At 35.8% G+C, this 72089-nt stretch overlaps 1 protein-coding gene across 1 annotated transcript in view; it reads right to left on the reverse strand.

Annotated features, from left to right (window-relative positions):
• Positions 1–70977: 70977 nt before the first annotated feature.
• The window catches only part of LOC132544868 (uncharacterized), a 10849-nt gene continuing 9737 nt past the window's right edge, over positions 70978–72089 (reverse strand). Inside the window, exon 2 of the mRNA XM_060208519.1 lies at positions 70978–72089. This exon is cut by the window's right edge and continues 2942 nt beyond it. The gene's annotated coding sequence lies outside the window, so the exon portion shown is untranslated.

Genomic DNA, 72089 nt, shown 5'->3' on the forward strand with positions numbered 1-72089 from the left:
GTCTAGATGATAATGATGTATAGTACATCCGGTCTACATTATAATGATGTATCGTACATCCGGTCTACATTATCATGATGTATCGTACATCCGGTCTACATTATAATGATGTATCGTACATCCGATCTACATTATAATGACGTATCGTACATCCGGTCTACATTATAATGATGTATCATACATCATTTTAATGTAATAGTCATTAAGTTAGTAAGTAATATTCAATAAATAGTTAAAGTAGCTGAACAATTTTACCATGAAAAATACAGGAGGAATGGATAATTACAGACCCGCTACAAAGAATGTAAGTCAGGATGGTCCACTGTAAATGGGCTTGATAATTACAGACCCGCTACAAAGAATGTAAGTCAGGATGGTCCACTGTAAATGGGAATGGATAATTACAGACCCGCTACAAAGAATGTAAGTCAGGATGGTCCACTGTAAATGGGCTTGATAATTACAGACCCGCTACAAAGAATGTAAGTCAGGATGGTCCACTGTAAATGGGAATGGATAATTACAGACCCGCTACAAAGAATGTAAGTCAGGATGGTCCACTGTAAATGGGAATGGATAATTACAGACCCGCTACAAAGAATGTAAGTCAGGATGGTCCACTGTAAATGGGAATGGATAATTAGACCCGCTACAAAGAATGTAAGTCAGGATGGTCCACTGTAAATGGGAATGGATAATTACAGACCAGCTACAAAGAATGTAAGTCAGGATGGTCCACTGTAAATGGGAATGGATAATTACAGACCCGCTACAAAGAATGTAAGTCAGGATGGTCCACTGTAAATGGGAATGGATAATTACAGACCCGCTACAAAGAATGTAAGTCAGGATGGTCCACTGTAAATGGGAATGGATAATTACAGACCCGCTACAAAGAATGTAAGTCAGGATGGTCCACTGTAAATGGGAATGGATAATTACAGACCCGCTACAAAGAATGTAAGTCAGGATGGTCCACTGTAAATGGGAATGGATAATTACAGACCCGCTACAAAGAATGTAAGTCAGGATGGTCCACTGTAAATGGGAATGGATAATTACAGACCCGCTACAAAGAATGTAAGTCAGGATGGTCCACTGTAAATGGGAATGGATAATTACAGACCCGCTACAAAGAATGTAAGTCAGGATGGTCCACTGTAAATGGGAATGGATAATTACAGACCCGCTACAAAGAATGTAAGTCAGGATGGTCCACTGTAAATGGGAATGGATAATTACAGACCCGCTACAAAGAATGTAAGTCAGGATGGTCCACTGTAAATGGGAATGGATAATTACAGACCCGCTACAAAGAATGTAAGTCAGGATGGTCCACTGTAAATGGGAATGGATAATTACAGACCCGCTACAAAGAATGTAAGTCAGGATGGTCCACTGTAAATGGGAATGGATAATTACAGACCCGCTACAAAGAATGTAAGTCAGGATGGTCCACTGTAAATGGGAATGGATAATTACAGACCCGCTACAAAGAATGTAAGTCAGGATGGTCCACTGTAAATGGGAATGGATAATTACAGACCCGCTACAAAGAATGTAAGTCAGGATGGTCCACTGTAAATGGGAATGGATAATTACAGACCCGCTACAAAGAATGTAAGTCAGGATGGTCCACTGTAAATGGGAATGGATAATTACAGACCCGCTACAAAGAATGTAAGTCAGGATGGTCCACTGTAAATGGGAATGGATAATTACAGACCCGCTACAAAGAATGTAAGTCAGGATGGTCCACTGTCAATGGGAATGGATAATTACAGACCCGCTACAAAGAATGTAAGTCAGGATGGTCCACTGTAAATGGGAATGGATAATTACAGACCCGCTACAAAGAATGTAAGTCAGGATGGTCCACTGTAAATGGGAATGGATAATTACAGACCCGCTACAAAGAATGTAAGTCAGGATGGTCCACTGTAAATGGGAATGGATAATTACAGACCCGCTACAAAGAATGTAAGTCAGGATGGTCCACTGTAAATGGGAATGGATAATTACAGACCCGCTACAAAGAATGTAAGTCAGGATGGTCCACTGTCAATGGGAATGGATAATTACAGACCCGCTACAAAGAATGTAAGTCAGGATGGTCCACTGTCAATGGGAATGGATAATTACAGACCCGCTACAAAGAATGTAAGTCAGGATGGTCCACTGTAAATGGGAATGGATAATTACAGACCCGCTACAAAGAATGTAAGTCAGGATGGTCCACTGTAAATGGGAATGGATAATTACAGACCCGCTACAAAGAATGTAAGTCAGGATGGTCCACTGTAAATGGGAATGGATAATTACAGACCCGCTACAAAGAATGTAAGTCAGGATGGTCCACTGTAAATGGGAATGGATAATTACAGACCCGCTACAAAGAATGTAAGTCAGGATGGTCCACTGTAAATGGGAATGGATAATTACAGACCCGCTACAAAGAATGTAAGTCAGGATGGTCCACTGTAAATGGGAATGGATAATTACAGACCCGCTACAAAGAATGTAAGTCAGGATGGTCCACTGTAAATGGGAATGGATAATTACAGACCCGCTACAAAGAATGTAAGTCAGGATGGTCCACTGTAAATGGGAATGGATAATTACAGACCCGCTACAAAGAATGTAAGTCAGGATGGTCCACTGTAAATGGGAATGGATAATTACAGACCCGCTACAAAGAATGTAAGTCAGGATGGTCCACTGTAAATGGGAATGGATAATTACAGACCCGCTACAAAGAATGTAAGTCAGGATGGTCCACTGTAAATGGGAATGGATAATTACAGACCCGCTACAAAGAATGTAAGTCAGGATGGTCCACTGTAAATGGGAATGGATAATTACAGACCCGCTACAAAGAATGTAAGTCAGGATGGTCCACTGTAAATGGGAATGGATAATTACAGACCCGCTACAAAGAATGTAAGTCAGGATGGTCCACTGTAAATGGGAATGGATAATTACAGACCCGCTACAAAGAATGTAAGTCAGGATGGTCCACTGTAAATGGGAATGGATAATTACAGACCCGCTACAAAGAATGTAAGTCAGGATGGTCCACTGTAAATGGGAATGGATAATTACAGACCCGCTACAAAGAATGTAAGTCAGGATGGTCCACTGTAAATGGGAATGGATAATTACAGACCCGCTACAAAGAATGTAAGTCAGGATGGTCCACTGTAAATGGGAATGGATAATTACAGACCCGCTACAAAGAATGTAAGTCAGGATGGTCCACTGTAAATGGGAATGGATAATTAAACCCGCTACAAAGAATGTAAGTCAGGATGGTCCACTGTAAATGGGAATGGATAATTACAGACCCACTACAAAGAATGTAAGTCAGGATGGTCCACTGTAAATGGGAATGGATAATTACAGACCCGCTACAAAGAATGTAAGTCAGGATGGTCCACTGTAAATGGGAATGGATAATTACAGACCCGCTACAAAGAATGTAAGTCAGGATGGTCCACTGTAAATGGGAATGGATAATTACAGACCCGCTACAAAGAATGTAAGTCAGGATGGTCCACTGTAAATGGGAATGGATAATTACAGACCCGCTACAAAGAATGTAAGTCAGGATGGTCCACTGTAAATGGGAATGGATAATTACAGACCCGCTACAAAGAATGTAAGTCAGGATGGTCCACTGTAAATGGGAATGGATAATTACAGACCCGCTACAAAGAATGTAAGTCAGGATGGTCCACTGTAAATGGGAATGGATAATTACAGACCCGCTACAAAGAATGTAAGTCAGGATGGTCCACTGTAAATGGGAATGGATAATTACAGACCCGCTACAAAGAATGTAAGTCAGGATGGTCCACTGTAAATGGGAATGGATAATTACAGACCCGCTACAAAGAATGTAAGTCAGGATGGTCCACTGTAAATGGGAATGGATAATTACAGACCGGCTACAAAGAATGTAAGTCAGGATGGTCCACTGTAAATGGGAATGGATAATTACAGACCCGCTACAAAGAATGTAAGTCAGGATGGTCCACTGTAAATGGGAATGGATAATTACAGACCCGCTACAAAGAATGTAAGTCAGGATGGTCCACTGTAAATGGGAATGGATAATTACAGACCCGCTACAAAGAATGTAAGTCAGGATGGTCCACTGTAAATGGGAATGGATAATTACAGACCCGCTACAAAGAATGTAAGTCAGGATGGTCCACTCTCAATGGGAATGGATAATTACAGACCCGCTACAAAGAATGTAAGTCAGGATGGTCCACTGTAAATGGGAATGGATAATTACAGTCCCGCTACAAAGAATGTAAGTCAGGATGGTCCACTGTAAATGGGAATGGATAATTACAGACCCGCTACAAAGAATGTAAGTCAGGATGGTCCACTCTCAATGGGAATGGATAATTACAGACCCGCTACAAAGAATGTAAGTCAGGATGGTCCACTGTCAATGGGAATGGATAATTACAGACCTGCTACAAAGAATGTCAGTCAGGATGCTCCACTGTCAAGGGGAATGGATAATTACAGACCCGCTTCAAAGAATGTAAGTCAGGATGGTCCACTGTCAATGGGAATGGATAATTACAGACCCGCTACAAAGAATGTAAGTCAGGATGGTCCACTGTAAATGGGAATGGATAATTACAGACCCGCTACAAAGAATGTAAGTCAGGATGGTCCACTGTAAATGGGAATGGATAATTACAGACCCGCTACAAAGAATGTAAGTCAGGATGGTCCACTGTGAATGGGAATGGATAATTACAGACCCGCTACAAAGAATGTAAGTCAGGATGGTCCACTGTAAATGAGAATGCATAATTACAGACCCACTACACAGAATGTACGTCAGGATGGTCCACTGTAAATGGGAATGGATAATTAAACCCGCTGGAAAGAATGTAAGTCAGGATGGTCCACTGTAAATGGGAATGGATAATTACATAATTAATTTGGATTTCAGGTTGAGATATCATTAAATACACGTAGCTTATTTTTGCTTTATTTTCTCTGCTAAATCGAAAAGTAAGCTTTCTTTTTACAATTCTCGTCCTCACACAATGAAGTTCCAATCACAAATTACAGGACCTATCACCATTACCATGACAGCATTTTATGAATAATACATACATTTTGATTTTTGATACACATCATTGGGTAATACACAGTCGCTTTTACCTGGTAGATCATGCAGTTAGATCATGTGACAGGTATGACGTCACTAGCAACGTTTAAGAGTTTGGATCAGATCGTCAATATGTGTTATGTGTTAAATTTGTCAGATGATTTGATGTTAATGAAATCGTCTAATTGATTTGTGGTGGATCACAGGCCGTACGTCGGCTGGTGTTTAGCCTGATAATTCCCCGGATGTTACTACTGGACTTTACATTGTTAGTGAAGAAAAGTTTTTTTTTGTGTGTGTTACATAATTTCTGACTTTACAAAATTGCTTGACTTCAGTTTATCTTTTCTGTGTGAAAAGAATTAACAGTTTACAATTTACAGTTCACGTGACGTGTTGTCCGAGGTTAGTAATCGCCGACGATTGGAATACTTATTTACGGTAAGTCATACTTATTGTTATTTATTTTAATTCTATATTGTATTTATTTCAACTGTTTATGCCGTTATCTATCTCAAAATGAATGTTTTTTAAAAATATGGTTTGATTTCAGTCTATGACGAATCTGTTACGTATTTTGGTAACTTTGAGTAGTAGTAGTGGTGAAATAAAATACCTATCGGAAATGAAAACAGACACTCCCGTGTGCCCTTTTCGATTGTTGAAAAATGAGCCTAGTAGCCGTAGATACTGACACCGCCTTTGAAAACAGACACCCCCGTTGAAATAAGACACCAGTCCCAGTGGCTACATAACTAGTCCAAGAGGCTACATATCTAGTCCCCGTGGTTATATACCTAATCACAGTGGCTACATACCTAGTCCCATAATAACATACTTTGTCCCCCTAGCTACATACCTAGTCCACAGGGCTATATACCTAGTCCCCCTTGCTATATACCTTGTCCCAGTGGTCCAAGTTATTATATACCTATTCCCATTGGCTACCTGTCTTGTCCCAGTGGCTACATACCTATTCCCAGTGGCAGCATACGTAGTCCCAGTGGTTATATACCTAGTCCCAGTGGTTACATACCTAGTTCCAGTGGTTATATGCCTAGTCCAAGTGGCTACATACATATTCCCAGTGGTTACAAACCTAGTCCCTGTGGCTTCATAAATAGTCCCCCTCTCTACATACATTGTCCAAGTGGCCTCATACCTTGTCCGCCTGGCTACATACCTTGTCTCCCTGGTTACATACCTTGTCCACCTGGCTACATACCTAGTCCCCCTGGCTATATACCTAGTCCCAGTGGCTACATACCTAATCCATTGGTTACATACAAATCCCCTGGGTTGCATAGCTAGTCCAAGTGGCTACACACATAATCCCAGTGTCTACATACCTAGTAATAGTGGCTACATACCTATTCCCAGTGGCTGCATACTTAGTCTTCTTGGCTACATACGTAATCCCAGTGGTTATATAACTAATTCCAGTTGTTACATACCTACTCCCAGTGGCTATATACCTAGTCACCGTGGTTACATAGCTAGTCCCAGTGGCTGCATACCTTGTAGTAATGACTACGTACCTCGTCCCAGTTCTACATACCTAGTCCCGGTGGTCATATGCCTAGTCGAAGTGGCTATATACCTAGTCCGAGTGGCTAGACCTAGTCCGCGTGGCTATATACCTATTCTCCATGGTTACATACCTAGTACCATTGGCTATATACCTAGTACCATTGGCTACATACCTAGAGCAAGTGGATACTTACCTAGTCCCTATAAAAACATACCTTGTCCCCTGACTACATACATAGTCCCCCTGGCTACATACCTAGTCCCCGTCGTTACTTACCTAGTCCCCCTGGTTATATACCTTGTTCCAGTGGCTACACACGTAGTTCCCGTGGTTATATACTTAATCCCAGTGGTTACATGCCTGCTACAAGAGGCTGCATACCTAGTCCCCGTGGTTACATACCTAGTGCAAGTGGTTATATGCCTAGTCCCAATTGCTCCATAAATAGTCCCCAAAACAACATATCTTGTCCCCCTGGCTACATATCTAGTCCCCCTGGCTACATACCTAGTTCCCCTGGTTATATACCTTGTTCCAGTGGCTACACACGTAGTTCCCGTGGTTATATACTTAATCCCAGTGGTTACATGCCTGCTACAAGAGGCTGCATACCTAGTCCCCGTGGTTACATAGCTAGTCCAAGTTATTATATGCCTACTGCCAGTGGCTACATACCTAGTCCCAGTTCTACATACCTATTGCCTGTGGTTACATACCTAGTTCAAGTGGTTATATGCCTAGTCAAAGTGGCTACACACCTTGTCCCAGAGGCTACATACCTAGTCCCCCTGGCTACATAAATTGTCCCCCTGGTTACATACCTATTCCCAGTGGCTACATACCCAGTCCCCATAACTACATATATAGTCCCCCTAGCTACATACCTAGTCCCCATCACTACATATCTAGTACCCCTGGCTACATACCAAGTCCCCGTCATTACTTACCTAGTTCCAGTGGCTACATAACTAGTCCCAGTGGCTAAATACCAAGTCCCCGTCGTTACTAACCTAGTCCCAGTGGCTACATACCTAATCCCCGTGGATGCATACCTAATCCCACTAGCTACATACCTAGTCCCAATAACTACATATCTAGTCCTCTTGGCTACATACCTAGTCACGGTGGCTACATTCCTTGTCCCTGTGGCTACATAACTAGTACCATTGACTAAATACCTCTTCCCATTGGCTACATACCTAGTCCCACTAGCTACATACCTAGTCCCAATAACTACATATCTAGTCCCCCTGGCTACATACCTAGTTCCAGTGGCTACATTCCTTGTCCCATTGGCTACATACCTAGTCCCCGTCGTTACTTACCTAGTCCCAGTGGCTATATACCTAGTCGCCGTGGCTACATACATTATTTCCTTGGTTACATACCTAGTCCCACTGGCTACATAACTGTACACCTCTCACCATTCTCACTGTTACCACATGTACACAATTCACATTTACAGGATTCCCCCCACCCCTCCCCCAAGAAAAAAGAGTGACATTGTGTGCAAAAGGGTACCCCGGGGCATTGTCAGAGGGCCTTACCCAACTGAAACATCACTCTTGATATGTGTTTTGTTACTAATGATCTTACAATATAAAAAGGGGAATATATATAAGCAACGTTAAGTATTTTTATATGTCCAACGCATTTTCAACATTCCCATTTTTGTTGAAATTCCGCTAATCTATTATTCTTTATACTAACCCACTTTTCAGTTTTCATTGTCTTTTTAAATAAAATTTTACCAATTTCAAAGTTAGGTATGCACTCTTTAACTCGACAAGAGTAAATGTGCTGTTTTAACAATAGTATTAAATGATTCAAACAGAGTCCGAATTCAGGTTTTCCAAACAAAATATCTACTTCTCTAAACGATGTATATATATATGTAGATTATTGTACTGTACATACCAGGCAGTAAATTCCTCAATTAGTCGGATTGTGAAATAACACTGGGTGAAGATGTGTTCCACTGTTTCCGGTTCTCTTTCACAGAAAGTACAAAGTTCATTGGATGCTATTTTCATTTTGAATAAGATATAGTTTGTAGGAAGTATTCTGTGACAAATTTTATATTGAAATGCTTGAAGTTTGGTCTCTTTTGTACATTTAAAACAACTAGTGTATACATCACCCCAACTAATATTTTCGTTAAAATTAATTTTTGTTGCCCATTTTACTTGACATCTTAATGGCTTAATAACTATCTTTTCAATGAACATTTTATACACACACTTTAAATTCTTTTCAATCATAATTGAAGATATGATGTCCTTTCCTTTAATAGGAGTGATAGTGTTAGCATTTTCTACTTTTTGTCTTAATTCTAACTTCCACTTTCTTTCCAACTTATTAACTAAAGACAAATGCTCAATAAAATCAAACGATGGTACATCAGAGAATTCAACGTAGTTTTTAAGTACCCCATTTTCATAAAGATCACTAATGCTTTTCAGCCCATGCTGACTCCAGAAAACAGCCTTTTTTATTTTCTTGTATGGAACTAAATTTATCAAACTCTTGCCCAAATATTCCTGAATAGTTGTTGCTTCAAATTGAATTTCAGATAATGCAAAACATACATCCTGCCAAAATTGATTTTTCACATTTTTTTCCAATTTCTCTCAGTTTTACTCTGTCAAGATCAAATAAGATATCAATGTCAACAGGAAAGATTTCATTAAGTAGTGATTTCCATGATGCACTGAATTCTCCATAAACTCTTTTTATCCATTTAACCTTTAAATATTTAATAAAAGAAACCAAATGTGTCATATTCAGTCCTCCATCTTCTAAGCTAGCAATTAATATATCTCGTTTGATCTTTTCACTTTTAAAATTCCATACCAAATTGTAAATACTTTGATTGAGTTTATTTATTAACAGGCTAGAAGGGTTTGGTAAACAGGTGAATAAGTGTACAAATTTTGGTATAATAAGAGTCTTTGCAATAGTTATTCGACCTATTAAGGTGAGATCACGACATGACCAGAGTCTGAAAATTTTATTTATTTGGTGCAATTTACTATCAAAATTTATCCTTTCCATATCCTGAATATTAAAAGAAAAAGTTACACCAAGTAACTTAAATTTGTCTGTTGACCATTTCAAATTCAATTCTGGGCATATTCTGTCTTCTGAAAATTTCTTACTCCCAATCCAATATAAGCTTGACTTTTGTAAATTAACCTTTAACCCTGATAAAATAGCAAAATCTTCTAAAATGTTTACAGCAGTAGAAAAAAAGAATGGCTGGATCCATCTAAGAGGAGATAAGCATCATCTGCGTATTGCCCAAGTAAAACATCTTTCCCAGATATTACCAAACCTTTGATACCATTGTCTGATTTCAATGATAGTGCTAATAGTTCAACAGCATTAATAAAAATATACGGTGATAATGGGTCCCCTTGGCGGCAGCCACGTTCGAGACTGAAGAAAGGCGATAGATGGCCGTTATTAATAATACAACTTTTTGAATCATTGTACAAAGTCTTGAACCATTTACGTAAAGATAAACCAAAGTTAAAAGATTCCAAAGCTTTATCAATAAAATTCCATTCTACAGAATCGAAAGCTTTCTCAAAGTCCAAAAGATACAATAACCCAGGCTGATTTTTTTCATCTAGAAATTGCGTTACATCATACAATAGCCTAGTATTATCTCCAATAAATCTACCTTTAATAAAACCAGTTTGAGATTCACTAGTAATATTCGGAAGTACTTGTTTGATTCTATTTGCTATTGCTGCAGACGCTATTTTGTAATCAATGTTCAAGACTGATATTGGTCTCCAATTTTTCAAATATCGTCTATCTTTTTCTGTCTTTGGAATACATGTGATGACTCCTTGACTCTGAAATTCCGAAAGGTGACCAGTACTGTATGCATAATTAATTGACCTGCATAAAAATATTCCTATATCTTTCCAGAAAAATTTATAAAATTTTGCACCAAAACCATCTGAACCTGGACTCTTGTCATTTTTCATATTTTTTAAAGCTTTTGACAATTCATCTATAGTTATAATTCCTTCACAGCTATCCCTATCAGTTTGATTTAATTTAATTTTATGTCTTAAAAAATAAGAATTATCAACATGAGTATTGTCTACTTGTCTAGAACTATAAAGGTTTTTGAAAAAATCAACTTCAGCCTGAATTATCTCCCTTGGACTGTCAAGAATTCTACCGTCATCTGCAATAAGCTCTACTATAGATTTATTTACAAAGTTTCTTTTTTCTAAATCACAAAAATATTTTGTTGCCTTTTCTCCATTTTCATACCAATTTGCTTTGGATCTAATTATTAATCCTTCTATCTTTGTTTTCCTAATATTTTCCAACTGTTGTTTTTTATTTTCGTATTGTAAACATAGTTCTCTGTTGGGCGACTCATTGATTTGATTTTCTAATACCGATATTTCAGTTTCTAGACTGTTTTCTTCCCTCCTAGTATTTTTGGCTTTAGATACTGAGTATGAGATAGTGATAGACCTTATTTTCATTTTCAGAATTTCAAAAAATAATTGGTCATTAATTCTTAACTCTAATGTTTCATGCCTTTCTTTATTCCCTGAACTATAGTATTCTTCAATGGTTTCCTCAATGCAATCTCTTACTTGTTGTATGTAAGTTAAATCCTTCAATAATGATGTATTGTGTTTCCAATACCCTTTACCCTTTTCAGAATTTTTGAAATTTATTTCTAAAATAATACATGAATGATCAGTTCTATAACCTGGTATAATTTTGCAATCTTTGGTTCTTGAATAGATATCATTAGAAATAAGAAAGTAATCTAATCTACTTTGTCGAACTGGATTTCTTTGCCTCCATGTAAAAGATTTTAATTCAGGATAAAACTGCCGCCAAGGATCAATCAAATCATATTTGTCCATTATATCTCTAATTACTTCTTGTGCTTTTGGATTATTTATGTTTAATATGTTATATGTACCATATTCTTGTCCTGAACAGAGTTCCAATTCCCACATAATAGCACTGATGAATTATTGAAAGCTTGCAAAGTGTTAAAAAATGTATTAAAAAAAGTAGGAGAATCCTGATTAGGACCATAGACACAACCTATTGCTAATCTATTTTGGTTTATTAATGTATCTAAAAAGATGAAACGACCCACTCTGTCTACTCTGCTACCATGAATAGAAAATTCAAACGTATTTCGAAGCAAAATTGCTACCCCAGCTGATCGTGAATTGAAGTTACTGAATATACATTTATACCCCCACTCCCTTTCCCATAACGCTTCTACTTCACCTGTACAATGCGTTTCTTGTAAACAAATAATATCTGCTTTTTTTTCGTTTAAACCAGTGGAACACATCTCTCCTTTTAGTAGTACCGGAATATAACCCCTTACATTCATAGAAAGACATTTTATACTACCCATAGCAACAATGCTGACCCAGAGGGCAGCCCCCTCACCCTACCCTGATGACCCTGCACACACCAAACTTGTCTCCTCCCCCCCAAAACAACACGTATCCCCTTACACCACCTAGTTAAAAAGTTAACAACCATAGCTAAGCACATGTGCAGGACACTCTCAAGCTCTGCACTATACAAAATTATAACATGTGTATAGTTTATCACTCATACTCAAACTTCTACTTGCTCAAAATCAGAGATACTTATAATTCTGAACTATAACATTAATCTATAAGCTAATAGATATATGCACAAACAGTTAATAGATTAAAAAGTTTACTTCAGTTTTCAGAAATTTGGACACAAAAATGCTTACCTTAAAATATGGTGTTTCTTAAATCCCACACATAATCACTCACAATAATTTGGAATTGCACACATATTTGAAATACACAATTATGAAATTTGAAACAAAATGCACTTGTGACTACATACTTACTCCCAGTGGCTAAATATCTAAGCCCTTTGACTACATACATAGTCTCCGTGGTTACCTATCTAGTCCCAGTGGCTACGTACTTAGTCCCTGTGGATACATACCTAGTCCCAGTCGCTACATTCCTAGTCCCAGTGGTTATACATCTAATCCTATTTGCTACATAAGTTGTCTCCCAAGGTATATAACTAATACCTATTCTTAGACACCTAATCGCAGCGACTTAATTCCTTTTCCCTACATACCTAGTCCCAGTGGTTACACACTCAATGACATTGGCCACATACCTAGTCTCCACGGCTATATACGTAATCCAGTGGTTATATACCTAATCCCAGTGGTTATATACCGACTCCGAGTGGTTACATACGTAGTTCCCGTGGATACATATCTAGTTACAGTTACTGCATACCTATTCCCAGTGGCTGCATACGTAATCCAAGTGGTTACATACCTAGTCCCGGTAGTTACATACGTAGTTACTGTGGTTATATACATAGTTCAAATGGCTACATACCTATACCCTGTGGTTACATACCTTGTCCCTGTGGCTACATACCTAGTCCCAGTGGCTACATACCTAGTGCCAGTGACTATACCTATTCCCTGTGATTACATACATAGTCCATGTGACTACTTATCTAGTCCAATAGGCTACACACCTAGCCCCAGTGGCTACATACCTAGTCCCAATGGTTACATATCTAATTCCCGTGGTTACATAACTAATCCTAGTGGCTACATACCTAGTCCTCATAACTACATACCTAGTCCCCCTAGCAACATACCTAGTCCCCATAAATACATATCTAGCACACCTGGCTACATACCAAGTCCCCGTCGTTACTTACCGAATCCCAGTGGCTACATACCTAGTCCCAGTGGCTACATACCAAGTTCCCGTCGTTACATACCTAGTCCCAGTGGCAACATACCTAGTCCCAGTGGGTACATACCTAATGCCCGTGGATGCATACCTAGTCCCACTGGCTACACACCTAGCCCCAGTGGCTACATACCTAGTCCCAATGATTACATATCTAATCCCCGTGGCTACAAACCTAATCACCTTGCCTACATACCTATTCTCCATGGTTACATACCTAATACCATTGGCTACATACCTAGTCCCCGTTGTTACATACCTAGTCCCTGTGGTTTTATACCTAGTTTCAGTTGCTACATACCTAGTTCCCATATCTATATACCTAATCCCCCTGGCTACATACCTAGTCCCCATAACTACATACCTAGTCCCAGTCGCTACATACCTAGTCCCAGCGGCTAAATACCACTTCCTATTGGCTACATACTTAGTTCCCATAACTACATACCTAGTCAACCTGGCTACATACCTAGTCCCAATAACTACATACCTAGTCCCCTTGGCTACATACCTAGTCCCAATAACTACATACCTAGTCCCAGTGGCTACATTCCTTGTCCCTGTGGCTACATACCTAGTCCCAGCGGCTAAATATCTCTTCTCATTGGCTTCATACTTAGTCCCGATAACAACATACCTAGTCCCCCTGGCTACATACCTAGTTCCTCTGTATACATACCTTTTCCCAGTTGCTACATATCTAGTCTCATTGCTAAATACCTCTTCCCATTGGCTGCATACCTATTCCCCCTTACTACATACCTAGTCCCTCTGGCTACATACCTAGTCCCCTTCGTTACTTACCTAGTCCCTTTGGCTATATTCCTAATCAGAGTTGCTACCTATCTTGTCCCAGTGGCTACACACCTAGTCCCAGTGGCTGCATACATTGTTGCCTTGGTTACATACCTAGTCCCAGTGGCTATATACCTAGTCCCCGTCGATACATAGCTAGTCCCACTGGCTACATACCTCGTCACAGTGGCTACATATCTAGTCGCCGTGGCTACATACATAGTCCCACTGGCTACATACCCAGTCCCAGTGGCTACATACATAGTCCTAGTGGTTATATACCTAATCCCAGGCACTTCATACCTAGACCCCATAACAACATACCTTGTCCCACTGGCTACATACCTCGTCACATTGGCTACATATCTAGTCGCCGTGGCTACATACCTAGTCCCACTGGCTACATACCTAGTCCCACTGGCTACATACCCAGTCCCAGTGGCTACATACATAGTCCTAGTGGCTATATACCTAATCCCAGTGGTTACATACCTACTTCCAGTGGCTACATATTAGTCCCGTGGATACATACAAAGTTCCAGTGGCTACACACCTAGTTCCAGTGGCTACATACCTAGTCCCCGTGACTACATACTTAGTCCCAGTGGCTAAATATCTAGTCCCCGTGACTACATATATAGTCTCCGTGGTTACCTATCTAGTCCCAGTGGCTACGTACTTAGTCCCAGTGGTGAGATACCTCCCAGTGGCTTTATACCCAGTCCCAGTTGCTTCATACCTAGTCCCCGTGGATATCTCTAGTCCCCGTGATTACATACATAGTCCTAGTTTCTACATACCTATTCCCCGTAGCTACATACTTAGTCCCTTTGGCTACATACCAAGTCCCTGTGGCTATATATCTATTTCCCGTGGCTACATACAGTCCCCGTGGTGACATACCTGGCCCAAGTTGTTACATACATAGTCTCAGTGGCTACATACCCCGTCCCCGTTGCTACATACTTGGTACTCATTACTTCATACCAAGTCCCAGTTCTGGATACCTAGTCCCAGTGGTTACATACCTAGTCCCTGTGATTATATACGTAGTCCCAGTGGCTACATACCTAGTCCTAGTGGCTACGTGCCTAGTTCTCATGGTTACATACCTATCCCGGTGGTTACATACCTAGTCCCAGTGATAACATACGTACTCCAAGTGGCTACATCTAGTCTCCGTGATTACATACCTAGTCTTATTGGCTACATATCTAGTCCCCGTGGCTACATACCTAGTTCCAGTGGCTACATACCTATTACCAGTTGCTACACACCTAGTCCAAGTGGTTACATACATAGTCCCAGTGGCTACATACGTAATCCCCGTGGCTATATACCTAGTCCCCATGACCACATACTTAGTCCCAGTGGTTAGATACCTACTCCCACTGGCTTTATACCCAGTCCCAGTTGCTTCATACCTTGTCCCCGTGGATATCCCTAGTCCCCGTGATTACATACGTAGTCCCAGTTTCTACATACCTATTCCCAGTAGCCACACACTTAGTCCCTGTGACTACATACCTAGTCCATGTGGCTACATATCTATTCCCCCTGGCTACATACCTGGTCCCGTTGCTACATCCCTGGTACCTGTGACTACATACGTAGTCCCAGTGGCTACATACAAAGTCCCAGTGGCTACATACCTTCTCCCCCTGTCTACATTCCTAGTCTCCCTGAATACATACGTATCTCCTGTCGCTACATACCTGGTCCCAGTGGTTACATACCTAATCTTAGTGGCTACATACCTATTCCTCGTTGGTACATACCTAATCTCTGTTACTACTTACCAAGTCCCAGTTCTGCATACCTACTCTCGGTGGTTACATACATAGTCCCCGTGATTACATACTTAGTCCCAGTGGCTGCATACCTATTCCCAGTGGCTACACACTTAGTCCCTGTGGCTACACACCAAGTCCCTGTGGCTACATATCTATTTCCCGTGGCTACAAACATAGTCCCCGTGGTGACATATCTGGTCCAAGTGGTTACATACGTAGTCTCAGTGGCTACATACGTAGTCCCAGTGGCTACATACATAAAATGTTTTTTTTTTCACACATTCCATTGCTAAAAATAAGAAGGCAATATTTGTTAAGTATTTTGTTGCTGGTAATAACGTGGCTGTGATAAAATACTGTGATATTGAACTCGTGTTCTAAATTACCTTTCAAGATCTTGTCTCGTATACAACATTCTTGTCTCTTCTCCGTCATGAGTTTTGTAACTTGTCGAAATATAGCTTTTTCATACGTAAACTCCATAACATGTGAAATGAATTATATTATAAGTGCATGTGTTAAATGTGTCAAAGGTTTTTGTGAGGGGGGGGGGGGGATGTCCGGCCGTGTATATTGCCTACATTTTGTCTGAAGAATTCTTAGGTGAGGTAGAATTATTCTTATATAAACGGTTGGTCTCGGCGGGACGGGAGGGGCGAGTCCTAATAAGGATAATAGAGCAAATATAAAGCTTAAATTGCCCAAATTTGGTTTGAAGCATGCTCCTTTGTATGAACGGTTGGTCTCGGTCCACTTTGGCGGGAGTCGCAGGGCTCAGTGGGGCAAGAGATGATTTTTTTAACATTTTAGTCCTCCAGAGGATTAATCGGTGTTTTTCCAAATTAGGTCTTAAGCATTGTTAGGTGATGGGAAATTTATTTTGTATAAACCTAATGGCCACATTCAGAATGATAGCTTTTCTTGATTCTAGAAAACCTAATCCACATTCAAAATCTTGATACTCCTCATGAAGAAATATGAGAAAACCTAATCCACATTCAGAATGATAGTCTTTTCTTGATATCTGAGAAAACCTAATCCACATTCAGATGTGATAAAGATATCTTTCTCTGTCTCTGTGTGTCTCTCTTTGTGATATCTAGAGAAAACCTAATCCACATTCAGAATGATAGCTTTTTTAATATTGAGAAAACCTAATCCACATTCAGAATGATAGCTTTTCTTGATATCTCAGAAAGGTTAATCCACATTCAGAATGATAGCTTTTCTTGATATCTAGAGAAAACCTAATCCACATTCAGAATGATAGCTTTTCTTGATATCTAGAGAAAACCTAATCCACATTCAGAATGATAGCTTTTCTTGATATCTAGAGAAAACCTAATCCACATTCAGAATGATAGCTTTTCTTGATATCTAGAGAAAACCTAATCCACATTCAGAATGATAGCTTTTCTTGATATCTAGAGAAAACCTAATCCACATTCAGAATGATAGCTTTTCTTGATATCTAGAGAAAACCTAATCCACATTCAGAATGATAGCTTTTCTTGATATCTAGAGAAAACCTAATCCACATTCAGAATGATAGCTTTTCTTGATATCTAGAGAAAACCTAATCCACATTCAGAATGATAGCTTTTCTTGATATCTAGAGAAAACCTAATCCACATTCAGAATGATAGCTTTTCTTGATATCTAGAGAAAACCTAATCCACATTCAGAATGATAGCTTTTCTTGATATCTAGAGAAAACCTAATCCACATTCAGAATGATACTTGATATCTAGAGAAAACCTAATCCACATTCAGAATGATAGCTTTTCTTGATATCTAGAGAAAACCTAATCCACATTCAGAATGATAGCTTTTCTTGATATCTAGAGAAAACCTAATCCACATTCAGAATGATAGCTTTTCTTGATATCTAGAGAAAACCTAATCCACATTCAGAATGATAGCTTTTCTTGATATCTAGAGAAAACCTAATCCACATTCAGAATGATAGCTTTTCTTGATATCTAGAGAAAACCTAATCCACATTCAGAATGATAGCTTTTCTTGATATCTAGAGAAAACCTAATCCACATTCAGAATGATAGCTTTTCTTGATATCTAGAGAAAACCTAATCCACATTCAGAATGATAGCTTTTCTTGATATCTAGAGAAAACCTAATCCACATTCAGAATGATAGCTTTTCTTGATATCTAGAGAAAACCTAATCCACATTCAGAATGATAGCTTTTCTTGATATCTAGAGAAAACCTAATCCACATTCAGAATGATACATTTTTGTTTTAATTTCCAGAAAACATCACATCCAGAGTTTGCTTTTACATTTGGAAAATGTCTAATTCATATCCAGATTGATGAGGCTTTCCTCGGAGTCAAGTTTAATAAAAGCTTGATCCGTTTGTGTGTCTTTTCTAAAATCTTCTATATTGCGGGTGGTAGACACTGAATTTAGACTGTTGGTCTCCGAGGTTTGCCGAGACCTGCATGTCACGTTTTTATACATTAGAATAGTGGCATTGTTCAGAAAATACACAGGTACTTGACATTGTTTGTAATATCATCCGATATATGAAAAATTACGAAACTAATCGAATCATAAAGTTAGTGAACATTCCCATCTAGATTTTAACATAGCGTTAGAACACTTTAGATTTTCCAAATTCGCTTCCTGGGTTTCAAAATATAGGCCCTTAATGTAACTAACGAGTCCTAGAAGGACGAAACAGCTGTATGACGTAGCATCAGTGACGAGTCCTAGAAGGACGAAACAGCTGTATGACGTAGCATCACTGACGAGTCTTAGAAGGACGAAACAGCTGTATGACGTAGCATCACTGACGAGTCCTAGAAGGACGAAGAAGGACGAAACAGCTGTATGACGTAGCATCAGTGACGAGTCTTAGAAGGACGAAACAGCTGTATGACGTAGCATCACTGACGATTCCTAGAAGGACGAAACAGCTGTATGACGTAGCATCACTGGAAGGACGAAACAGTATGACGTAGCATCACTGACGAGTCCTAGAAGGACGAAACAGCTGTATGACGTAGCATCACTGACGAGTCCTAGAAGGACGAAACAGCTGTATGACGTAGCATCACTGACGAGTCCTAGAAGGACGAAATAGCTGTATGACGTAGCATCACTGACGAGTCTTAGAAGGACGAAACAGCTGTATGACGTAGCATCACTGACGAGTCCTAGAAGGACGAAACAGCTGTATGACGTAGCATCACTGACGAGTCCTAGAAGGACGAAACAGCTGTATGACGTAGCATCACTGACGAGTCCTAGAAGGACGAAACAGCTGTATGACGTAGCATCACTGACGAGTCCTAGAAGGACGAAACAGCTGTATGACGTAGCATCACTGACGAGTCCTAGAAGGACGAAACAGCTGTATGACGTAGCATCACTGACGAGTCCTAGAAGGACGAAACAGCTGTATGACGTAGCATCACTGACGAGTCCTAGAAGGACGAAACAGCTGTATGACGTAGCATCACTGACGAGTCCTAGAAGGACGAAACAGCTGTATGATGTAGCATCACTGACGAGTCCTAGAAGGACGAAACAGCTGTATGATGAAGTTTAATTTCTTGTTTGGCTCTACTGTATCTAATTCTAAATTTGTATTAAAAATGTTACTCACCTGTATGACGTTTTGTACGATATACGGAGTCTTAGCACGAAGATGTTGCCAACCAAAAACGCGATCATTATTATGATATCGTACCCCGTATAATTCTTCTTGGATTTGGATGAAAAACTTTATGAAATATCAGGAAATATGCATTTATCATTTAGAGTAATAAAGCATTGCTTTACTATCTACTACAAGGCTTATCACATTCAGATGAAGTTTTTGTGTGGGTGTCATGAAAACATTGATGTCAAAATAAGATGGTCAATTGCGTCGACGTCAAATAAAACGTCCACATTGTCTTTTCGCGATTAACAGGAATTATATGACATCAATTCTCTATAGGAATATAGTTTTCGCCTAATTTTGTGTTCAATCCTGTAGTTAGACCTATAATCGTTAAGATTAGTTGAATTGAGAGAGATTAATTATCTTAAGAAGCATGTGTTTAGACAATTGTTTGGAACTTGTCAAATGCATTTTGACAGTCTTCTCCAATCATTTACCTTGCATCAAAAGGACATTTGATCATAATAATTTGAAACTAGTTTTTGAACATTTTGGTAAATAGGGCCGTCCCTTGACCCCATACTATGTTATATACAAACAAGTCAAAATAATGTTTCAGATTAATTGTATCTGAAAAAAAAAACACAATTTATGTGAAATATTGCATCATCATTCATTATAACATAAGTCATTTATCAACTAATTGAAACAATTGTGATGGAACCCTTAATACCTTCAAGAGGCGAAACGAATATTTGGGGAAGACATACTTTTGCTTTTTTTTCAGCATACAAATAGAAACTACAAGACGTTGAATGGAATAAAACATTTGAACGACAAAGTTTTGAACATGAATTACATGCTACTCTCAAATTTCCAATTTTTTTTTCTTTATCAAGATGTACGTCGCACATACCGCAATGTTTGTGTTGGTTGTTGCCGTCTTTCCAAGTTTTTCGAAAGCTTCTGGTAAGTAATTCGACCAAAAATCTTCGTCAATTGAATCTTATATAATTTCTCATGATAGCTGCATTTATCAAGTTTCATACAGACGGCTGTGTATTTTTTCATGTTTATTGACGGAGTCGATTACTTTTTCTTCTAGTTGGTAACTCTGAAGTTCAATTTGATGTTTTGATCTCTGAGCTGTATCCTAGTAAAACCCTTCAGTTTTAAATTTCATGTGAAATAGGTGAACATCGTTTTGTCCGTGCAGTGCACATGTTCAGTTACATTCAAACTAAGTAATAGAATGAGTTTTACTCTGTCAACCAAAATTTGCCATTCGTTTGATTCTGTTAGTGGTGGAGAACACAACAACATGTCAATATAATCATAATTCAAACTAAGATTCAATAAAACTAGGGTATATATGAGCGAAAGAAAGATTTACTCGGAGAAACTTGAAAACGTACAAGGAGTGTAAGACAAGATGTTCGGGAAGAGTAAGCGTCTTCTGCTTCATCGACAACAGCCTTGGTCAATCCAAGTAAGTAATGTCACGTTATCAAATGAGAAACAGGTATCCAACAATTGAGCCCACAGGCAAACAGACGAGCATCAAACGCATCCAGCTTTATATTGCAGAAAGAAAGGGAATATTTCTAAATAAGATCACTTTGACGCTAGTAAAACTTTCCCATAATTTTCATAAACTCGTATTTTTTTTAAACCCTCCGTTGCGAGTGTTCCGTCAGTTGACGACTTCATGAACGAAAATCGTGAAAATGGGAACAGGCTTACAAATACCGAATCAACTTTGACATGTAAATACCATATGTAGGGAATGCTGATATCCAGAAATTAAAACAAAATCAATCATAACAATTAAATTGAACTCATCACGTTTTTCAAAAAGCTTGGTGGAAAATTGTCCGTGTCGGTTTCATGGTAGGAAAAGATCGCGATAAGTTGATGGTGTAGCCGAGTATATCGTGTCCTTGATTTCCGTCTCTGATTGGTATATACGATGGACATGGTCAATGAATAACAAGACGTCATCAATATTATCTGAAAGTGAAATTAAACGACTTTGTCAGGTCTTTATGACCTGTTTGATAAGCTCTTCGATAAATTCAGCCTCGTATGAAAACAAAAAAGAAGTCACAACAGAAGGGTGCAGTTAGTTTCCACAGTTTTTTTGGAAGACCTTACTACCAAACTCGGCGACAATGTTGTCAACCAGAAAGTCGATAATTCTAATAATTACGTACTCCATATATTTCTTCTTTGATTTGAACGTATATATCCTTCCGTATGGTTCACAACGAACTACATACCTAACATAACGCCGTTCACCTTTCTTTCAAAATAAAACTCTCATAACAAAAACAAAAACAAAAACAAAAAAAAAAAAAAAAAAAATGCACATATACTCAAAGGAGACTGTAATACGGTGTAAAACGTTTGAGCCATATGATAATTGTAAAATGTAGGAAATTCATTATTTAATGTTAATTAATTAATCTTGATTGATTCAGTATTGTTTTCCTTTACAGGTAACGTGTGCAGTCAATATAGCAGAACTTTAATCAACCAGGGCTGTATTGGTAAGAAAACAAAAGAAAGGATACACTTTTTATGTGATAAGCGCATCATCAAGTCTGATTTACTACACATTGATCAACTTATTTATGTTTGTATACATTTTTTTAACGATTACTGTGTGTCAGTCATGTATCTCTTATATAAAATATATATGGGATATGTGGTAGTGTCTTACGTGATAACAAATATATATGGGATATGTGGTAGTGTCTTACGTGATAACAAATATATATGGGATATGTGGTAGTGTCTTAAGTGATAACAAATATATATGGGATATGTGGTAGTGTCTTAAGTGATAACAAATATATATGGGATATGTGGTAGTGTCTTAAGTGATAACAAATATATATGGGATATGTGGTAGTGTCTTAAGTGATAACAAATATATATGGGATATGTGGTAGTGTCTTAAGTGATAACAAATATATATGGGATATGTGGTAGTGTCTTTAAGTGATAACAAATATATATGGGATATTTCTTAAGTGATAACAAATATATATGGGATATGTGGTAGTGTCTTAAGTGATAACAAATATATATGGGATATGTGGTAGTGTCTTAAGTGATAACAAATATATATGGGATATGTGGTAGTGTCTTAAGTGCTAACAAATATATATGGGATATGTGGTAGTGTCTTACGTGATAACAAATATATATGGGATATGTGGTAGTGTCTTACGTGATAACAAATATATTTCACAAATGTCTAACATTTAGGTGAAAGGTACGAAAATATCAAACACACGCTTTTCCAAATTCTCATATATGGCATTCTAAAACTCCAATATCCAAATCTTGAATGTGAAGATGTGTCTATAGTTACCTATATACATGTCTATAATGTTGTCTATAGTTACCTATATATACACGTCTGTAATGTTGTCTATAGTTACCCATATACATGTCTATAATGTTGTCTATAGTTACCTATATACATGTCTATAATGTTGTCTATGGTTACCTATATACATGTCTATAATGTTGTCTATAGTTACCTATATACATGTCTATAATGTTGTCTATAGTTACCTATATACATGTCTATAATGTTGTCTATAGTTACCTATATACATGTCTATAATGTTGTCTATAGTTACCTATATATACGTCTGTAATGTTGTCTATAGTTACCTATATACATGTCTATAATGTTGTCTATAGTTACCTATATATATATACATGTCTATAATGTTGTCTATAGTTACCTATATATGTCTATAATGTTGTCTAGTTACCTATATACATGTCTATAATGTTGTCTATAGTTACCTATATACATGTCTATAATGTTGTCTATAGTTACCTATATATACGTCTATAATGTTGTCTATAGTTACCTATATGCATGTCTATAATGTTGTCTATAGTTACCTATATACATGTCTATAATGTTGTCTATGGTTACCTATATACATGTCTATAATGTTGTCTATGGTTACCTATATACATGTCTATAATGTTGTCTATGTTACCTATATACATGTCTATATGGTTACCTATATACATGTCTATAATGTTGTCTATGGTTACCTATATACATGTCTATAATGTTGTCTATGGTTACCTATATACATGTCTATAATGTTGTCTATGGTTACCTATATACATGTCTATAATGTTGTCTATAGTTACCTATATACATGTCTATAATGTTGTCTATAATAACCTATATATACGTCTGTAATGTTGTCTATAATAACCTATATATACGTCTGTAATGTTGTCTATAATAACCTATATATACGTCTGTAATGTTGTCTATAGTTACCTATATATACGTCTGTAATGTTGTCTATAGTTACCTATATATACGTCTGTAATGTTGTCTATAGTTACCTATATACATGTCTATAATGTTGTCTATAGTTACCTATATATATGTGTAATGTTGTCTATAATAACCTATATATATATAATAACCTATATATACGTCTGTAATGTTGTCTATAATAACCTATATATGTCTACGTTGTCTATAGTACCTATATACATGTCTATAATGTTGTCTATAGTTACCTATATACGTCTGTAATAACCTATATATACCTATATACATGTCTGTAATGTTGTCTATGGTTACCTATATACATGTCCTATAGTTATATATACGTCTGTAATGTTGTCTATAATAACCTATATATACGTCTGTAATGTTGTCTATATTTAACTATCATAGTCTGTAATGTTGTCTATAATTACCTATATATACGTCCGTAACGTTTTCTATAGTTACCTATATATACACGTCTGTAATGTTGTCTATAGTTACCTATATATACGTCTGTAATGTTCTCTATAGTTACCTATATATACGTCTGTAATGTTGTCTATAATTACCTATATATACGTCTGTAATGTTATAACCTATATATACGTGTAACTATAATATATATACGTCTGTAATGTTGTCTATAATTACTATATATATATATACGTCTGTAATGTTTTCTATAGTTACCTATATATACGTCTGTAATGTTTTCTATAGTTATATATATATGTCTATAATGTTGTCTATAATAACCTATATATATACGTCTGTAAATGTTTATAGTTACCTATATATACGTCTGTAATGTTGTCTATGGTTACCTATATATACGTCTGTAATGTTGTCTATGGTTACCTATATATACGTCTGTAATGCTGTCTATAATAACCTTTGTATACGTCTGTAATTTTATCTACAGTTACCTATATATATATACGTCTGTAATGTTGTCTATGGTTACCTATATATACGTCTGTAATGTTGTCTATATTTACCTATATATATGTCTATAATGTTGTCTATAATTACCTATATATATGTCTGTAATGTTGTCTTATATACGTCTGTAATGATGTTTATAGTTACCTATATATAAGTCTGTAATGTTTTCTATAGTTACCTATATGTACGTCTGTGATGTTTTCTATAGTGACCTATATATACGTCTGTAATGTCGTTTATAGTTACCTATATATACGTCTGTAATGCTGTCTATAATAACCTTTGTATACGTCTGTAATTTTATCTACAGTTACCTATATATATATATATATACGTCTGTAATGTTGTCTATAGTTACCTATATATACGTCTGTAATGTTGTCTATAGTTACCTATAAATACGTCTGTAATGATGTATATAGTTACCTATATGTACGTCTGTAATGATGTCTATAGTTACCTATATGTAATGTTGTCTTATATACGTCTGTAATTGTCTTATATACGTCTGTAATAATGTCTATAGTTACCTATATGTACGTCTGTAATGTTTTCTATAGTTACCTATATATACGTCTGTAATTTTATCTACAGTTACCTATATATATACGTCTGTAATGATGTCTATAGTTACCTATTTGTACGTCTGTAATGTTGTCTTATATACGTCTGTAATAATGTCTATAGTTACCTATATGTACATCTGTAATAATGTCTATAGTTACCTATATGTACGTCTGTAATGTTTTCTATAGTTACCTATATATACGTCTGTAATTTTATCTACAGTTACCTATATATATATATATACGTCTGTAATGATGTCTATAGTTACCTATATATACGTCTGTAATGTTTTCTATAGTTACCTATATGTATGTCTGTAATGTTTTCTATAGTTACCTATATGTACGTCTGTAATGTTTTCTATAGTTACCTATATATATGTCTGTAATGTTGTCTATAGTTACCTATATATATACGTCTGTAATGTTATCTATAGTTACCTATATATACGTCTTTAATGTTGTCTATAGTTACCTATATATATGTCTGTAATGATGTCTATAGTTACCTATATGTATGTCTGTAATGTTCTCTATAGTTACCTATATATACGTCTGTAATGATGTATATAGTTACCTATATGTACGTCTGTAATGTTATTTATATATATTGTCCATCGGTTCACACTTCATGGAGTATGTACCTTTCTTTTTCAGATTACGAATGGTGCATGTACAAGTTTTATACTGTATCTAAGTCCTGGTTTGACGCCAAAGCGATTTGTGATCAGAACAACATGGCTCTAGCTCACATTACGGCGACGTCACAGCAAACTTACCTGTACAACCTGATGGCAACCACACTAAAAAAACTGTTTTCCTCTCCTCCCAGGTACATTTTGCTTTATATGTAAAATAAAAATGATTTAAACATAAACATTAGAAAGACTTGTCAATTATAAGTTAAAAGCTAAAATGTTTACAAGCTATTAAAACCGTCATAGAGCCTAAGTGAAATGATCACATTATTTTTCAAATGTTTTCCAAACCTTCTCACCATACATATATATCCGTCAATTACTCCTTGTATGGTAATACGTTCCTGTTTAACTATTTAGTCACGAGAATTTAGAGCCAAAATCAATAATAATGATAAAAAAAACTATAACTTCCGTAAATACCTCCGGTATTGTTTGGCTATTAACACTCCGGTTAATGTAAACAACGAATAAATGCTATGTTACTTATCCAAATAGTACTGTGTGGCTGGGTGCATATCGCTCTAGCGGAGGGAACGCCAAGTGGCAAGATGACTGTTCGGATGTTGATACTAACTACATAGGGGATGGAATGGAAGAAGCATGCTTTATGTTAGACAGTGTCTCCTTCAAATCGGAATCATGTTCAACACCACAACCATTTGTGTGTCAAGAATCAACACTCAGTAAGTTTTTAAAATATATACTTACATTGTCAAAAAATCGCATAAAATTAAAGGATGATATCTTATTAATGACGTATTTCACATGGCACAATTTTTTTATTTGATTTTTTACAATTCTGATATTTTTTATGTCTATGATTTTTAACGATTGCAGGACTTTAGAATTGAAAAAAAAGTAAAGAAACGATTAAAATAACCTTTTTGTATGTTACAACAGGACCGTCGTGAAATGAATTGATTTATTCTACCAATAGAAGACATTTTATGCTTTTCCGTTTAATGTCATATATTTTATGAGTATAGCAGATTATAGACATTTTGTGCTAGTGCAAAAAAGTAAAACTTATATATTATATATTAATTCTGTCATACGAGTGAAACATCTGAGCTTCAATATAAAACCTTGTCATTTCATTCTTTATTACATTTTAGTGGGGAAAATAGACAACCCCCCCCCCCCCCCAAAAATTACAAAAAAAAAAAAAAAAAAACAAAAACAAAACATTTTTCATGAATCGCAGGATTTCTTTACGTGGGACCATGCACGGCGCGCAGCACTAGTGGGGAACATTTTAAGTATTCGCCGCATGAGATTTTTTCATACCTATGTTTGATACTAATTTGGATTTGCCGCTATTTGTATGCGCGATTTTTATTATCAGATTATATAGATTATATCACCTTGATGTAGGATGATCAAATTGATGCTACGATTAAATTCAGATCAATGAGGACACACACATTGATGATATAATTAAATTCAGATCAATTAGGACACACACATTGATGATATAATTAAATTCAGATCAATTAGGACACACACATTGATGATATAATTAAGTCAATTAGTAATTACACACGTGTGTTACATAATTTTATTACTGTGAATTGTAGTAATTGTGTACCGTGTGTTACAGTTTTATTACTGTGAGGTGTAGTAATTGTGTACCGTGTGTTACAGTTTTATTACTGTGAGATGTAGTAATTGTGTACCGTGTGTTACAGTTTTATTACTGTGAGGTGTAGTAATTGTGTACCGTGTGTTACAGTTTTATTACTGTGAGGTGTAGTAATTGTGTACCGTGTGTTACAGTTTATTCACTGTGAAGTGTAGTAATTGTGTACCGTGTGTTACAGTTTTATTACTGTGAGGTGTAGTAATTGTGTACCGTGTGTTACAGTTTTATTACTGTGAGGTGTAGTAATTGTGTACCGTGTGTTACAGTTGTATTACTGTGAGGTGTAGTAATTGTGTACCGTGTGTTACAGTTTTATTACTGTGAGGTGTAGTAATTGTGTACCGTGTGTATTACAGCTGTATTACCGTGAAGTGTAGTAATTGTGTACCGTGTGTTACAGTTTTATTACTGTGAGGTGTAGTAATTGTGTACCGTGTGTTACAGTTTTATTACTGTGAGGTGTAGTAATTGTGTACCATGTGTTACAGTTTTATTACTGTGAGGTGTAGTAGTAATTGTGTACCGTGTGTTACAGTTTTATTACTGTGAGGTGTAGTAATTGTGTACCGTGTGTTACAGTTGTATTACTGTGAGGTGTAGTAATTGTGTACCGTGTGTTACAGTTTTATTACTGTGAGGTGTAGTAATTGTGTACCGTGTGTTACAGTTTTATTACTGTGAGGTGTAGTAATTGTGTACCGTGTGTTACAGTTTTATTACTGTGAGGTGTAGTAATTGTGTACCGTGTGTTACAGTTTTATTACTGTGAGGTGTAGTAATTGTGTACCGTGTGTTACAGTTTTATTACTGTGAGGTGTAGTAATTGTGTACCGTGTGTTACAGTTTTATTACTGTGAGGTGTAGTAATTGTGTACCGTGTGTTACAGTTTTATTACTGTGAGGTGTAGTAATTGTGTACCGTGTGTTACAGTTTTATTACTGTGAGGTGTAGTAATTGTGTACCGTGTGTTACAGTTTTATTACTGTGAGGTGTAGTAATTGTGTACCGTGTGTTACAGTTTTATTACTGTGAGGTGTAGTAATTGTGTACCGTGTGTTACAGTTTTATTACTGTGAGGTGTAGTAATTGTGTACCGTGTGTTACAGTTTTATTACTGTGAGGTGTAGTAATTGTGTACCGTGTGTTACAGTTTTATTACTGTGAGGTGTAGTAATTGTGTACCGTGTGTTACAGTTTTATTACTGTGAGGTGTAGTAATTGTGTACCGTGTGTTACAGTTTTATTACTGTGAGGTGTAGTAATTGTGTACCGTGTGTTACAGTTTTATTACTGTGAGGTGTAGTAATTGTGTACCGTGTGTTACAGTTTTATTACTGTGAGGTGTAGTAATTGTGTACCGTGTGTTACAGTTTTATTACTGTGAGGTGTAGTAATTGTGTACCGTGTGTTACAGTTTTATTACTGTGAGGTGTAGTAATTGTGTACCGTGTGTTACAGTTTTATTACTGTGAGGTGTAGTAATTGTGTACCGTGTGTTACAGTTTTATTACTGTGAGGTGTAGTAATTGTGTACCGTGTGTTACAGTTTTATTACTGTGAGGTGTAGTAATTGTGTACCGTGTGTTACAGTTTTATTACTGTGAGGTGTAGTAATTGTGTACCGTGTGTTACAGTTTTATTACTGTGAGGTGTAGTAATTGTGTACCGTGTGTTACAGTTTTATTACTGTGAGGTGTAGTAATTGTGTACCGTGTGTTACAGTTTTATTACTGTGAGGTGTAGTAATTGTGTACCGTGTGTTACAGTTTTATTACTGTGAGGTGTAGTAATTGTGTACCGTGTGTTACAGTTTTATTACTGTGAGGTGTAGTAATTGTGTACCGTGTGTTACAGTTTTATTACTGTGAGGTGTAGTAATTGTGTACCGTGTGTTACAGTTTTATTACTGTGAGGTGTAGTAATTGTGTACCGTGTGTTACAGTTTTATTACTGTGAGGTGTAGTAATTGTGTACCGTGTGTTACAGTTTTATTACTGTGAGGTGTAGTAATTGTGTACCGTGTGTTACAGTTTTATTACTGTGAGGTGTAGTAATTGTGTACCGTGTGTTACAGTTTTATTACTGTGAGGTGTAGTAATTGTGTACCGTGTGTTACAGTTTTATTACTGTGAGGTGTAGTAATTGTGTACCGTGTGTTACAGTTTTATTACTGTGAGGTGTAGTAATTGTGTACCGTGTGTTACAGTTTTATTACTGTGAGGTGTAGTAATTGTGTACCGTGTGTTACAGTTTTATTACTGTGAGGTGTAGTAATTGTGTACCGTGTGTTACAGTTTTATTACTGTGAGGTGTAGTAATTGTGTACCGTGTGTTACAGTTTTATTACTGTGAGGTGTAGTAATTGTGTACCGTGTGTTACAGTTTTATTACTGTGAGGTGTAGTAATTGTGTACCGTGTGTTACAGTTTTATTACTGTGAGGTGTAGTAATTGTGTACCGTGTGTTACAGTTTTATTACTGTGAGGTGTAGTAATTGTGTACCGTGTGTTACAGTTTTATTACTGTGAGGTGTAGTAATTGTGTACCGTGTGTTACAGTTTTATTACTGTGAGGTGTAGTAATTGTGTACCGTGTGTTACAGTTTTATTACTGTGAGGTGTAGTAATTGTGTACCGTGTGTTACAGTTTTATTACTGTGAGGTGTAGTAATTGTGTACCGTGTGTTACAGTTTTATTACTGTGAGGTGTAGTAATTGTGTACCGTGTGTTACAGTTTTATTACTGTGAGGTGTAGTAATTGTGTACCGTGTGTTACAGTTTTATTACTGTGAGGTGTAGTAATTGTGTACCGTGTGTTACAGTTTTATTACTGTGAGGTGTAGTAATTGTGTACCGTGTGTTACAGTTTTATTACTGTGAGGTGTAGTAATTGTGTACCGTGTGTTACAGTTTTATTACTGTGAGGTGTAGTAATTGTGTACCGTGTGTTACAGTTTTATTACTGTGAGGTGTAGTAATTGTGTACCGTGTGTTACAGTTTTATTACTGTGAGGTGTAGTAATTGTGTACCGTGTGTTACAGTTTTATTACTGTGAGGTGTAGTAATTGTGTACCGTGTGTTACAGTTTTATTACTGTGAGGTGTAGTAATTGTGTACCGTGTGTTACAGTTTTATTACTGTGAGGTGTAGTAATTGTGTACCCTGTGTATTACAGCTGTATTACCGTGAAGTGTAGTAATTGTGTACCGTGTGTTACAGTTCAATTACTGTGAAGTGTAGTAATTGTGTACCGTGTGTTACAGTTTTATTACTGTGAGGTGTAGTAATTGTGTACCGTGTGTTACAGTTTTATTACTGTGAGGTGTAGTAATTGTGTACCGTGTGTTACAGTTTTATTACTGTGAGGTGTAGTAATTGTGTACCGTGTGTTACAGTTTTATTACTGTGAGGTGTAGTAATTGTGTACCGTGTGTTACAGTTTTATTACTGTGAGGTGTAGTAATTGTGTACCGTGTGTTACAGTTTTATTACTGTGAGGTGTAGTAATTGTGTACCGTGTGTTACAGTTTATTACTGTGAAGTGTAGTAATTGTGTACCGTGTGTTACAGTTTTATTACTGTGAGGTGTAGTAATTGTGTACCGTGTGTTACAGTTTTATTACTGTGAGGTGTAGTAATTGTGTACCGTGTGTTACAGTTTTATTACTGTGAGGTGTAGTAATTGTGTACCGTGTGTTACAGTTTTATTACTGTGAGGTGTAGTAATTGTGTACCGTGTGTTACAGTTTTATTACTGTGAGGTGTAGTAATTGTGTACCGTGTGTTACAGTTTTATTACTGTGAAGTGTAGTAATTGTGTACCGTGTGTTACAGTTTTATTACTGTGAGGTGTAGTAATTGTGTACCGTGTGTTACAGTTTTATTACTGTGAGGTGTAGTAATTGTGTACCGTGTGTTACAGTTTTATTACTGTGAGGTGTAGTAATTGTGTACCGTGTGTTACAGTTTTATTACTGTGAGGTGTAGTAATTGTGTACCGTGTGTTACAGTTTTATTACTGTGAGGTGTAGTAATTGTGTACCGTGTGTTACAGTTTTATTACTGTGAAGTGTAGTAATTGTGTATTGTGTGTTACAGTTTTATTACTGTGAGGTGTAGTAATTGTGTACCGTGTGTTACAGTTTTATTACTGTGAGGTGTAGTAATTGTGTACCGTGTGTTACAGTTTTATTACTGTGAGGTGTAGTAATTGTGTACCGTGTGTTACAGTTTTATTACTGTGAGGTGTAGTAATTGTGTACCGTGTGTTACAGTTTTATTACTGTGAGGTGTAGTAATTGTGTACCGTGTGTTACAGTTTTATTACTGTGAGGTGTAGTAATTGTGTACCGTGTGTTACAGTTTTATTACTGTGAGGTGTAGTAATTGTGTACCGTGTGTTACAGTTTTATTACTGTGAGGTGTAGTACTTGTGTACCGTGTGTTACAGTTTTATTACTGTTAAGTGTAGTACTTGTGTACCGTGTGTTACAGTTTTATTACTGTGAGGTGTAGTAATTGTGTACCGTGTGTTACAGTTTTATTACTGTGAGGTGTAGTAATTGTGTACCGTGTGTTACAGTTTTATTACTGTGAGGTGTAGTAATTGTGTACCGTGTGTTACAGTTTATTACTGTGAAGTGTAGTAATTGTGTACCGTGTGTTACAGTTTTATTACTGTGAGGTGTAGTAATTGTGTACCGTGTGTTACAGTTTTATTACTGTGAGGTGTAGTAATTGTGTACCGTGTGTTACAGTTTTATTACTGTGAGGTGTAGTAATTGTGTACCGTGTGTTACAGTTTTATTACTGTGAGGTGTAGTAATTGTGTACCGTGTGTTACAGTTTTATTACTGTGAGGTGTAGTAATTGTGTACCGTGTGTTACAGTTTTATTACTGTGAGGTGTAGTGTAGTAATTGTGTACCGTGTGTTACAGTTTTATTACTGTGAGGTGTAGTAATTGTGTACCGTGTGTTACAGTTTTATTACTGTGAGGTGTAGTAATTGTGTACCGTGTGTTACAGTTTTATTACTGTGAGGTGTAGTAATTGTGTACCGTGTGTTACAGTTTTATTACTGTGAGGTGTAGTAATTGTGTACCGTGTGTTACAGTTTTATTACTGTGAGGTGTAGTACTTGTGTACCGTGTGTAATCAGTTTTATTTGTAAGTTAGTAATTGTGTACCTGTGTGTTACAGTTTTATATCTGTAGGTGTAGTAATTGTGTCGTTGGACAGTTTTAGCTGTGAAGTGTAGTACTTGTGTACCTGGTGTGTTACAATCATTACTGTGATTGTAATTGTGTACCGTGTGATCAGTTTTATTACTGTTGTAGTAATTGTGTAATGACAGTTTAATTCTCATGTAGTAAATGTGTACCGTGTGTTACAGTTTTATTACTGTGATGTAGTCAAATTGTCAAAACCGTGCAAAACATAGAACGATAATAGCTAAATCTGTGTAACACTAAAAGCTTCTCCAGATTGTTCAGTATTGTTTTACACAGTTCTATAATCTGATCTATAGTAATTGTGTACCGTGTGTTACAGTTTTACCACTGTGAGGACTATAATTGTGTACCGTGTGTTACAGTATTTATTATTTGTTAAAAGTTTTACTGTGTGTAGTAATTGTGACCGTGTGTTACAGTTTTATTACTGTGAGGTGTATAATTGTGTACCGTGTGTTACAGTTTTATTACTGTGAAAAGAATGTACCGTGTGTCCAGTTTCAAATGAGGTTAGTAATACAAAGCCACAAGTTTTATTACTGTGAGGTGGTAATTGTGTACAGTGTTTAAATCTTTTGATTTATAAAGTGTTCCACCGTTTAAAAGCACTGTAATAATTTTGATACGTGTGTATTTTCACTCCTGCTTCCGTAGTAATTGTGTCCCTGTGCTCTTCAGTTTTAACTGTCAGCCATCTCATTGTGAAACCGTGTGTTACAGCGGCTCTTACATCATCCAAAACTGCCTGCCTCAACCCTAGGCCTGAAACAGATTAATATCATCTAATAATTGTGTACCATGTGTTACAGTTGTATTACTGTGAAGTGTAGTAATTGTGTACCGTGTGTCCAAAAATTACTTATTATTGTGTACCGTTCTTACAGTTTTATAATTGTACTAAAATTCCTAAAATCTCTCACAAATTCTCTGAACATTTTACCATTGTGTACTTTTGTACCAGTGTGGAGCAGTTTTACCTCCATAGGGGTATCATTAATGTACCACATGTTTCTCCGTTACAATCTTGTTATAACTTTACATATTAACCTTGGTGGTGGTACCCAGTTTCAAACCTGTGCCCCATGAATACATGAATGCATCTATCCCGGATGTACCAGAACACCACCATCTAGAATAATATTTTGCACATTTCGCATTATAATCACATGCAAAAACATCACAAGTGTAAGGGCCCCAAAATCCATGCAAAAACCTAAAAACATATTGTTCAATCTGCCAGTCATCGCTGTCTGAACACCTGCTCAATACGTCTGCCCTACTGTTCAACGATCTTGGTATCCAAACCGGATTCAGTTTATTACTGATTCTCACATATGCTGTATATCTCTATTGCTTTTGCCTGTAAATCAACCTTTGTGCTACCTTTCTGTATGATAGAAACAACATTTTTGTTGTCTGTGTACCATTGAACCTTATGTTCCAGGCAATTCTCACAAGTATGAAGCATCCTATTTACCGCTTCCAGCTCACGCCATGTGAGCAATTCTCTTTTCAGTATCTGACCAAGACCCTACCAGATCATGATCCCCACTCTCTATTATGTAGGTCCACCATACCCTGATGCTGAAGCATAACTGTGAGGTGTAAACTGAATAAGTGAAATCTATTACAGTTTCAAGCTCTGTTCAATTCAATGTATTTATATTCTTGAGCCAAAATAACAACTCTGATTCTGCCCCTACACTCACTACTATATAGGTGCATTCCAGCTAGCTCTAGAATTTATACACTGTGTAATTTCTCTGCTTTTTAACAATGCAACTTTGCCAACTGCCACTTGAGTTGAAATCACCTGGCCTGCTATACAAGCCAGCTTTTTAACGTGTACGCATCTGTTGTTTTGCAAGTCTCTTAAAACAGGGTATACAACTACACAACTTGTGAACTACACAATATGTGAACGTCTGTTACAGTTTGAACTATGAAATCCCATAATAATGTGTGTATATATAATACTTTGCGGTATCCATTGACACTTCTCTTCAGCTACCAAAAACCCTAATCTCTTACATCGGACTGAACCTGTAAACTAAAACCTTGAGCTGTAGCCACAGTCTCCTCCGCCTATGCCATCATCTAAAAACATGATTATTTTCTTACCTTGAGATCTCCAATACCTGACTACCTGCCTTAGCAGTTTTGTAAAAATATACCCTGCTGTTGAGATACCGAATGGTAAAACGTTAAAAACAAAAAATCTACGTCCTTTCTTATAATCCCAAGCAAAACCCAAGTACTGTCTGTGATCTTCAAAAATTTCAACATGGTGATAGGCCGATTTTAAATCAAATCCGATAAACTTGTCACCTTTCTAAAAACATCCCTACAAACCACAGAATCCTCGTATTTAAATTTGTACTTAAACAAACGTGTATTGATATGCCTACAGTCCAAAACTAGTCTTAATTTAGCTTTTTATTTTGACTTACTGTCAATGGAAAAACATACGGTAGGATATAAACCTCAGAAATACATCCGGTCAACAATAATTTGTTAATATCTTCCTCAACAAAATCTCCATGTTCCAAACTTGACCTATTATTTCTGAAATCAATTGTGTCCGTGCAATGTATGGAAAGGTAACTTATAACCATTTTCGATAACCTTTATAATTTCATCGATTGCTCCTATATCAACCCAATGGTCTCTAGCTGTTCTCAACCTACCCACCGGTGTCTGAATTACCGGATCATTCATTTCCTTTATAGAACCATTTTTCATATTTTCATCATCTAAACATACATTAGTTATACTCATCTTTTCAACTTGATTGCCACTTCTGACCAGCTCTTTACACTCAGCCCTCCAATGCCCCGGCTTCCCGCAGGCAAAACAAAACCCAGGCCTCCTTGTTGTTGTTGTGTTCCGGAAGTTGTGTTTGTCTTGAGTCCTGTGAGTTTCCGGTGCGTAGTGGTGCGTTCGATTAAAACGTCTCCTGGTGCCCATCTGAACTTTTATTTTCCGTTGAGCTCTATTCTCTGCTTTCACCATTTTCTTTTCGTCATCGGAATTATCAGCTATGGACATTAGCTTCATATTCCTTCACTGTGTTCCAGCCGAACTCGGAACTATCGGCCGTGTTTATCAATTTCTGTCTATATTCTAGTACATTGTGTAAACCTTGAAATGTCCTGTGCATCTGTAGTAGCATCAAAATATTACTGTCTTCTTTTTAGAATAGCGTCTTCTGAGTTTCTGAGAGCCAAGTTTAATTTGATCCGTGTGTTCATTTCCTTTCTTATTGAACTTGTGTTCCGTGTGTTCAGTTTTATTACTGTGATCTTTGTAATTGTGTACCGTGTGTTACAGTTTTATTACTGTGAGGTGTAGTAATTGTGTACTGTGTGTTACAGTTTTATTACTGTGAGGTGTAGTAATTGTGTACCGTGTGTTACAGTTGTATTACTGTGAGGTGTAGTAATTGTGTACCGTGTGTTACAGTTTTATTACTGTGAAGTGTAGTAATTGTGTACCGTGTGTTACAGTTTTATTACTGTGAGGTGTAGTACTTGTGTACCGTGTGTTACAGTTCTATTACTGTGAGGTGAAGTAATTGTGTACCGTGTGTTACAGTTCTATTACTGTGAGGTGTAGTAATTGTGTACCGTGTGTAACAGTTTAATTACCGTGAAGTGTAGTAATTGTGTACCGTGTGTTACAGGTTTATTACTGTGAGGTGTAGTAATTGTGTACCGTGTGTTACAGTTGTATTACTGTGAGGTGTAGTAATTGTGTACCGTGTGTTACAGTTTTATTACTGTGAGGTGTAGTAATTGTGTACCGTGTGTTACAGTTTTATTACTGTGAGGTGTAGTAATTGTGTACCGTGTGTTACAGTTTTATTACTGTGAGGTGTAGTAATTGTGTACCGTGTGTTACAGTTTTATTACTGTGAGGTGTAGTAATTGTGTACCGTGTGTTACAGTTTTATTACTGTGAGGTGTAGTAATTGTGTACCGTGTGTTACAGTTTTATTACTGTGAGGTGTAGTAATTGTGTACCGTGTGTTACAGTTTTATTACTGTGAAGTGTAGTAATTGTGTACCGTGTGTTACAGTTTTATTACTGTGAGGTGTAGTAATTGTGTACCGTGTGTTACAGTTTTATTACTGTGAGATGTAGTAATTGTGTACCGTGTGTTACAGTTTTATTACTGTGAGGTGTAGTAATTGTGTACCGTGTGTTACAGTTTTATTACTGTGAGGTGTAGTACTTGTGTACCGTGTGTTACAGTTTTATTACTGTTAAGTGTAGTACTTGTGTACCGTGTGTTACAGTTTTATTACTGTGAGGTGTAGTACTTGTGTACCGTGTGTTACAGTTTTATTACTGTGAGGTGTAGTAATTGTGTACCGTGTGTTACAGTTTTATTACTGTGAGGTGTAGTAATTGTGTACCGTGTGTTACAGTTTTATTACTGTGAGGTGTAGTAATTGTGTACCGTGTGTTACAGTTTTATTACTGTGAGGTGTAGTAATTGTGTACCGTGTGTTACAGTTTTATTACTGTGAGGTGTAGTAATTGTGTACCGTGTGTTACAGTTTTATTACTGTGAGGTGTAGTAATTGTGTACCGTGTGTTACAGTTTTATTACTGTGAGGTGTAGTAATTGTGTACCGTGTGTTACAGTTTTATTACTGTGAGGTGTAGTAATTGTGTACCGTGTGTTACAGTTTTATTACTGTGAGGTGTAGTAATTGTGTACCGTGTGTTACAGTTTTATTACTGTGAGGTGTAGTAATTGTGTACCGTGTGTTACAGTTTTATTACCGTGAGGTGTAGTAATTGTGTACCGTGTGTTAGAGTTGTATTACTGTGAGGTGTAGTAATTGTGTACCGTGTGTTACAGTTTTATTACTGTGAGATGTAGTAATTGTGTACCGTGTGTTATAGTTGCATTACTTTGAAGTGTAGGAATTGTATGATGTGTATGATAAACGACTCGTCCTGTTTCACCTGATCTTGTTATAAATGATCTTTCTTTGCCAGACATCAGCAGTTGTTTTACCAGTCTTGTGACTATGATGGATGCTACATTGGATGAGAATACGCACACAGGTCATTTTACAGACTGTTACCACAGATGTGTGATAAATGAACAGTGTAAAGGAATCAAATTTACACAACCAGAATGTTTTCTTTACACTCTTACCAACGTCAACAACATGAAGAATACACCATACATAAGAGGTAAGTAATTATCAGACAACAGCTTTCTAATAGACACACGGATTTCCTGTAAACATTTAACAATGGACTTCCTCTAACAAATTAATTGTAGGAAGTATGCTCCTGGAAATGAAATCTAACTTGTGTTTTGTAATTAAAGATATACAAGACAATGTTTAATAGTATTTGTCATATCATAAGCTTTGTTGTCAAAGCGTTTATAAATAATGACGGACCTATGTTCATGATTTCTGACATGTAATACAAGTGCATGTTTTCATGTTCTTTTATCCTAAGAAGTATGGACATTTTTTCCTAAAAGGTTTTGTAGGTAGGCGATAGAGTGTAAATTCAGGATATGGAATCATAACTGAAAATGATTTTGGCCGGGTTGCACATAATGTAAAAAAATCCAGGCTATACTATGGTGAATGTCAGGCGGGCGGGCGGGGAAAAGGGGTACCAGTTTTGTAGAATCAACTCCTAGAGTTTTTGACGTAGGATGTGTATATATATATATGTTGAAGATGTGCCCCTCCTATTATGGATTCATTCCGGACATTTTTCTGAATTTTGCGGGCTTTGGAACTTAGCCATTTTCCTCAGTTTGGCAGGGAAACCCCTAGATGTCCATTGTCTATTTTTTGAACATTTCCGAATCAAAAATGGCTACAACTTCTTTCTTCAAATGCCCTTCTTCTGCACCAATTCATAAAATACAACCAAAATTTCTCTCTTATAACAAATATTCTACATACTCAACAAATGAAACACCCTTAACTGTCTTATAAATACCATATAACATTGCACTCATCCCGCAACCCGGCCAATTGTGGCTTTGCCCCACTTTTGTGTTATGTTATACAAATGAATATTAATTTCTATTTCCTGAAGGAAAAAAAGTGCGCATTCTGGTAGGATAAATGTTTTCGGTGTCAGCTGTGAAATATATTAGTCCGTGTATGCATCCATCCATCCATCCAGTAAAATGACAAAAGCCTTGGAACTCCAAGCATGGACTTTTTATAGAATCCGAAAAAAAAAGTTTCGCGAGGTGTAGGTTACTTGTTCTAGAGTATTCGGTAAATTTTAACCTCGCATCAACGAACGTTGATGAAACAAAAAGGAAAAAAACCCAGTCTTTTGTGAAAAAAAAATGCTTGATGAGAAGGTTATTATCATCATTTTGTGTCCGATTCAAAACAATATTTGATATTATCAGACGAAAAATGTCAGAGGTTGAATTTATTTTTTCTTTAGACCTATCCCACAATGCAGTCTTCAGACAGTGGCTGGTTTACACTTTATTGTGTAGGTTGCCAAAATCTTCAGAAAGTAACTAGTAGAGTACTGACACGACCAGCGTTACATCTCTCAGAGATTTCACAAAACAGTCAGCGAAGTCTGTCTTGTTTGAATTGATATTTTTAAAAAAATCCATTTTTGAAAACAGCAAATGTAGACTGGATGTTGACAGGAATATACACGAGACAGTGCAAACAAGATATATCTAGCTCTCATAAACCATGGCGTCATCTATACATTCAAAAGCGATGTCGTAGAGATCCCCATACGCGGTATAGGACTATAAATATGAATCACAAATTGTTTTTGAGAGTTGTTGCCCTTTTGTTCATTTTCGATATCTGTCTAAAGGCTCGGAATGTGCGATACTCTCTTTGTTATACTGTTACGTAGTGCGCATGATCAATCCTATCGTGGTTCGTCTCATCATAGATATACAACATCGCTTTAAATATACATTAATAACTAAAATATATCGACAGAAAAATCTTTACCTATCAATGCAAGTCAATAGTTAGATATAATCTTTATTCAGATATGCTGAGAACTGATGTTCCGAGTGTCAGTTATGCAAGTACCAACAGACTCCAAGACGTGTGTTCTAGTTCTGATGCACCAAATGACCAGATATCCTCTGCTTTGTCTCCAACGACTTCGTACATGGAAACGTTTTCCAAGTCAACACATCCACTGTCTAGCGTCACTTCCGTTAACCTGGAAACTAGCAGCTCCGAAACAGCACCGGAAACGTCTTCTGAGTCTACACCTGCACTGCCAAGTGTCGTCACTTCCCTGAACCTTGAAACGACCTCACTTCCAACTGGTTTGTTCTGGGAAAATATTATCAGTGTCGTAATGAAACTAATCAAGACATATTTGATCATAATGAATAATGTTCATGCGTGAGCGCTGAATTGAGTTGGGAAATATGTTTCGCGTATTATAGCTAATCATAACAACGCTTAAAAATACTGACTTCAACAAACTTATCGCAGAAAAGGTGTAACATACGGTGGAATTCGAAAGCAATATCTTTAAACCATAAATGCATGCATTGAGAGGAAATAACTTCAGGTGAAAAAATCCCAGACTTGATGTTAAAATAACAGTCTGGTATTAAGTATTGTAAGATAATAACAAATGTGTAAAGACCGGACTAATGAAAGAAAACAAAAATAAAGTTTCGACTTCGTTGATTTATCAGCGCCTTCCCTACATGTCTACAAATAAAAGTTAGTTTTATGACTGTAAAACAGTGATTCGTTCACGAAATAACAAATGTGTATCTACTTTCAGAAACCGTAGCAGCCTCGTGCTCCTCCTGTCCCTGTATCAAAAGCAGTACGATGGACCATGAAGAGTTGGAAGAGAGTATTAGTAAGCTGAAGGAACTACTGAAAGTCAACCCAAAGAAGCTGTCCTCATATAAACGCAAACTGACGAGTGCCCCCGACGACCGACAATCCGCTGCCAACATCGGCTATTTGGGCGTGGTGATCATATGCGTGATTCCTGTGTTAATCATACTGATGGATATGGGAAGACTCACGCGAGAGTTCAAAAAGTTCACGTTACGCCTCAGGAAACCTCATCGCGAGACCGCAACCGTCATACCATCAAGAAATGAGCAACCCCGAAAAATCACTACATCCCTTTAACCTACTTCCACACACAACCGTAGCCATATTTAAGTTGCACTGTTTAATCAGTTACAATCCTTATCATTATATAAACGCTATAAATGTATGTCTGATTTTTTGAGTTCCGAGCTTTAAGGGTGAATTACTTTTATCGCTATCATGATACCACAAAGAAGTTGTTCAAATATTTTGATACAATAGATTTAGTTTTATCTATCGCAAAGATTAAGTCAGAAAACGTTTAGTACAGGAGACACTTTTATCGTATAGAGACAATATGGAGGTAACAAGAGATCGTTCATGAGAAAGCCATGACTCGCCACACTTCAGGATGAGACAAAAATGACATGATGCACAGATACCTGAAGAAAGTGGTTTGGTTTTCATTTTTTGCAATCTATATATTTGGTAATGATATCGAAATTTATTTAATTATAGGGCTAATGCACCTCCATTTCTGGATTTGGACTAATCTTTCGATCACTGTGGATTTTCTTCAAAATTTAGGCCCTTAACCTCACTAGAGAGTCGTATGATGTAACATCACTGCCGAGTCCTAGAAAGACTAAACAGTCGTATGATGTAACATCACTGACGAGTCCTAGAAAGACTAAACAGTCGTATGATGTAACATCACTGACGAGTCCTAGAAAGACTAAACAGTCGTATGATGTAACATCACTGACGAGTCCTAGAAAGACTAAACAGTCGTATGATGTAACATCACTGACGAGTCCTAGAAAGACAAAACAGTCGTATGATGTAACATCACTGACGAGTCCTAGAAAGACAAAACACCCGTATCATACAGTTTAACTCATTGTTTAGATTTACTCTATCTAACGCTAAATTTGTATGAAAAGGTATCATTCACTTCACATGTGAGTCTTTTGCGCAATTTTATAGATGCTCAGTTCTAAATATTGTTAATACTGTATTGTTAATGCTCTATCAATACTCTTGTAACCCTGGTAAAACACCATTCGGTTAGAGAAAACTTCTCTTTAGCTAAATCGGTTGAGAGCGGCTAGAATGAAACTTCTCTTTAGCTCAATCGGTTGAGCGCGGCTAGAGTGAAACTTCTCTTTAGCTCAATCGGTTGAGCGCGGCTAGAGTGAAACTTCTCTTTAGCTCAATCGGTTGAGCGTCAGACTAGTAAGCCAGAAGTCCCGTATTCACATCCAAGTTGAGGTATTGAGATACACTTATGACCTCTGTTGCACTCTGATATATATAGTATAAGTACTGCATATAAACAGCATGAACAATGAACTATGTCTATGTATAGCTTCATTTGTTTATGTAGACACTCTTCTGTTTACGACATCTCTATTTTTCAATCTGAATTTTAAAAAAATTTAACCTACATTTAAGCCCATTTAAACCTATTTGTCATAATTATATTTGTCAGTAATACATTTTGTACATGTCATATGTTCCTCTCTAAAGTCGCCGAGGTATTTGTCAGAATGATATATGGGAAAGGAGTTTCTTATACTTTGCTGTAAAAAGGATTCGTGAATATTTTTGCGGTGGACTTTTAGAAATGTGTGTCCTTTCTTCGTTTTGACTGTGATATCCATCCTTTTACTCATGATATTTGTGTTTCGTTGTCTCCTTATCATTGCGGTATCGGGGATCTATTCCACTTCTGTAAATGTCATATTTATTGTCGTCTCATTATCATTGCGGTATCGGGGATCTATTCCACTTCTGTAAATGTCATATTTATTGTCGTCTCATTATCATTGCGGTATCGGGGATCTATTCCACTTCTGTAAATGTCATATTTATTGCCGTCTCATTATCATTGCGGTATCTGGGATCTTCACTTTTCACGTTTCGGATTAAACATATATACATTTGTTCAATCTATTATGGTTTACGTAATTTAATTGTGATACGTATACCATCCTTGTGATAATGAGAAGTCTTTATATCATAAACATTCCCTGTCTCTCCGTTTAAACTTATTTAACCCTTGCAGTTTTGATGTAAAACCCCTCGGATATCGCATTTAATCCATGGTTACACATTGTCCCTAGTTTCTATCATCGATGTTTATTGATACAGTATCTGACTTATTTATATACCTGTTCTCTGAACGTTTTGTAATTAATGTTGTTATTGTCGTTTTGTTTCTTACATTGAATGAAGAATTGTGAGTTTAAACCATGAGGCAAAGTACGTCAGTTTTCTTAAACATTTCAAAACTGATCTTTCCGAGCTTCAATAAGATTCATAGAAACTGATTTTATAAATTCACGATGGATGATCTATTATCTATAACAGAAACAAAATCTCTCATAGCACTTGCTGATTTATTAATCAAATTCAACATCGTTAAAAAAAACTTCCTCTCCAGAACATCAAAGCATGTATTCGTCATATTACGTAAAATATAGCCACATTGTACCGGTGTCACACTTATACTTTTATTCTTTCATTCTGATAATATGATGCTGAACTTCAGTTTTGTTATGAAACTTTGTTTTTAATCAGAGATCAAATATACAGAAGACCGAAGATCCTGGCATGTGAGAAATGTTACATTTCTTTTGTACATTATATAACGATGTTTATTAGTTTGGTTAAATTATAATGATGATTTGTTTATGTGCGGTACATATGTATCCAACATTGTTGACCATCACCCGAGTAATTGTCTCGTCTTTACCAATAACACAATACTTTTGTGACTGGCTGTCGAGAAAATCGTTACATTATTTTTATGTTGAAATTATTTTTCTAATTGGTTCGGAAATTTAGTATTTATTTGTTTTTGTTTCTTTGTTTTTTGTTTTTTTTTCTTTTCGTTTTTGTTTTGTTTTTTATTTTAATTTTGCCATGATTTGGGTTTAACATGTTTTGCATCAAAACTCACATGGTAACATATCTGGGTAAGTCTTTGAAACAGTGATAACGAGATAAGCAGGTCTCACAAGCCAGTGATATCCTGTAGTAAAAATAACGTTAAGGTGATGTAATGCTTAAACAAGAAATAAAGGAGCAGGATTATAGAAACCCCGACTATTGGTAAATTCAACTTTCAGACCCAAATATTCCAAGCTTCTATATGCCTCGACCAGAACGGTGGTGCTTTCCTCACTCATACAGTGAAAATTTTGGGCAAAAACCCCAAGAAGTATATGTCCTTTTCAAAGTCAACGTCAGCCCCATTATAGTCTCTCTATACTCTATTATACATATCTATGTGAATGGAAATCTCGTTTTTGGCTGGTCAGGATAGCAAATATTTTCTGGAATCTAAGTCGATTTTATTTTTTTGTTTTTTCTTTTTTTTCACTGTTTTTGTTTTTGTGGGTATTTTTTTTGTGGGAGACTTGTTTTTTTTTTTTTTTTTTTTTTTGGGGGTGGGGGGTGGTGTGTGTGTTTCATTTTGTATTTTTATATTTGTGAAACTTTAATCTAGATATATTGTAATAAGTACTAAATATTTGTTATGATTGTTGTTTTTTTTGTATTGTATTCTCAACAATTGACAATTGATATTTCATTGCTAGAACGGCACGCAGGCATGTTTAATTCCGTGACGCAGAGTTCATCGTCTGTCATACGTCAGCCGTTTCTCACTTTATCGTCATTATTTTCTCCAGACAACTTTTACACGTGTAACTATCTGTGCAAGGAAGGATAATATAGTGAATAGCAGTCAATATTTCTGAATACTATACAGAGTTGCAATAGATGTCTGAAATAATACAGCATTTACTTACAAACGTCCCTTTTTAAGAATAAATCGCCTGACCATGAAATACGACACTATTCTGTGAGTTAAGAATGACCTTGCTATTCAAAAGGTTTCGTTGGAATCATTTAGTAAAGAAATTTCTGACGGCAGCTTTCATAAAAGTTGTTTTGGTCATTGTAAAATATTTTGAAAGTTTGGTTTTCGTTTAGCGTTTCGGATAAGGGATATGGCTAGGGTTAGATGTGTTGTAACTTAATACCTCAACACCTAATTCATGTGTCGTCGTCCATGTGTCATTGCCCATGTGTCCTCTATATGTCATCGTCAATGTGTCGCCGTCCATGTGTCATCGTCAATGTGTCGTTGTCCATGTGTCGTCTATGTGCATCATCCATGTGTCGTCGTTGTCCATCTGTCATTGTCCATATATCGTCATCAGTGTTCCGTCGTCCATGTGTCATCGACGATGTATTATTGTCCATGCGTCATCGTTCATTTTTCATTGTCCATGTGTGATCGTCCATGTGTCATTGTCCATGTGTCCTCGCCAATGTGTCATCGTCCATGTGCCGTTTATGTGTCATCATCCATGTGTTGTCGTCCATGTTTCATCATCCTGCGTCACCGTCAATGTGTCGATGTTCAATTTTTCGTTGTCCATATTTTGTCATCCATGTGTCATCGCCCATGTGTCATCGACGATGTGTTATTTTCTATGTGCCATTACCGCGTATCGTCATCAATGTGCCGTTGTTCATGTACCATCATCCACGTGTCATTTTTTGATGACCGAGCGCCGAATGCTTTATGAATCGCAATGTGTCTAAACTTGATAGCTGTAAATAAGTCAGGGAGCGATTCAGGCACAAAGGGCCCTTTTAAACGGTTTATATAGCAAGTATCTGTTTTTCACGATTTTGTTATTGTGATATTGATATAACTGTTGTAAATTTGAATGTTATTTATGTATTTGGACGAATCCTGAGGCTTTGTTTAGATTCACTGACGGAAAGCCAAGGTGTAAAACAGGAAATACTGAACGACAGTATAGGTAAGTACCCACCATAGCCATTGGACCATTAAAATACTAGGTAATGGCCTCGTTCATTTTGACGTGAAATTTGTTTTCATATTTGTTACTTACAAACAAAGACCTGCCTGCTGTCTCGGCGTACTGTAACATCCATTAATCTTAATTTTATAAATTTTAATTAGAACTCATTTTGAAATATTTTGAAGATTTCGTTATCTTGGAGTGCTTTGGTAAGGATTAATTTTTGTATGTAATCATATAAGGTTAGGTATGAATATAAAAGCACATTTTTGTTTCAACTTATTGTGCGAAGTTTGTTGACAGCAAATGTATGTTTGTACATCCATTTCAAATGATAATAAATATAGAACACTCCGTTATCTAAAATAAAATGTTTGGTAAGTGGCAATATGTTTCCTTGTATTTATGTGTTGCCATGGATATCCAGAACACCTTGCTGTCTGGAATGAAATTGTAGAGTTTTATGATAATCAAACGCAAAATCAATTACGTTTCTACATTCTAAAACTGGAAATGTCTAAATGTTGTTCCTTTAATTCAAATATTATTCACAACACCAATTTATTCCCTAAATAGATAAACAAAGCATCTCAGTGATAGGTAAAGTTACCTACAAATTAGCACCCGTCACACTCTAATTAACACCGATTCTGATACAAGTGCTGATTATAGTTTCTGCCATAGTACACTTTTAATAGCACTGGCAGCTTCAAAAAAAACCAATCGTATTAAAACTTGTGTTTCTTTTTTTTCAGACTTTGGTCTGATGGAAGTTCATAGAAAGTGGCACATCACAGAAAGAACCTACAATGTCTCACTGTGAAGCGAAAGGGAGTTTAAAAGTACTATCTTCCTCCATGTTAATGACTGAACGTTAGGTAATAGACTTTATTAAATACCTTGTATTATTTACATGTTTAACTGATAACTTATAACTTTATGAAAATGTCATTATTGCTGAACGATTATAAGATAACAGGGAAAACTCAGCAAACATATGATGTATTTATGCAAAAAATAAAGAGTTGAGGTACCATATACCCTTAATTTGTTAGATCTTGTAGTCATTAGATTCGTATTACGAATTCTTTCTTCTTCTTCATATTTCGTTGTGTCGTTCTATCATTCGCCTGATGGGTTTCGATAATTCAGTATCACTGAAAAGTCCTAGAAAGACGAAACAGCTGTACGATGTAGCATCAATGAACAGTCCGAGAAGGACTAAACAGCTGTATGATGTAGCATCACTAACGAGTCCTAGAAGGACGAAACAGCTGTATGATGTAGCATTACTGTCGAGTCCTAGATGGACGAAACAGCTGTATGATGTAGCATTACTGACGAGACCTAGCAGGACGAAACAGCTGTATGATGTAGCATTACTGACGAGTTCTAGAAGGACGAAACAGCTGTATGATGTCGCATCACTGACGAGTCCTAGAAGGACGAAACAGCTGTATGATGTAGCGTTACTGACGAGTCCTAGAAGGACGAAACAGCTATATAATGTAGCATTACTGACGAGTCCTAGAAGGACGAAACAGCTGTATGATGTAACATCACTGACGAGTTCTAGAAGGACGAAACAGCTGAATGATGTAGCATCACTGACGAGTCCTAGAAGGACGAAACAACTGTATGATGTAGCATCACTGTCGAGTTCTAGAAGGACGAAACAGCTGTATGATGTAATTTGATTCATTATTTGAATCTATTGCGTCTAATTCGGAATTTAATGGAACTATTTATTTGGGTGTATCGTTTGTGTAATTATCTTGTATCCTATTTTGCAGGTGAAACTGAGGATTAGGAAGTCAGAAACAGGAACTAGACATGAGGTGTTCGACTCTACAGTGAGGTGTGATGGACACGGAAAACAGGTTCCCTAACCTCAAAGCCAGATGATGGATAAATGATAATTTTATCTGGATATTGAATCTATGTTAGTAGTTATATAGTAGCGAATGGGTCAAGGTCACAATAATATCCCGCGTAACATCATAAGAGCAGTTCAAGATGAAGTGACGTCAACATCAACTCAAACAAATTTAAAGTTTTTTTTCTTTTTTTCCCAAATTCAGTTGTCTTTGTAATTCTGTCAGATATGATTTTTCTCGTCCCTATAAACACTGAAAACCATGTGTATTCATTCACCAACCTGTTGCGATGAAGATAAACTCGATTTGAAATGAAACTATCAGGCGGGTATCGGGAGTCCTGTGACCGGGAAAGAGAGCCCTTGATAAACCTCAACTCAATACATCATAGGAGCAATGTTTCAGATGTAAACTATATCAGTGTAAATAACTAATGTTAATTCTACAGGCCCCAGTTTCACAAGTCTTCCTTAACATACGGAAAACTTAACTACCATGGGAAAGCATTACGTAAGACAAAACGATTTTTTTTATTAACTTCTGAGATGCTATCCTGAAAGGAATTTTAAGTTCAGGAAATCCTAAACCCTTTAACTCGAGGAATTTTTAGTTAAGGAAATCCTTAAACCCTTTAACTCCAGGAATTTTTAGTTAAGGAAATCCTTAAACCCTTTAACTCAATTTTTAGTTAAGGAAATCCTTAAACCCTTTAACTCCAAGGAATTTTTAGTTAGGGAAATCCTTAAACCCTTTAACTCCAGGAATTTTTAGTTAAGGGAATCCTTAAACCCTTCAACTCCAGGAATTTTTAGTTAAGGAAATCCTTAAACCCTTTAACTCCAAGGAATTTTTAGTTAAGGAAATCCTTAAACCCTTTAACTCCAAGGAATTTTTAGTTAAGGAAATCCTTAAACCCTTTAACTCCAAGGAATTTTTAGTTAAGGAAATCCTTAAACCCTTTAACTCCAGGAATTTTTAGTTAAGGAAATCCTTAAACCCTTTAACTCCAAGGAATTTTTAGTTAAGGAAATCCTAAACCCTTTAACTCCAGGAATTTTTAGTTAAGGAAATCCTTAAACCCTTTAACTCCAAGGAATTTTTAGTTGAACTGAAGAAAATCTGTTGTTTTGTTTCAACTTGAATTTTTCGGTAAACTTTTTTGCAAGCATCCCCTATATATTTAGAAACACGGGAATATAGTTGGGAGTTCAGGGGTTGCATTAAGGAAGATTATTGAAGCTGGGGCCAGTTTAACACTGCTTATTTGTTCAAATCCACAAATTGCTTATGGAAAAACCGTTATGACTCCGAGATGTTAATTATGTTGTTTTTTCTCGTCTTTAAAATAAATTTCTACACGCTTATCAGTCATATAAGTCTTAGCTCAAATCCATGCTGCTGAAACTTTGTTACATCCTGAACAAAGATCAGAGAACAGTTGCCTTAAAGATATATTATTAGTTGTGACCTTGACCCTGCTTATACATTTATATTTGATACTGATTTACTTATTGACATGTTGTCGTTGAATTACATCGTCTACTCTCTCGATAATAAGCAGTTGATTCGTTTTCATAAACTTCATTTTAAAAGCACTATTGGTTACAACAAAATTGATAACATATTTACGAATGATTGGTAGTCAAAGTGCTATTATTCACAGGAAGCCAAACACGGAAGTGCAGGATTGTATAGGAAGGAACGTCAGTAATTTAGTACCCAAATTGTGTAGGGTTGAAGAAGAAACCGAGACATGAATTCAAGTGCTGAAATAGTAAAGGGTTGAAAAGAATCTAAAAACTAAAATAGTGCAGGAATAAAATCTGAAGGATTGAATAGAAAGCCAAGGCATGAATTCAAGTACCCAAATATTGCAGGGTTGAATAGAAAGCTAAGTCAGTAATTCAAGTACCCAAATATTGCTGGGTTGAATAGAAAGCCAAGTCAGGGATTCAAGTACCCAAATATTGCAGGGTTGAATAGAAAGTCAAGGCATGAATCCAAGTACCCGAATATTGCAGGGTTGAATAGAAAGCCAAGTCAGTAATTCAAGTACCCAAATATTGCAATGTTGAATAGAAAGCCAAGTCAGGGATTCAAGTACCCAAATATTGCAATGTTGAATAGAAAGCCAAGTCAGGGATTCAAGTACCAAAATATTGCAATGTTGAATAGAAAGCCAAGGCATGAATCCAAGTACCCAAATATTGCAGGGTTGAATAGAAAGCCTCGTCTGGGATTCAAGTACTTATATATTGTTGGGTTGTATAGAAAGTAAAGTAATTAGAGCAAGTATTGAAAATATGCAGGGTTTAAACAGCAAAATAGGAAAGAAATAGTCCAGGGCTGAAATAGGAAACCGTGTCAGGATTCACAATTGAAATAGTGCAGGATTCATTATAGTACTTTTGCTGAATAACATTAAGTATTGAAGATAAGTCATAAACGGAATTAAAGTTACTTAAAACGCGTTTATCTTTTAGAACATAATTCAGAGAAGTTGTTTTGAAGTTATTCAAGCGGAACAAACATGGAATATCACACAATCATCATTATAATATGATTTGTTAAGAAATTGAATTAGTGCTTACAAAGGTTTTAGGGATGCGCTCAAGCGGTTGAAAGGATTTTCAATCAACTTTAAGCCAATAATCAGCATACTAACCAAACAATTATGCTAGCATGAGTCGTTCGTTTGATAAAGTACTCGAAAAAGATTAATATTTTATTAAAGATAATAACTTCCGGATTACATGTTGATGTCACTCTTGTTCTTGATATGGTGAGTTACGAAACTCTTTGAGTCTAAAGAAACCTCGCGAAAAGTGTTGGAAAATACACGGAATTCAGAAAACTATTAACAAACTATTTAAATGTTAGTGTTTATGATGGAATGAAATAGATCGATCAAAATAGTATGTGGTCGAAAATAAATTGACCTGGGTTTTCATAATTTTCAGTTGTAACTTTGTCACTGACATTTGATTTGCAGGTTATGTAGTACTTAACTTATATATCATACGAAACTTTCATTTCAAATATTAACCATATCTGATCACTAACCAGTCAGTCCTGTATTAAGCCAACGAAAATACCCGACAAAAATTCATTACAGCCAGGAGCCGATGGAAATTAACACGTCTGTTGTGTAGGTGTAATAGCAAAAATCTACACTGATTATCCTAATGTCATACCATACTTCTGTTATTTTGTAATAAATAGTGAACTCCGGTAAATCAACTGTTCATTTTCGATAGTGTTTATCGATCAGTATATTTATTAAAAATTTTTGTCCATGTCCCATATTTTCTGTATCAATTGATTGTAATAAATGTTTAAACATCTGAAGCTTTTATGTTATCTATTGTGGTAAATAGCGAGTGGTAGAAACAATTATCTTGACACTTATTGGAAAAATGAAATAAATTAACATGTTCCTGGTATTTTCGTGTTGATTAATCAAACAGTCACATGTTACAATATAAATGAGTTTTTTTTCTCTTAATTACATCAAATTATTGTTGACATGATTGGATTGTTGATTGGACAGGAAAATGAGCAAAGCCGAAATAAATCAAATGATTTATGTGATATAAAAACAAAGATATGTCTATTGAAAGTTAATTAGCATGACATAATGCTTTGAAACCAGAACGTATGACAAACGAACTCAAATTGACTCCAGGCTAATGGGAAGTAACACGTCTACCTCTTACACACATATATACAAGTACGTTAATATCAGTTTACACAATAGACAGACTTCAGGATACCTTTACGATCCTGTTGATATCAATCCGAATCAAACGGATATTCAAGCCTACTAACTGGATATTTAAAATACTGTTTCAACCAAATATATATATTGGGGAGGAAAAAATGATTAAATATATATATGGGGATAAAAAATCAAAATATATCAAAGATCAACATAATCATTTGGGACGTGATAAGGGAGGTAAATATAGATATTAGGGAGGTAATAAGGGAGGTAACTATAGATATAGATATTGGGGAGGTAATATGGGAGGTAAATATAGATATTGGGGAGGTTATATGGGAGGTAAATATAGATATTGGGGTGGTAATATGGGAGGTAAATATAGATACTGGGGAGGTAATAAGGGTGGAAAATATAGATATTTGGGAGGTATTATGGGAGGTAAATATAGATATTGGGGAGGTAATATGGGAGGTAAATATAGATATTGGGGAGGTAATAAGCGAGGTAAATATAGATATTGGGGAGGTAATAAGCGAGGTAAATATAGATATTGGGGAGGTAATAAGCGAGGTAAATATAGATATTGGGGAGGTAATATGGGAGGTAAATATAGATATTGGGGAGGTAATATGGGAGGTAAATATAGATATCGGGGAGGTAATAAGGGAGGTAAATATAGATATTGGGGAGGTAATATGGGAGGTAAATATAGATACTGGGGAGGTAATATGGGAGGTAAATATAGATATTGGGGAGGTAATAAGCGAGGTAAATATAGATATTGGGGAGGTAATATGGGAGGTAAATATAGATATTGGGGAGGTAATATGGGAGGTAAATATAGATATTGGGGAGGTAATAAGCGAGGTAAATATAGATATTGGGGAGGTTATATGGGAGGTAAATATAGATATTGGGGAGGTAATATGGGAGGTAAATATAGATATTGGGGAGGTAATATGGGAGGTAAATATAGATATTGGGGAGGTAATATGGGAGGTAAATATAGATACTGGGGAGGTTATATGGGAGGTAAATATAGATATTGGGGAGGTAATATGGGAGGTAAATATAGATATTGGGGAGGTAATAGGGAGGTAAATATAGATAATGGGGAGGTAAGGGAGGTAAATATAGATTTTGGGGAGCTTCACTTGATATACGACCGAAATTAGAGTGATCATATCTTTATGATATAACGGGCACAGTAACAACCTGGCCGTCTGTGACACAATATCACACACTGTAAAGTGTGAAGGATAATCACATATTATCACTGTACGGTGTTGACTACGATCCCATATTATCACTGTACGGTGTTTATAACCATCCCATATTATCACTGTACGGTGTTGACTACGATCCCATATTATCACTGTACGGTGTTGACGACGATCTCATATTATCACTGTACGGTGTTGACAACCAACACATATTATCACTGTACGGTATTGACAACCATCACATATTATCAGTGTGCAGTGTAGACAACCAACATATAGTATTGTTATTTCCTTTCAATTATCTTAACTATCTGACACATCTTTTCCTAATTAAGCCATTAATATATAGGTTGGACACTTACCTTAGGATCTTCTATGGACGTTGGTCTATTCGACCACTATGTCCGCATCTAAATTATCAGTCTCTTCATTTGTATTGTTTACGTGGCATCTTCCGGTGTTGTTTAAGTCCGAGTTTTGGTTATATTTCATGTTTTTGTTTTTCCAAAATGTATCCAATCTTGTTTCAAAACATTTAATAGTTTTTGCATGCACCTCTGATTCGGGTAGATTATTCCAAATTTCCACTGTTCTGTTAGTGAAGCTGAACTTCCTCACATTTGTACTGCAGCCTTGCTTTTGTACTTTAAGACTGCGCCCACTTGTAGGTGTGCTTTTTGTTTTAGCAAAGAATCCATCACTTACCTTTTTTGTCGTATTTACCACTCATGATCTTAAACACTTCTATCATATCTCCTCTTCAACATCTATATTTCAGTGTTGGCATCTTTAGTTTCTTCAGTCGGTCGCTGTATGATGAATTTGCTTTGTTGCCCTCCTTTAAACTGTTTCTATAAGGTCAATGTCCTTTTTGTATGGCGACCATACTGCCTGAGCGTATCTTACACGAGGAACAAATATCTAAAACCAACCTCGTCCGAGTAGCTGTATTTTCTCCTAATTAGGCCCATGGTACTGTTCACCTGCTGTTGAATATGTTTTCCGAATATGATTCACCATTTTCACTGAATAAATGGTACATATACTCTCCTTTAGGGACATTTTCGCGCACTATTACTAATTACCATCACTTTACACTTTTTAGGGGAGAACTTCAGCAGCCAAGTATCTGAACATTTCTGTTGGTGCATTTACACAATCTGGCATGTCATTGATGTATAGAACAAACAGGATTGGACCAAGTACGCTCCCCTGAGGTATCCACTCGTAACATGATGCTGTTTGGACTGTTTCTAAGACAATTTTCTATCCATGCAGTTTTCATTTGACCAATACCATATGCTGACAGCTTCTTTATAAGTCTTCTATGAGGAACCTTATCAAAGCCCTTCATGAAGTCCAGAAACACAGCAACTGTTTTGGTTTCCATGTATCTTTTCCAGCTACTGTGCTTCTCTTTTATTTCTTTAACTGTCTCAGTATCCAAGGGTATGTAGTTGTGTTTCTTTGCGCTTCCTGCAATTCTCAGATTTATTTTTGGAATATGTTTTTCCTTAGCTATGTCGGAATGTTCCAAAGACTGGTAAAATAGAACATTCGGGTTTTTGCTTCGTAGGATGTTTTTCCATTCAATATCCAATTCTTTCGTCATTTCTTCATAATTCCCCTTAAAATAGTTCCATTTTTCAGCTTTGCTATTAGGTCTTTCTATGTAACACTTTAATTTGAATTCTTACACACAATGGTCACTGTGATCCAGAGGGCTGACATGTCGTAAACCATTTTGTTTTTAAATAAGTCTTTTTCTAGTAGCTTATTTTTAAAAAATAAGAATTTTATGAGTTTTTCAAATTTTTTCAAACGGCCATAACAGGAAATTCGTCCCAACTTACGGAATGTTAACATTAATTTTGTATTGTGCTTTTCCTTAATATTAAGCTCGGCTCTCCTTAGTTTATATCTGACACTTGTAGATATATCAGATACACATTGAATAGTTACATTCGTAGATTTAAGTCTTATGGTTACAAAGAACCACACGTGACGAACTGTAGTGTATGGACAGACGTTATATATGTGAACATGAACGATAAGACTAATTAATAGAGTCCAGCGTCATTTCGAAAATTATCGAATTAAAAATTACATTTAAAATCACCGATCAATTTTTATGTTCATGTGATCGCTATTTAGTAATAACTTACTTTCCGTTTAATATTCAATCCTTGATATTATGCAACCATTCTTACCAAACCGCACAAAAAGTGCGATCCTTTCGCACAATTGTGCGCACGACACTTTATAGTGCGTGTGTGCGCGCACGATGTGCATACGATGTATGCACGATGTGCGCACGAAGTTTTTGGTGCTTAATGCAAATGCAGCATATCAAGCGTTATCCATCCATACTTTGTGTAACGCAATTTACAGCTATTAATTGATTTCCATGGGCAATTTTCTTGTTTTTCCTTCTTTTAATGTTCTCTGAAACAGTAATTGACAAAGAGAAATTCTTGTGAACAGACATATCATGTCAATTTTGTAGATATGGTTCAGTTAATTATTTTAAACGGCTGTTATTATCGTAAATTAATTGACAAATAATGAAAAATAATACTTATTAATCATCTGCTTTGTTTATTATTTGTGTAAATCATTACATAGAAATTCCTCTACCAACGCATGGAATATTATACTTCTTTGTAATACTTAACAGCAAAGCCGGAGAGCTGCTTGATGGCGCTTTGAAAACAAAAACCTATGGACGTTGAATGTAAGCCACGCAACTTGTGCAAGTAAAAGTGTAATTGCTAATGAGAAAATAAAATAAAATAAAAATACGCTTTGTGAAACATAATAAGTTGGCAGAAAATAATATGAAAATACCAGCATGTCAACATAACCATAATCTAAACTCACACTCAATAAAATAAGGGCAAAATATGAACAAAAGAAAGATTAACACGTCGATTCCGTAACAATCGAAGCAAGTAATGTCGCGTTCTCAAATGAGAACAAGATATACAACAACGGAACCAACAGACAAACTAACGAGCATCAAACACGTCCAGCTTCATTTCACACAAAGAAATAAAATATATTTCTCAATAAGATCACTATGGCGACCATAAAACTAAGCCATTAGCTTGCATCTTTTGAAACCCTGTATTACGAGTTTGTCCGTCAGTTGAAGACTTCTTGCACGAAAATTACAATAATGGGTATAGGTCCTTGGATATCGAATCAGCTGTGACTTGTAAATACCAAACGCAAACAACATCTTCAAAATATATCTGACAAGTGAAATAGCTTCATATTTCTTCAAGAAAGGCAAATACAATGCATTTGGCAAGAACTGTTGAGTTGGAATAAAACATTGTTACCAAATTGTTTTCTATAAAGCATAGCGATGCCTATTTGGAGACAATGGCAATTGATAGCCTGTATCTGAGATATTACTATGCCGCAATGTTCGTTGTCATATATGAATCTTTACCTAGCTGTTGTGTAGCCAGTTTTGTTTCTCCAATTATTTCGGTGAGATCAGTGCTCCTTTATATTGCCCTATGCTTTGTCTATGTAGCAAAGCACTCCAGACTTGATTCTCGTTCTACATGCTCTATGATCGTGATAATAAACGATACAATTATTATAATTATTAAACATGTATTTTGACTGATGAAAAAAAAATACTTTCTGAAATTTCACTATTCTTTGTTTGAAAAGGGAAAAGACCAAGGCTGAAATATTGTTTTAGGCCCACCAACAGATAACGGACAATTTTTATTAGCTTTGTGTACCATTAGGGTTTAGACTGATATTTTTATGCCCGGATCAAAAGATCTGGAGCATATTGTTTTTTGTACTGTGTTTGTCTGTTGTCAACTATAATCTTACCCATAGCATTTGTACTTTAAGAGGTATGCTTTTCATATTTGGCATGCGTGTTACTTGTGACCTTTCCGGTTTTACCAACATTTTTGACCACGTGACCTTGACCTTGACATTTGACCTACATTTGATCCCTTCCACAATGAGACAAAAGTGTTTCACAAAGTGTGCATGCCATTAGCACATGCCATCAATCTGGGACACAGTTTTTTCATCTTGCCTTATTCCTTGTTAAGGTGTGTTTCTCTAGCTATAAGATAAGGTACAATCTGAAATGTTGAAGAATGTAAGTATCACTAATGTCAAAATTTTTAAGCCATTTCGAAGACCATATCATATTTACCTAAAAGTTATCAAGGTTTCAAATGTTTAAGTAGAACATTAAGAATCTGATTATATCTAGACGTAAGAAATAATGACAGGGCTGCATGATATTATGGTTACAAGATTATGAATTAACACAATCTTTTGCTGAGTGAATACAAGATTAAAAGTATACTCAAAAGTGATAGAGTTACTTAGGCGCAATGAAATACCATATGTGTTTCTAAACACTTGTAACATATGGTGTTTCTTTGAGGACGAGCTAGGTAAATGACAAAGGACATCCACCAGGAGTTTGAATGGAAAGTAGTATTGATTGTCATATTCATTCACAACGAGAAAATATTTACATGTTTACTTGGTAGTATTTCTAAGCTGAAAACATCACAATGGATTACAGGAAAACTATTTTCGTTCTTGTACTGCTTTCGTTCATATTTGCAGGACCTGCATATTGTGAACTTGGTGAGTAAACTACAATTACTTTTAACATGACGGTAAAACGTAAAATTAGACATAATATATCGTTACTTGTTTAAAATATGTTTATGACATGTATCAACCCTCATATGTTGCATCATATAAAACATTTCTGACAAAAATAGCTCTGCGAGATCATACAATGGATGGGAAGATAATTGATGAAGATAATGTTGATTATGACCAATTACTATCAATTGTGGATTAAAATCGTGCACTCCAACGGCCTTAAATTCCTGGTTCTTCAGATGGTAAATATCCGACCCTGATAGACATTTTATTGAACACGAATGAGGACAGAACTTTAGTACGTGTACGAAGAACCGACAACGGTTAGTAAAAGACATGTTTTATGTCATATTTCAAGAAATAAAATGTATGATGCAATTTGAAATATAATTTTACTGGAACCGGGAAGTAATTTTAGTAATCTATAGTTGTTTTTTGTTCGATGCGAAAATAATGAGCAACTGTTGTTTTATATATGTGCAAGTGTTTCGATTTAGGTAATGAACTAAGCACAGTTCACCAATTGCCCCCTCCTACTAGTTCTGAGGATTCAGGAAAAAAATGTTTACTTTTTTCTTATTAGCACAAATGAACACATCAAAATTGCAAAAGAGAAAAGAAAAAAAAGTTGGGAAAATTCAATCAGCCGATTGTATATAAATGTTGACATTTTATAGTAAGCGTTTCAATTTCCTTATTGAATTTGATATGAAAATCAAGTATCATAAGATCACAATGATTGTTAATTAGTAGGTTCGAAAAACGTCTGTATGTTTAATACTTCTGTCTAATTTGTTATGGAGTGTGTTTTGTGAACTTCCTCAGTAGCCTGTATATACTGTCAGTATATGTGGCATCATGAACTTAGTAAAGAAGCAGTTCTGTATCCGACCCGCTCAGTGGACGCTCTTCGTCCTTTTGGAGATTTTCCAAGTCAGGCAGTGAAAAGTTAAAAAAAAAGTATGTAGCAGACAACAACATTTTCAAAGGTCTCAATAAGATATCAAATTATAGAAAATGAATCTGTCATAAGGTTATATTTTGATTTATTCAATACTTTTAATAAATAACCTATCAGAAATTGGAAATTCATCATAGAGAAATTGAAATCTTCACGTTTATCATACAATTTAGTGGTTAACTGTCTACGTTTATTTTGTTATTGGAAAAGTCTGTTGAGTCCGCTTTATTCTGTTGATTGTATACGATGGGCGTGGTCAATCAACCTCTTGTTATTTAATGACAAGATGTCATCAACGAATATGAAGGCCTGTACAAGGTCTTTGTGACCTATGCTGATAATCTCTTAGAAAAAGTCAGCCTGGTATGAAAACAAAAACAAGTCAGCCAACAGAGGGAAGCAGTTCTCAAAGGTATGCCGATAGTATGTTGGAAGATCTTGCCACCATGCTTCAACAAGATGTTATATACCCGAGAATCGATCATACTGTATTTATTAGTCCTCCCCATATACTTCTACTGTGATTTACATGTATTTCTTTTGATCCGGAATACCCTTCAATATAGTTCACCTCCATATATTTAATCCCAACTAAAATACATCGCAGTACTACATAACGCAGCGTTCAAGATTCTTGAATATCTTTGTCATATAAGAAATTATTCCCTGATTGTTATTTTTATCTTCATTCATGTTATCAGGAATGTCGCCATATTTTTGCCCGACGTCAAATTTTCATCTTAACCCCGGGGTCAGATATTGATTGTCCCTGTGCTGTTTGCTGAGGTGTATTGTGATTGCCTGACTCCGATAGAGGTTGTCATATACTTGAATTGACGTTCACCTTTCTTCGAAAGAAAAACTCTCCTAGCAAGAGAACGAAGGCATTTTATCAGTTTAGATTGGGGTAGTGTAGAAAACAACGTGAAAAAGTTTAATGTTTTTATGAAGGAAAATTTTTTTAAAGGGTTTTTAATCGGCCAAAAGCTGTTTTCACTCTTTTAAAATCCACATACCATTAGTTTTACTTGCTGAGTAAACAGTATCAAAAGAAGAAATTTATGCGAAGACACCATAAAAATACATATGAATAAGATCATGTGTACCGGAAGGGTTAGCGTCTTCTGGTTTACCGACGGTACCCGCAATGTAAATCTTCTTCTACAAAAACGTTAAAGTCCTAGGATCGGTATCGGTAAGTTAAGACAGAATGTCGATGGGATAACTGTCTCTTGATAGTCCAGATAACCTTGCATTTCCGCAGCTGCCAACTATTATACGATTAGGTAACATACTTATTTGAAATTTTAACAAAATACGACTACAAAGTATTGATATAATGTAGAAAATGTTTACAATAATCTCTGTGTTTAATCTGCCAACAATGATATTTCATATATACATGCTTAGACGGGATCATTATAGTAAACTGTGTAAAATAAATTAATGAGACCTTGAAATAAGAAAAAAGTACCTTCTGCAGTACAGACTGTTCGTTTGTTCCGTTTTCTCTCTTAAGTTATCCTTATTGCCTTTTTATCAGTGCTGTATTGACACAAGCTCACATTTGTAAGCCATAATGCCGTAGGTTGTTCTTTAGCAGACAGGATGTCATTCAGTCGTCCTAATTATGATTTTTCAAAAAAAAAAAATCTACTAATAAACGACTCTTAAGATTGTGTAAAAGACATACAACTGAGTTAGTAACAGTATAAATAAATAATGAAATAAACTACATGAAAAAGCTATTTCGTCTTTCTAGGACTCGTTAGTGATGATAAGTGCCCAATAGCAAGACCTAGGAGGCGACAGAGATATCAGTTAGAAGTAACCGAAGGAGATGTCAAAAGATGACTAAAAGTTAACATGTAGTGTCATAATACATAATTTCCCTTCAAAAAATACAATTAACAAACAAATAACAAAAGTTGTTATGAACAAAAACCCGAAAACATCAGAAACAGAGTCATAATCCAAACTCAAATTCAATAAAAAAATTTACACTGAGACTCTTGCAAAGATAGATGGAGAAGAAGACCAGTTGTTCCAGAAGAGCAATCGTCTTCTGCTTCATTCACGACACCCGCTGTGTAAACCTTGGTCAATAATGGTTAGCAATGTCACGTTCTTAAATAAGAACACAATAACGGAACCAACAAGCAAACTAACGAGCATCCAGCTTCATATCACACAAAGAAATAGAATATTAAATTCAGGATTAAGAAATTCTTTACCAACTATATAGGAATACAATATCAAACCAACCAGTACTTATTTTTTCCGACATCTATTCACTGGCGGCATACCTGAGCGACTGCAACACGTGTTGTTAATCGAAAAATTAGGGACATGACATTTACGCATTGTCCGGGGGAAAAGATGAATTAGAAAGACATCGATTTTCTTATACCAGTTATGATATAAACTGACAGCAGGAACATATACCCTCATACATATGTATTAATTCTAACGTCGAAATGAATTCCGGAAAAGTCTTGGTTTATTTTGTGGTATTTACTTGGCTAGTGTTAGGGCCAGTACACAGTACAAAAAGTGAGTATACCGTTTGTAATTATTTTGAAAATGTATTTATAGGTCATGAATCTTACGAAAGCGTGTAGTTTGATATGCATTATCACATGCTTGATGGTGTAACGAATCTTTCGGTGTATCTGTCGTTGATTTACTATAATCTTTGCCTCAATGGAAAAACTCCAGATGGACATAGAAGTTGTCACCCGTGTTTCCCAGTTTGTCCATCTTTTGTGTCTATTCTTCTATGTCACATTGAAAATCAAATTTAGAGAAACATCTTTGATATGATCTTGGTTAAAATATTGATTGATCTTGCATGAATAAGATTTTATAAATAAACCAAGTGTGTCTTAAATGATTGCAACAAGACAATTTGTCACTAAGATAATTTCAAGATTTCCCAGCTCTCTATCACTACAACTTCAAAACATCCTTTTTAAAGAGAATGTTGGGGCGGTGTAGTTGGTAAGGCAGTTTCCGAATGTCTTTGCTCTTTGATAAGCCAATAGGGTGCTTAAGTCACGTCACGTGATCTGCGAGATTTTACAATATTTTCGCACTTTCAGGTACAACAATACACTTACACAAACACAACAATCGATTTCGTACTAGGCCAACTATAAGGAAGGAATCGCCTCTTCCAAGTCTTGAACTTCGAAAAAAAATCATTTGCTTAATATTCTTGGTACATATAAATTTGCATTAAAAACTCCATTCTTTGCTACTCATCTCAAAAGTTTATATTGACAAGAAAACATTACAATTCATAAATACCTTATTTCACTTTTACTGTCTGTACTTCAACATTATCCCCACAGTCAGGAATATGGTAGCTGTGATCTAGTGTTGCTTATTCCTTTGTAACAGATTTGTCGCTGTCGAACATTACCTCACCATCCAATTCAACTTTTGGTCTTTTTCGTCTGTAGAAAAAATCAATTAAAGCGACATTTCTTTTTTTGTAGTTTAATCTTGAGTTAACGTGAGGGGCAATATTTACATAATTATATCGCTATAGTATGAGCCATGAGCGAAAAGGTAACAACAGGTTGTAAGCCACAGACAACTTTAAATACTGTATTTATCCTGCAATAAGCTAAGGGTGCCAGTGTTTAATATTGGATCAATAATTTGGAGTGGGCGTATCACAGGGATAAAGTTTATTTAGGACATTGAATTTGAAATCTTTGGGAAAGACATGGGTAGGCTTATTACCAGGCATGGGCTTATTGCCGGATAAATACGGTATTTGAACCTCTCTTATACATTGTCGATGGTTTTGATATATATGAACTGACTTGTGCCATTAAATAATGTCATGCACTCTCTTTCATGATATTACAATGTGAAATGTTAAAAAAAGCTAATTCAGGAAGGTTGATATTTTTTGTTAAATTTAAACACCCTTACACATGTATGGAGTGTAGTTATATATATTTTCATAATTGTTATTTACTGTGACTTATCAAGAGATAATAAAGTTTTGTTTCAATAATCAATTTATAGTTGTTTGTACGAAAAATGCTAGACAATCCAAGGCTTATTGAAATTATTTCAAGGTAGGTTTTTGTGTATTGTAAACAAAACGTTGAATTTGCCAAAAAAAAACAAACAAACAAAAAACAGACTAGGATTCGAACCTAGATCTTACTACGTGAATAATGTGTTCTGCTTTGAACTATCTGGATGAAAATTTATGCAAAAATTCAACATTTTTTTTATTTACAGAATGGAGTATGGAGATCAAATTGCCATGAAGTCAAATTTGAAATAATTACCGGGGCTGAACTAATTTCTTTTTTTATATGCAGCTATGAAAAAAGCAAAACAAATTGCCAACCTATCATGAATGCGCTTCATTCAGTTTGCAAATCATTTTTCTTTTATAGTTGTATAAAAAAATTATTTTCATTCAATGCTTAATTGCTTTCCCTTTCCACCTAAACAAGTATTATATACCTTTGTGGGTGGGTATTTCAGGGAAACAGCCAACGTCTTTACTAAAACAAAAAATAGTTGGCCCATTCTCTTTCTTTCCATTAAGGAAATGACAGCTACATATTCAATCGTTGTAGATGCTTACCTCCCTGTCCGCACGTCTGAAAATGTATATATAGCTCTTCAGAAGATGAAAAAAGTTTAAATTTATACAGTATTTAGGATTGATTTGGAAGCAAGTTCTTGCAACTCAACTTAAACCAGAGGGATTTGTTACGAATGACTTATAAAAAGAAATAGATCAGTAGGCCTATGTAACAAACCCTTGTGCTTCAACTGAAATGAATCTACAGATACTTCACATAAACCAAAAAGGCGTATTTCATCTTGTCATATCTGTATAAGCGAATATCATTTGAACCCATCTCTTTCATCAATATTATAAAATAATAAAATCATACGCTAAATAAGAAGGCCTATAACTTGTCGAAACATCCGAAATATAGACTATTGCCTAAGGCTTTTAATCTTGCCAAATCCTCGCGATTTCCAGTTATATTTCTGACCTACCTGCATCGTTCGACCCATTTTTTCCTCTCCTTGAGGTTTACGGGGAACCTAAACAGGCTACACGTCTGTTTCCCACCAGTTCGATGGGAACACCCGAACGCAAAACAAGACACCATGTTGTCTCTGGTATGTCTGTATCGCGCCGCTGTACCCGGAAGTTGAAAATCGAAAGTGAAAGCTAACGAGACTTACGCGCCCTATTGATACCTTAGATCTATGTCAGTTCGCGGCCCGCGAGGCCCGGATGAGCTGGCGTCAAAAATTGTCTCCCTTTGACACTTTCGCTAACATGTTCAAATATCAATTAATGCAATGCACCATAACAGTAACGTATGTTGCTTGGAGAGTTTTATCTTTGAATATTTCTTTCGGAAGTGTACACGTGTTTAATATGTATAACAAAAGTCGGAAATACAAAGCAAATGTTTGATCGAGAAAGTTATCTGACTTCAGATACAAGGAAATATTTTCTGTAGCAAAATCGATTACAAAAATGTTAGTTAGCTTGAATATAAATAAACAGCATTCTGCAAATCCAAATTTCGGCGAAAAGCTCATTTATTCGACATTTGCATCAGCTGCCCATGAATAAAAATATATTCCAAGGTTATACTGAAGGAAACGAGGAAACCTGGCTGGTGTTTTGTTATGGAGATACATGTGTAGTATTTATTAGAAAACTGAAATGCGCTTTCATCATTCACTTATAACTTGAGTCATGGAAAAATCGCACTTTGTTATCTGCTTTTTGATAGCATATATCAATCACAAATTGCATTCTTTTTAATGCAGAGTGGTAAAAAAATGGCTTTTTTTCACTGGTCAATTCTAGGGACTGCACCGACTATCAAAGGTCAGGTAACATCAGGTTATATATAAAATGGGCCAAGAGTTCCAAACAAGTTCAGTCAACGTATTTCCCATAAACTGTTAAACTTCAAATACTAAAACATGACACAAAAATGGTATGTAAATGAGTTGTTTATGAATGGAAATATATTTCGCTGCCAATTACTAAAACATGACACAAAAATGGTATGTAAATGAGTTGTTTATGAATGGAAATATATTTCGCTGCCAATTACTAAAACATGACACAAAAATGGTATGTAAATGAGTTGTTTATGAATGGAAATATATTTCACTGCCAATTAACTGAGCAAACTTTAATTAAGTTGCCACGCTAAAAACAAGCAACCAAACAACCAAACAAACACCGTTCTGATTGGTATTAACTTAATAGATCACATATCTATAACGAAAGTGCGATGAAAACAATTGTATGCATATAATATTTAACTGCAATAGAAATGTATATCAAGTTTGATTGATGCTGATGTTTTCAATCAATTCAAATGGCATTCAACTAATTTTCCTGAACTATGTGATTTTTCTAGGCAGTAGCAGAGTCCTTTCTCATTTAATTGAATCGAATACATTCGACGAGGACAAAAGTGTTGAACGAGTACGACGAGATGCTGATGGTAAGTATCTGATACATTTTTTTCGTCACATTTCATTTATGAAAGGAGGCCGCAATTAGTCAGTGAGATTGCCGCCATAAACTAGAAAAAGATGAAAATTTCAGATATGTCGACACAATCTTAAGTCAAACTCACATTCCATCAAAACAGGGCAAAACATGCACAAAAGAATATATATTTTTTAGTAGTTTTATAGTGTTTTCAAAGCATTTTTAAGACATCACAATACAAAAACATCAATTACCTTACGTACTGGCACACCTATTCACATCATCATCATCATCATCATCATCATCATCATCATCATCATCATCATCATCCATTGATCAAAAGAATAAAATCACGCCAAAACTACTGAAAAAGTATAAGGAGAGTAAGATAGATGTTCCGGAAGGGAAACCATCTTCTGCTTCATCGCCGGTACCCGCCATATTAATCCAAGTAATGTCACGATCCAAATGAGAACAATGTAAGAAACAATTGAACAAACAGGCATAGAAATATAATATTTTCTACAACTTCCCTATATTCAGTCTGGACCTAACGAAACTCTTTCAGTTGCCGACATCTTTAATGAAAATCGCGGTATTACTAACAATTCCTAGAATATTGAATCAACCGTGACATGTAAACACCATAGATTGAGAACGCGAGTATGTATGTTGCTATCTACAAGTGGGAACTATGAAATAAGAGCATTGAATTCATCGCGGTTATCATAAAGCTTTGTAGAGAGCTGTTCCTGGTGGTTCCATTATAATTACATACAAAAGTCTGTCATTGATTTCCAAATCTGGTAATTATATATGCTGGACATGGTCAATAATTATTTAAAACCAAAACGCCATTAATATCTGAAAGGAGTACTGAATAACCTAGCAGGGCCATTGTGACCTGATTTGGTTAGTTTTTGATAAATTCAGCCTCGTACGAACCCGAAACCACACCGGCAAAGAGAAGGGCACAGTTTGTTTCCATGACTATGCTATTAATCTTTCTCAAATAGGTATTCGATCAACTGTTTTCATTCTCGGTGTCTTTCTTCTTTAACTTGGGCGTATATTTCACGATGCTTTGCGGTATAATTACACGTATAAGTATTTTAACGCCGCTTACCTGTCTTTGAAAAGAAAACTCTCATAACAAGAAAACGAATGTGTTCCTTTAGTTTGAATTGGGTTGGTGGAAAAAGGTGAATATCTGTATAGAAGAAATACATTTAGAAATGATTATAGAAAGGGATGTTGACATCGACAACAAATAAATCATATTTCTACAAATAGCTTTCGATTATAGTGTATGTAAGTAAAAGACATATTAGAATTCCATACTGTTATCTTATTTTTCAGAACTTTCACCGGTTGGTTCCGATAATCAAGGGGATGGATTTGGAAACGGCGGTCTTTCTGGCCCCTCCTAAGAGTGTCCGGATTGAAGCAGCCTTTGATTCCAAATTTTATCTAACAGATCGAGTAGAAGTAATCACTACAGTGATACATTGATTTTTCGTTAAAATAATTGATAATATAATATATATAATAATAGTTTAATAAATAAATAATTGCAATGATGATATCGATATGTTGTGGTAATGAATTATACTCTCGATCCCCTCTATAATGTACTCTGAAATGAATATTGATTTTGCTTTTTTGCTTTTTGATTTTTCTTCATCTTTTTTCTTCTTCTTCTTCTAACACGGTAAACAGTATTGAATGTCATCTGGTCTATCCCCGATATCCATTTTAGATTTAGAAATCAAAACACAATAATTACCCGTTAGCTGAGTTTTAGACCACGTTTGCACCGTACTTGCAAATATCGATACACTTTTTTTATTAGTAGAATGTGGGGAAATGTTCATAATCATCATGATAACTCTCCTGCCATGCGGATTTCAAGTCCATGTAAGTTGGTTTCAAAATTGACTTTGTTAGAACGGAGGTATCCAGTATATTTGCATATTTACAATATTCTTTTAACTACCAAAAATATCCTGCAACCCACGTAGACAAATGGTGAAAATATCCATTAAAACTAATTAATATTATGTTCTGGTTACATTGATTTTGAGCATCAGCAATAATTTAATAATATTTAACATAAATAAAACATTTACTTAAGGCTAATCAAAGGGAAATAACTCCAGACAGTTAAAGCCTAGACTGTAAGCCTTGCATCCTGTCCATATTATAATGAGTGTTCGTGTGTGAAAATCTATATATAACTGGTATCTGACTAAAATCAGAGACAATAATGTTCTATTTCGTACTGGTCTTAATAGCTGTCGCCCGCTTTGTTGACCTCTTTGCTGAAATTCAAATATTGTTCAGTCTTGATCACATTTCGCATCAATCATAATTTAACACTGTTCACCACTTGCAACTACGGGGTGTTTAGTCTGAATTTAAGTGTATCATTCAGACATTGTTACAATTAAACTTATGTGTAGTGAGATATATTTTTATCGGTCAATCATACATGATTTTAATATTACATAACAAAATACTTATAAATCTCACTTTCGTCTATATCAAACATAGGTAATGGTACCAAACAAGAGGTCACCGGTATCGCTCACTTGGATCTTTATGACAACAGTACTATATCTGTGCATATGTTCCACAGTAGATGCTTAAAGCAATATGACAAATTACTCCATATGGGTTCTGTCCCGTAGTAGTCAGCCCCCTATCTGTGCAATGTTGAATTGAGACTTTCTTATGATGTTTCCAGTTAAATATAATTGATAGTTTTCTTTTAAATCAAGGAAAGAAGATAGTCAAACAATATGGCGGTAAAACTCTTAGTAATAGCTGGACGGATGACCCAGGACAGCAGAAGCTTACTTGCTCTTTAGATCATTGTTTACAAACACAGATACAACATATTTGAGATTTGCACAAGTCAACAATATATAGCAACAATTAAATATAAAGACAGGAAAAATTAAGGTAATTATAAACCATAATCCTAACTCAAAACCAATAATAAAACGTTTCATGCATATCATAGTGATGTCACCATGGTAAGTTAAGTCCGGATTACTAGAGATATACTGATAACAGTTTACTGTAGACCTATAAACACTGCATAGCAAATGGTATCAACTTAGAATTTCTTATTTATTTGTCCCATAATTATGAAGAATCTTAAATCAAAATGAAGACCTTGCAATTCTCTTTCCGATCAGGTTTTCTTTATTTAGATGTTGTGAATAGAATATAAGTAATTGGCTAACATGTAGTTTTTCACATTACTTTGCTCAAGCCTCTCAGACCTCCAGGGGGCTTGGCCTCACATATTTTTCGGAACAGTGTGACATCACTGTGAAAGGTCTTTATAATTTATTCCAAGTTATGCCAAGACAATTCCGAGCCAAATATATTCCTTTAATAAGTCATTGGAAGGTTCTACATATTTGTATATAAGCCTTTTTGAAACTTTTACTGGCCAAATATAATAGCATTTGGTCAATTAGAAGTTGTTAATGATTTTACCAAATTTAACCCCAATGACTAGATATTTTTATGGGTCAAGCTATTTTTTCACACACTATGTGGGCACTATAAAGGGAACTTTTGACCGAATATTATGATTTTAGGCCTTCTTTTGGTTAAGCAGAAGTTGTTCAAAGGTTTAACGCATTTGACCGTTGTGACTTTGAGTATAGGTCAAGGTAATTTCTTTCTCAAATATTATCGGCCATCATTGAGGGCCTAATTTAGCATAATATCACTATCCTAGTTATTTGGTCAGTCAGAAAAAGTCGTTTAAAGGTTTTAAGACATTTGACATCTGTGACCTTGAATTTGGGTCAAGGTGATTTCTTTTTGCAAAGTTTCTTTGGCTTGATAAAAGAAACATACTGGCCAAATATAATAATTCTAAGATTTTCAGTATTTCAGACGAAGTCGTTTAAAGGTTAAACACATTTGACCCCTGTATACTTGAAGATTGGTCAAGGTCATTTCTTTTAGCAAACTTTGTAGGACATCAGAAGAGGAACATAGTAACCTAATATAATGATTCTAAGCCTTCCGGTATTTGGGGAGAAGTCGTTTAAAGGTTTTAACACATTTGACCTCTGTGACCTTGAATGTTGGTCAAGGTCAAATATAGCTTATCAAGTGTAGGATTAATCGCTCTTCGGTTTTTGACATAATTTTATACATTGGACTAAAATATGACCAATCAAACAGAAAAATAACCGACAGGCAGCTATCATTAATTTTGACAATTGACATTTCCCGTTTTTCCAAAAATGTTTTTGAAATGATATTTCTCAAAGTCGTTGTATATGATAGGGTGTTTAATGCTATTAAATAATTTAAACCAACCCTACACTAAATCAAACAAATTTCATGGACTTTTTTGTTTTTAATTTTCATATATTCTGGAAGTAAATATGTTGCCATATGAACTTATTTTCATATGTACTGAAATAATTAAAGCAGCTATTAGCTATTCAGAATTCGGCTTATGAACAATCAAATATATCCACAATAAAGCGAAACACCCGCCTATAACGTCAAAATTGTTGTGTTTGTACATATTTTCGGTGTCGGAACATTGTTTATCTTGACTATTGTTTATAAACTTGTTCACGCTCGGTTTATTACGAGGAAAGCCGAGTGGGTCACATGGCTAGTCACGTGACGAAGTCGTTTACTTCCGCCGCTAAACTAGTGGGCCCCAAAGGGGTAATTACAGTCGGAATATAAAAAAAACACAGTGTGCAGAAATGCACAGGAAATGATACTTTGTCTGTACACATTAATAGATATTGTTTACCATTCAACATGTGTCAATGTGTTTATTATGAAGGTTATGTTCATCGCCACGGTCGTTATTTTCACAGTAACACCAGTACCGTCATATTTTGACACTTAGAACGAATATCCCCAATAGGGCCCCACATTGCAGTTCACAAAAAAACACATTGTCGATATTAAATTCAAGTGAATAACATAACTATTTTCATTCAACATTTATCAGATAACACTTTCATTAGTGTTGTTCATAACATATTCACGTGCCAAACACTGGATATTGCATTATAATCAATTACAGACGGATACGTTACAATTAAAGGGATAACGTTAAGCTAACCAGTCAAGCAGCAGCGCAAATTCTGAATCCGTATTCAGTCCATGATCCTCCTTCATCTTTCGTCATCTTTCGATGTCCTAAATAAATTCTCGCCTGTCCTCTTTTCTGGTCTGACTCCTTCCTCTTACGTTGTCTGGCACATTCTCTATGTAAATTTTAGATCCTCGTCGCCTTTTCGTATTTGCGTCCGCCATATTGCTTCTTTCTAGGCTTATACGCATGCGCAGCATCAGGGTTACGATCGGTAATGTATGAATTAGATCCAGACTGCACTGTTTACATTCTTTATTTCTAGATATCAAGAAAAATGGTTGCAGTGACTTTTAATCTTAGTAATTAACAGAAAGTCTTAGCTTTGTAACATACTACTGGAAAATAGAACGTTTTATATCATTTTCTCGTAGTGTTTTTAACAACATAGTCGCTTTAACATGATTTCCCATTAAACGTATAAGATTGTCCTTTTTGTCATTTACATCCAACATGATTGGACTGATGAATGCGCCTGACAATAGCTACATTTCATCATGTTGATGCGACTATCCTGTATCGCGGAGATACAGACCTGGACATCACGAGGCTCTCAGCTGGTATCACGACGACAATGTAGAATCATCGTCTTGACACAACAATCAATCTTGATACAATTGATTTGATGGTATTGTTATAAGTTTTTGTTATTTCTAAGAAGAAATTAACGTATCATTTTGTACCTTTGTTCAAAAACTGTTGTCTTTATTAGTTGTTGTTGATTCTGTTAATCTTTTGAATAGGAAATTCAACTCTCTGAAAAAAATTAGGGCATGCAATATTAATGGTGTGTTAATTCTTACTTAAACACAAAATATAAGTCTTCAAAAGATAAATTGTAATAATATAAACATATGACTGTGAATTACAAGAAAATTATGCAAACAATATTTTATTGGTATACAGCATTGGATGTATCTGACGGTGGATACAAAAAGTTGATGGAGGTTGTCCACATCGTAATATCTTTAATAAAATTTCTACGGTCATGAAGATGCCACGAAATCTTAAAAACGTGGCGCTGCAATCACATATGCGATCTATTTCAAAGAAAAACACTGTTTCACTGTGTATTTTAGGCTCATTATTTGGTTTAAACGTAAAAACATCGATAGTGGACCGTCCATTTAGTTTAGGTACATCAGAAATCCTTTACTTTGTATAGGAACGATAAAGCATATTATTCTGCAAAACAAAACTACTATCCACGTATACTGAAATAATTGCAATATATGTTGCTTCCTAAAAATGCATTATCCGTTGGAAAAAATGAAAGGCGTATTTTTTTCATTTTAAATGAATTGAAACGTACAACGTATTTGAAGCAATTCTACCTTTAAACTGCCGTACTGATTTCCGAGAAAAACTCAGGTGGTTTATATTCTGCTGATGACCTATACATAAAGCACAAAAGCAACAAAAGTGCCAACAGAACCCTAATCCAAACTCAAATTAAAAAATAGGATAAAATTTAAAAAAAAAAAAAAAAACAACTCGGAGTCACCAGAAATTTACAGAGTGATTAAGACCAGGCGTTCCGAAAGAGTAAGAGGCATATGAGACATCAGTCATGTAAATAGCATATGTTTATACACTTCGCCAGAACACCGACATTCGCCGTTAAAACAACACATAGAAACAGCAGTCACGGAGACGAACTGTAACCCGATTAACCAACCAAGATTAGTTTTATTAAACAAAATCCAGTTCAAAATTCGATGCATCACGAATTTTGGTGAGAAAATCCAATACATTGATGCTGAAATAACGATAAAAACTATGTCCCCCTGGCGTAACACTAGACTTTGTCTTTTTTTTCTGCACTTTTAGATTCTGTATTGGCTAAGTTAACACGTGGAATAGAGATGATCTGACATATAAAGCAGTACTTATCAATAAGTGGTGGGCATAACTATTTTGATTCATGCGCATTTTCCACTTTTTGTGCATTGATCTACTGTTTGGGTGGCTGCAATGGTTGAATAGTG

This window comes from Ylistrum balloti, unplaced genomic scaffold (assembly GCF_031769215.1).
Source record: "Ylistrum balloti isolate Yb309-2 unplaced genomic scaffold, AGI_CSIRO_Ybal_v1 Utg369812, whole genome shotgun sequence".
Classification (NCBI taxonomy): Eukaryota; Metazoa; Mollusca; class Bivalvia; order Pectinida; family Pectinidae; genus Ylistrum; species Ylistrum balloti.